This window comes from Pelodiscus sinensis, chromosome 10, assembly GCF_052426305.1.
Source record: "Pelodiscus sinensis isolate ZL-2025 chromosome 10, ASM5242630v1, whole genome shotgun sequence".
Lineage (NCBI taxonomy): Eukaryota > Metazoa > Chordata > Testudines > Trionychidae > Pelodiscus > Pelodiscus sinensis.
This window is the reverse complement of record NC_143061.1, coordinates 19,348,733-19,420,821: the sequence shown is the minus strand read 5'-3', so window position 1 is coordinate 19,420,821 and position 72,089 is coordinate 19,348,733. Positions and strand designations below refer to the sequence as shown.

At 40.9% G+C, this 72,089-nt stretch overlaps 2 long non-coding RNA genes across 2 annotated transcripts; both read right to left on the bottom strand.

Annotated features, from left to right (window-relative positions):
* Window positions 1-15,073: 15,073 nt before the first annotated feature.
* Window positions 15,074-18,410, bottom strand: LOC149523851 (uncharacterized). Its single transcript, XR_016350393.1, has 2 exons — window positions 18,273-18,410; window positions 15,074-15,382 (listed from the first exon to the last, which is right to left on the bottom strand). It is a non-coding gene; the product is annotated as an uncharacterized LOC149523851 (long non-coding RNA).
* A 14,769-nt stretch (window positions 18,411-33,179) lies between these two features.
* Window positions 33,180-68,807, bottom strand: LOC112546546 (uncharacterized). The gene is made up of 3 exons (XR_012906403.2): window positions 68,606-68,807; window positions 43,751-43,824; window positions 33,180-33,322 (listed from the first exon to the last, which is right to left on the bottom strand). It is a non-coding gene; the product is annotated as an uncharacterized LOC112546546 (long non-coding RNA).
* Window positions 68,808-72,089: the final 3,282 nt, after the last annotated feature.

Here is a 72,089-nt window from a genome sequence, read left to right as displayed (position 1 = left end):
ACACAGCAAAGCACCAATCAGTGGGGCGCCTGGGTGGCTGGGAGCGTTCGTGCCCTGGCAGTGCCCCGTGCCCCACTCCCGGTAGCAACCCCCCTGGCGGCGTGTAGTACGGCCGGGACAGCCCGTCCCCTCCGGTGCGGGGCGCTTTTGCCTCCTCCTGCCCCCCCTTTGTCCCTGGGGCGGCCCATCCCCTCCTCGAAGCCCCCCTCCCCCTCGGCTCGGTGGCCGACGAGTGCCATACCTGCATAAGCACCGCTCCGACGGTGGATCTCCCCACGCCGAACTGGTTCCCAACGGATCGGTAGCTGTCCAGCGTGGAGAGCTTCCATAGGGCGATGGCCACCCGCTTCTGGAGGGGGCTGGCGGGCGTCATGCGAGTGTCCCCTCTGTGCAGGGCAGGGGCGAGCCACTCGCAGAGCTCCAGGAAGGTGTCCCTCCTCATCCTGAAGTTCTGGGTCCACTGTCGGTCCTCCCAGTGCTCCAGGATGATGCGGTCCCACCAGTCGGTGCTGGTGTCCAGACGCCAGATGCGGCGGGGCACGCCGGTGCCGGGGCGCTGCCGCGGCTCCTCCACGGCCCCCAGGGCGGCCAGGCGGAGAGGCAGGGGGCTGACGTTCACCAGGTGGTGCCAGGCAGCCTCGAGCCATTGCTGGCAGGCTTGCAGCAGCAAGTCCAGAACGTGCACCAGAAGGTGCAGGGCGAGCTGTGGCTCCATGTTGCCACCTGCGGCGGCCCCCCCGAAGGGAAGCACCGACACAGATGGGCACAGAGACCAACGCTTTGCTGTCCCTCAGCGAGGTTGGCAAGCAAGCAGGAAAAGCTGAGAACCGGCTATCCGGGGGGGGTCCCTTTAAGCTCGAGCCTCAGAGATAGCCTCAGACAGCAGCCACACAAAGCAACTACTGACCTGATGCCCTGCCAGAACCAGTTTCAGCTGCCCTTAAATGCCCCCCTGCGTCCAATCAGTGTGGACGCGCTAGTTCGAATTAGCAAAATGCTAATTCGAACTAGTTTTTAGTTCTAGACGCGTTAGTTCGAATTAGCTTAGTTCGAATTAACTAATTCGAACTAAGTTAGTTCGAACTAGCGCTGTAGTGTAGACGTACCCTGAGGTAGAAGTGAGACTCAGATCAAATTTTGCAAATGGGTCCTCTTTAGTTTTACAATGGGCCAATTCTGAACTCTGGATCTGAACCGAGTTCTTTCTAAATTCATATCTAAATTTTGTATTTTAGTTCTATCTGTGGCAATCAGATAGATTGCACTAACTCATACTATTAAGTTATGCTACAGTGACTGCAGTATGATCCTTGTTGGTTAAAACTCTGAAGAGAGGAATTTGGCCATTTCTGTGTCCTTGTTTTATGCTGTTTTGTCAATGCAAGTTATTTCTGTGCACTCACCTGTTAAGAGAAGTCTCACAGAGCGAGCTGTGTTAGTCTGTAACTTTAAAAAGAATGAGTAAAACTGTGACACCTTAGACACGAATAAAATATATATATAGTATCATGATCTTTCCTGGGTAAAATTCACTTCTTCAGATGAGCTCAAGTAGACAGAAAAAGGGGACTTTTTTCTTCACTCAAGCTCATCTGAAGAAGTAGGTTTTGCCCACAAAAGCTCATGATACTATATATATTTTTGAAAGTCTCTAAGGTATCACAGGACTACTCGTTGCTGTTAAAGAAGTTATTTAATTCAAAAAATTAATAGGCAGAATGGATTTCCTGTTGAGGTAATAGTTAAGGAGCATAAATGTACTAAGCAAAAAATTGGCTCAACATATGGAATTCAGAAAGAGGTCAGTTTTTTGTTAGATGTAGCAGTCTCCCTTTTGGGAACTCAGAAGGCAACTTTTTTTGTGAATCAGACTTACTCATTCCCCAAAATTGGCTACAGAGGGGTAGAAGTGTTCCCCACAGTTAGAAGTGAAGCAGTAATGGGAAGCAATGAGTGTTGGTCTGGCACAATCAAAAGAGGAGTTACTTTTGATATATAAATATTTTACACAGCTGTTAAAATGGAAGATGGTAAAGCTGTCAGTAAACTGTTCCATATACAACAAAGGACCCATGGTTTGATTCACTGCTTTGTGACTGTATAAGGTTTTGCATTTTTCCCTTGGCCTGCAGAACTTGTGAAGCTTTTTGTAAAGAGGGCTTGTATGTTTGAAAATTAGATTTTAGGTGCTAATGCATATAATTTCCAGGGTCCTGGAAGCCACTTTGCTGATAGCCTGGCTACTGATGATCAGAAGATATTTCAGATATTTTTGTTCCTGTTAAGCAGAAAACACTAGTACAATTTCAGCTTATTGGTCTAATGTAAACAAAATAGCAGATGTAAATGTCAATATACACAATGAAAAAAGTGAATGTACCTACTGATACAAGGCCTCACTATGGGAACCTGACATGTTCTGCTACAGTGATCAGGATGTTCCAGTCAGATAATTCTAGGGGAGTGAAGAAAAATAATGATAGCATGCATATGTGTGCAGTTAATAGTTGAACTAGAGCAAACTCCACATAAAGCTTATTGCTAAACAACTGAGTTTGCATATGGCAAACCCAAACACATTGTTCAGAGGACTGTAAATTATAGCCCCAAATGGTAGTCAACTAAGCTAAAAAATTAGAAAACAACAAGCATCTCATTACTCTCTACTAGATTAAAAGGAGATTGTTCCACGGAGGATCTATTTTTTTCTTAATCCTCTCCTCAGGACAGCTCACAAGTGGTCTTGTATTGTCAATGTCAAAGATCTTGCACTGGTACCATGCCGTCCTCACTCCAGAAATCAGGTAGTCAAAGACATTGTCTTAGTTATTACTTATTGCTTCGATTCCATAGGAATCATCTACTTGTCATGTTTTCACTTTCCTTATTTTAATTACTAGGGTTATTTGCATATAAATGGAGCCCGTGTTCCTTAGACATTACCCTGACTCACTTGTATGTGACATTGTGATAATTTCTGCAGTCACCATTGGGAATGTCACAAAATAAAATAAATTGACTTGAGAAGAGGAATAAGCAGGAGAACCAGATGAACTCTTCAGCACAATTATCTTGTTTCCATGTAATTGTCCCTTTTAGCAGTCAGTTCAGCGAGGCTAAATAAAAAGCTTGAATATGAACAAAAACTGCTCGAACAACGAGGAGTCTTGTGGCATCTCAGAGACTAACAGATTTATTAGGGCATAAGCTATTGTGGGTACAACCCACTTCATCAGATGAGTTGGAGTGGAATTTACAGAGGAATGGAGATTTTATATATATATATAAACACAACAAAAGAAAGAGGGTAGTTGTGTAAATGAGGCTCATTAGGTTAGGGTGGAAGTGGCTCCTTCACAGCAGCTGATGCGGAAATGTGGATATCAAGAGAGGGGAAATTGCCTTTGTAATGCATTAATCAGTAAAGATCCTTATTCAATCCTAAATTCATTATATTGAATTTACAAATGAATTATAGTTCAGCTATCTCCCTTTGTAATGAGGTTTGTAGAATTTGCTCTTCTGCAAGAGGCTTGCAGTATAGACGTAGCCTAAGAAAGTTATCATACATAAAACTGCAGAGGAACACTTTAACCTCCCTGGACATTTAGTAATGGATTTAAAAGTAACCATCCTTCTATAAAAAAATGAGGAAGAACGGCTCTTGCGCAAAAGGGTTTTTTTACACAAAAAGGCACTTTCTACAGAGTACTTTTTTGTGCAAAAACCTCTTGCGCAAAAGAGAAAAGAAGAGGAAATGCAAATGAGAGTGATGCATATGTAAATGAGTGCTCAATTTGCATTTGCTCTTCCACAAGAGGCTTGTAGTATAGACATAGCCTCAATGTCTGATTTGTGTCCATTTACCTTTTGGAGTAGAGACTTTCCAGTTTGGCCAATATATATGGCAGAGGGGCATTGCTAGCACGTGATGGCATAAAACATGTTAGTGTAGATGAAGGTGGATGAGCCCCTGATAGTGTGGCTTATGTGGTTAGGTCCCGTGATGGTGTCACTTGTATAGACATGTGGACAGACTTGGCAACAGGGCTTGAAAGCAAAGACAAGGCGTTGAACTGTAATGATGTGGAGATGAGGAAGCCAATAGACGGATTAACAAAGAGGGAGGAAGGACTGAAAATAGAGTTCTCCAGTATTTTTCCAGCTCAGATAATGATGATAAATGCATGGAAGGGAGTGTAGCCAGGACCTTCCTTACCCATATGCACAATATGTACCTGCATAGGGCATCCAAAAATTTGAGGCACCACTGGGTCTTAATGTCCTCCCTTCCGCCTCTTCCCATCCCTGTTCTGTAGTTCCACTTCCTTCCAAGAGGATCTAGTTAATTTAAAACATGAAAAAGCCTGCCAGACCTATTAGAACACTGAACCTGTGAAAGAGTCATTCAAGTGGTAATAAAGCCATTTAACAGGCATTTGTCAACCCCAGGTATATACTTTCAGTTTCTGAATTTAGTGTGTTGCTTTAAAAATATTAGTGTTTCTAAAAGTCATTACCCCTTGACTACCATCTGGCATGGGGCACTAGTTTAATAGTACTGCAGAGGGCCCCATAAATCCTCAGAAGGGCCCTGGGATAGCAAAATCTCGTTGTCCCAAACCACCCCTTTCAGACTCATTGAGGTACAGCAGCAGCTTTGCCTCGGGTTCCTCTGGTTTTATTCTAGCTCTGACCAGCCACGAACACCTTACAGGCTTCTTCAGTTACTTAGCCCTCTGGCTAAGTCTCATTTAGCCTCACCCACTTCCAGGGTATCCATATCCAAAGTAAAATAAACCAGATCTTTGTCCCAGTCTCAAAGGCTACATCAAGACTGCATCCCTCTGCCGACAGAGGGATGCAAATCAAGCACTTCAGAAGTGCAAATGAGCCTGGGATTTAAATATCCCAGACTTCATTTGCATACTCACGTTCCGATGCTGTGCCAATCAGGCTCAGTGTCAAAAGTGAAAGTAAAGTGTAGCCACGGTTCTGCTGTCAGCTGGGGCTTTTCTGGCAGATCCTATACTCCTCAAAAAATATTTAAATCCTGGACTCATTTGCACTTCTGAAGTGCTTGATTTGCATCCATCTGTCGGCAGAGGGATGCAGTCTAGACACAGCCAAATAGTGCCGAGCCCCTTCTTCCTAAGGGGCCTGTCTTCTCTCCTGTAATTCAAGAGCTTCTCTCTCTACCGGCTGGACTCAGCTTTCACCTTTCCATCTCTCCCCTCAGTCCCTCCTGAGCTCCTTTGGGATGCTCCCTGCTTTTGCCTGAGCTGCTACAACTCCCCTTCCTAACTGGAGTCTTCCAAAGGCCCTTGCCTACATTGTACTCTCCATGAGGTCCTCACAGTCTTCTCCTCTGCTCTCCAACCAGTTCCCCATAGCCAGGCTTCTCCCTACCTGTCCAACCCCTAGCACCCGTGTAGAGTGGCAGGGCTAACAGAACAGAGCCAACTGACTGTCCCAAGTCCTCTGCTCTTAAAGGGGCAGGCTACCAAGTTGTAGGGTCCTTGTTTCCACCTATAGCAATAAAACTTGTATGCATAGAAGGGAAACAAACCAAAACAATTCAGGAACAGTTTACAAATGGGATATATGAAGTAGTCATTTGATAGAGCCATGCAAAAAACTATCCTTTGTGAACTCTTTTTTGTATAAGTCAGGGTATGTCTACACTACAGCACTAATTAGAACTAACTTAATTCGAATGAGTTAATTCAAACTAAGCTAATTCGAATTAGTGCATCTAGACCTAAAAACTAATTCGAATTGGCGTTTTGCTAATTCGAACTAGCATGTCCACACTGAGTGGACCCTGAACCCAAGTTAAGGCTGGCCGCAACCAGGACTTAGAGTGTGGAGCTTCTGCCTCAGGCTAGCTGACGGCTGTTCTTAAAGAGACCCGACCCCCACCCAAGGCAGACAGTTCTCAGGGTTCCCCGCTTGCTTGTCTACCTCAATGAGGGACAGCAAAGCAGTCATGCCCTGAGTGCCCACACTCGGCACATCACAGCACTCGGCCATCAGCCCTGCTGCACTTTCTGCAGGCTGCCATCCGGGGGGGGGGTTATCGGGGGGCTGTCAGGATCCAGGAGGCCCTGCAGGAAAGCTTCCACCCCGAGGAGCCTGCAGAGCCACCCCAGTCCTCCCCATTGGGGGCTCGTGCCCCATTCCTCCCTCACCTCCTTCCACTTACCCCTCCCTAGCCCCCCTTCCTGATGTAAAAAATAAAGGACACGTGTGTTCAAAAATAGAAACTCTCTTTATTTAACAAAACTGCAGGTGGGAGGGGATGAACCTCTGGGGAGACTGGGAAAAGGAGGTGGGAGAGGGGAGGGGGAAATCTGGGAGGAGGGAGCTGGAAGGGGGAAGCCAGGGAAAGAAGGAGATGGGGAAGTATAAAACTATGGTACACCATATCTTCAGTACTGTGTACAGATGTGGTCTCCTCACCTCAAAAAAGATATTTTGGCCTTGGAAAAGGTTCAGAAAAGGGCAACTAAAATGATTAGGGGTTTGAAACAGGTCCCATATGAAGAGAGGCTAAAGAGACTGGGACTTTTCAGCTTAGGAAAGAGGAGACTGAGGGGGGATATGATAGAGGTATATAAAATCATGAGTGGTGTGGAGAGGGTGAATAAAGAAAAGTTCTTCATTAGTTCCCATAATATAAGGACTAGAGGACACCAAATGAAATTAATGGGTTGCAGGCTTCAAACTAATAAAAGAAAGTTCTTCTTCACAAAGCAAATAGTCAACCTGTGGAACTCCTTGCCACAGAGGCTGTGAAGGCTAGAACTATAACAGAGTTTAAAGAGAAGCTAGATAAAGTCATGGGGGTTGGGTCCATGGAGTGCTATTAGCCAGGGGGTAGGAACGGTGTCCCTGGCCTCTGTTTGTTGAAGGCTGGAGATGGATGGCACGAGACAAATGGCTTGGTCATTGTCTTCAGTCCAGCCCCTCCGAGGTACCTGGTGTTGGCCGCTGTCAGCAGACAGGCTACTGGGCTAGATGGACCTTTGGTCTGACCCAGTACGGCCATTCCTATGTTCTTATGTTCTAAGCTCAGGGTCGGGGGTCTCAGTGGACCAACTTGATTTTCATGCAAACCTGCTCCTGGATTCGCATGTGGTCTTTGGTGGCCAGGCTGGCAGCTATCCTGCCCTAGACAGCTGCTTTCCTGTGCCTAGTGTGGAGATTGTGGACATTGGAGGCCTCCCCCCAAACCTGGATGAGGTCCATAATCTCTGCACTAGACCAGGCGGGCGCCTGCCTCTTGCGGCCCCGGGCAGGCTCCTGGGAGCTGCCAACCTGGTCCTGTGAAGAGGGGGAGGGCTGGATGGCAGCAGGTGGCTGGCTCATGCCATGCCAGGTGCAGGGTCTGCTGGCTGGGTGCTGGCAGGCTTGCACCTGGCATGGGCACCGTAGCCAGACCGTGCTCCTTTAAGGGCTCCGGGGCTGGGAGGGAGGCAGAAGAGTTTCCCTGGTTGTGCCCAGAGTGGCCACCAGGGCAAGCTGGGAAGGGCTAGCCTCCCACTAGTTCGAATTAAGTGGCTACACAGTGCTTAATTCGAACTACTTAATTCGAACTAGGAGTTAGTCCTCGTAGAATTAGGTTTAAGTTCGAACTAGCGGTTTGCATGTGTAGTGCCTATGAAAGTTAATTTGAACTAACGGCTGTTAGTTTGAATTAACTTTGTAGTGTAGACATACCCTCAGATAGTAAATGTGTGATAATATTGTTGGAGGATAATTTGATCCCAAGCATCAAGGATTATCTTTACATTATTTTATGTTCCTCAGGGACAAGACTCCCAGAAATCTACAAAATTTCACTAGAAATGCAAAGGAAACTTTGGGGTAATATCTTAAAAAGACAGTTGATCCTGTCTCTGGCTACTGCTTAGTCACCCAAGCCAGAGCTGTGTGTTGTTCTGAATGTTTTGCTTTCGAAATGTGCACAGAGTCGTATGGTCTCAAATGAAACTTCCCATCAACAGACTTTTTACCCCTTCTTTCTATTTACACAAGTTGAGCACTGTACCCGGCAGTCTTGATTCTTATCTTCCGGATCCCAGTGTAAGATAATCTATTGAAACAGTTGGGCTATGTCTACACTGGCAGCTTCTTGTGCAAGAACAATTGTTCTTGCACAAAACCTTGCCTGCTGTCTACACTGCATGCGCATTCTTCAGCAAGTAAATTTACAGTATAGCATTGTAAAACAGGGCTTCTTCCAGAAGAGTTATTCCTCTCTCCACGAGGAATAAGCCCTCTTGCACAAGAGCTCTTCCACAAGAGGGCAGTGTAGACAGGCAACATTAATTTCTTGTGCAAGAATCTGCTGTGGTTAAAATGGCCATCAGAGCTTTCTTGTGCAAGAGAGCATCCACACTGCCATGGATGCTCTCGCACAAAAGCACATCTCTTGCACAAAAGCACATGCCAATGTAGACATGCTCTTCTGGAAGACTTTTTGCGCAAGAACCCTTCCGCAAAACAGTTCTTGTGCAAGAAGCTGCCAGTGTAGACGTAGCCTTGGGGTCTTATTGGGACAATCAAAATTACTTACAAATGATTATGGTTACTAGTAAATAAGTTTTGTTTCAGTCATGTTACCTCATTATGTTCACTTTCTACAGATATTTTCTTAAGTAAACTTCTGACACAGATACAGAAAGTGAATTTGGATCTTATACCCATTTAATTGGAGCAGAAGCAGTCTATTGTTCAGTCAAGAATAGAAACAGAGTCAGGTGACTTAGATGGCCATTCATTTTGTTTCAGGGGCATAAGTGATGCTAAGTCCTCATGTAGATTCTCTATAGAATAGAACTCATCTCTGCAAGCAGGTACCATGCTATAGGAATGGATCTGCACCTTAGAAATGAATAGAATTTTTATTACTGACTTCAGTAGGAGTGCAAGCATGCTCTGTATACATTTTCTGATTGGTTGAATGGTGATACAGGTTGTACCTCTGAAAACAGGCACTCTGGTCTGGCAACATCTGTGGTCCTGGACTAGAGAGCCAAGGAGCCTAAAGGCAGGACATCCAGCTGGGTTGGGGAATCAGGGTCAGCAGCAATGTGGGACCAGGGCTGGAGTCACCTGGCAGCCCCTGGGAGTGCAGGGCTCAGGCAGGAGCCCGGCAGCAATGTGGGGCCAGAGTCACCTGGCAACCCTCAGGAGTGTGTGTCCAAGGCACCATGGGAGCCCCTGGGAATGTGGAGCTGGAATCAGAGCCCTGTGGCAGCCTCTGACCTGTGGCTGCCCCTAGATGCACAGGGCCAGAGATCTGTGGCAGGAGCAAGAGCCTGGGCCTCCCAGGGAGCCGGCTTGGGGGCCGGTAGCAGGAGACCTCGCCTGGTCCAGCAATTATCTTATCCAGGACAGGTCAGGCCTCAACGGTGCTGGACCAGGGAGGTCCAACATGTACTACTAGTAGCACCTCCCAATGAGCCTACCAGCCATGTATCGTTTAAAACAACACCACCATTCTAGTTTAAAAAGTAGCAGTTGAATTGCCTAAACCACTGTCTTTTTACTACCTTTATAGCTTACAAAGTTTTAATCAATTAAAGCCCTTTTCCCCCAAGACAATTTGCATTCAGAGTGACAATTTGTATGCCAAATTTCAGCGTGATGCAAATTAAGTGGACTGAATTATGAACTCCTGAATAACTGGGTATACAGTGGAAATGGCAATGAATACTTAGCTATAGCATCATAAAAGTGATACTATAAATACCAGAAACTGGAAATGAAAGAAAGAAATGTGTCTGATAGGCTCTATAACTATGGTTTGCTATAATTTCACCATATTTTATTAAGGGTTGTCTATTTTTAACATAGGTATAATGATGCACTAGTTGTTTTCACAATTGCTAGCTAGCCTGAGGAGAGCACAAATCATTATGGTAGGGAGCATCGCTTAACGGCCTTAATTACCTGATTCCTAGACAAGACCAGGCATACACTTCTGCCTCGTTCAAGTGGCATTATGGTATTGTACTGAAAAACAGGTTGACAAGATTTGTGGCAATGTAGCTCTACCATAGCAATGTAATATGACTGGGAGCTTTCCAGAACAGCCTGCAAATTAGAGAATCGCTTAATATCATTTCTTCCTAAATCCAAGGTTTAGTTCTTGCCTTAGTTATTGAACATCTTCACTTTGTCCAGAGGTCATTCATTCTTTCCCTGGAACATACAAGCTATTTTTGTCTTCCCCATGTTTAAAAATATCCTGTAAAAAAGAAGAGAGAAAAGAGTTAGCAGGTATGAATTCTTGGCACAGATAAATATACTCTTTCACATAGATCTATAACCTATATGCTGCATTCTTTTTCTTCAGATAAGTGAATACATAGAATCCTCTGTTAGCTGTCCTTGGTTCCTTAGTAATAATGGTTCTTTAGTAATAGTCTCATTTTTCACTTGAATCATTAGTCAAATTCAGGGCCCTAAGGGTTGTTTGAGTAGAAATTGTTGATGGACTCAATCATCTTTGAAACAATTCAGTTTATTCACAGAATGTACAACACCCTGGTTCCCTGACCATTGCAGGAATCTAACAGGAGACTGTTTCTTTGCTCATCGCTCCAAGACCATATTTTGTTAACACTGAGCCCAAAAGGTCTCAGATAGCTTTTTCTGAGAGCTAAGCTATCAGTTTTTCAGTGGCTTCCCTCAGTCTTCTGTATCATCTTCATAGGAACATAACAGGCTTCACAAAATAGCCCCATTGACTCCTTTTGCACACACAAACCAGACATAAGACCCCTCTTTCAGTGCATTCACCCATGCTCTTTATTGTCAGTGTCAATTCCCACCACCTTCTATTTACAGAGTTTCAGACCTGTCACCTCGGGGACCTCTTTTACAACTAGCTGGGGAGCATAGCCTCTATTCCCTGGCTCCTCCCATGCTTATCCTTCCCTCTCACTGGCTAATGAGGCCAGCAGCTGTTCCCCGTTTGCCCCTTAGGTTTAGGCTTATTCAGCCACCTCCAATTAACCTTTCCTGGTGGTACTGGCCCTACAGAGCTCTGGTTCAGGTTTCCTAACCAGCAGCCTGTCACAGAAATATAAACCTTCCCAGGACATTTTCCAGTGAAACCCCTTTGATGATTTGTGTCTGTGTTTTGGTCAGTGACACATGCTTGTGTTTGAAGTGGGAGTTGCTATTGTTTCAATTACGTTTTTCCATAAAGGAAATTAATCATTTCTTACATTTATCCAAGTGAAGCTCATCTCTTCTGCTCCCTGGGATCAATGGAGTTAAACACAACCCATAACAATGTTTAGCACATATGTTTCAATTAGTTATTTTCCATTATTTGAATCTGTTTGAAAAAAATCAGTCAACCTGTGTGAATTAACATTCATAAACTGTGCAACACAGTAATGACTACGTCTAGACTGGCATGATTTTGCGGAAATACTTTTAATGGAAACGTTTTTTCCGTTAAAATTATTTCCACAAAAGTGCGTCTAGATTGGCACGGATGCTTTTGCGCAAAAAGTGCCCGGGGGGGGGGGGTTGGGTTTTTGTCTTTTAGATCACTGCAGGGGACACAAAGGGTGGAAGTCAGGGTAATTTATCTGAATCTTTAATTCTCCGGCCTCCACTCATGAACAGAAATAAATTAGTTTTCTAAAGAGCATGAAGAGTAAATGTTAAAATAATTCTTCATAGTGTAGGTTTATGATCAGGTATTGAGGCTATTGATTGTGAATATGTAACTATCCATCACTGCCATCATTAAGTGAAATTGCATTCAGCGGTGCAAAGCAACAGCATTTGGATTCCAATGTGCATAGAACTAATGTAAAAACTAGAAGCTGCAGCCACATATCAAGAGTCCTCTTGCAAGTCTTACTGCTTATTAAGTATGAATCAGAGTCAAAGACTTATCTTAAGCCTGCAAGGAGAGCTTTGTGTAAATGGCACTCAGTACAAGCTGAGCTATGCAGTTGGGATCAATGCCATCATAATCAGAAGGACCTCATAAATGATGGTGTTTAAAGCTGCTCCACATAACTTCTAACTGACAATTCATATTTTTAAACTTTTCTTTCCAGTTTGGAAAGCACATCTCAGCGGGGGTAAGCTGTTGCCTTGATTTACGCTGTAACCTTTTGGGAAACCAATCACACACAAAGGCCTCATCCCTTCTTCAAGCCCATGGGGAGACTAAGTGCCCAAAATGATGGAAGGAAACAAGTGGGGAAAGAGGAGGTACAGCAACAATAAAATGGCTGCATATTTTCTTCCCAACACTGATGAAGACAACACCTCCCTATCTGTGAGGCTCCCCACCTCTGAGGGACTATTCTGACTGCTTGGAGATTCTTTTCAAAATGTAGCCTGACGTTTAAGGGAAACTCAAATTCATCACAAGAGGAAGATTGTTCTTCAGGAATTGTGCAACAACATGACCCCTAGGCAAACATCTGAATGTCTTAAATTATCTACATTCATATCTATATAATTCACAATATTTTCAGAGATCCTAATGTAAAGCTGACAGACCCTCGCTGTCAGCAAGAGGGATTGAGCTTACAACCTTAGAGTGTAAAGTCATGTGCTTCTACAGCATGAACTAAAAGTAAACTGCTTCTCAGCTAAGGCTGAAAAGTAGACTTCACTCTCCCTTGTCAGTGATCTCACTGCTTCTGGTTACACCAAGAACCCGAAGTCAGTGTAAATGCATGATATGGGTTATTGTAATCATAGAATCATAGAATACTAGGACTGGAAGGGACCTCGAGAGGTCATCAAGTCCACTCCTCTGCCCCCATGGCAGGACCCAGTACTGTCTAGACCATCCCTTATAGACATTTATCTAACCTGCTCTTAAGTATCTCCAGAGATGGAGATTCCACAACCTCCCTAGGCAATTTATTCCAGTGTTTAACCACCCTAACAGTAATGTCCAACCTAAACCTCCCATGCTGCAGTTTAAGCCCATTGCTTCTTGTTCTCTCCTCAGAGGCCAGTAAGAACAAGTTTTCTCCCTCCTCCCTGTGACAACCTTTTAGGTACCTGAAAAATCTATAGCACCTTCTCCCAATCATATATTAGTTGTGTCTGTCACATGTTTATAACATGTATTAATTCATTAACTTTTAGAACAACATTCAGCAACATTTAGTGGCCCATCAGGTTCATGAGCCATGGGTTCATGTTGAGTGTCCACAGGCAGGCCCCATCCCCAGCTCCTAGTGGCCACGGTTCACAGGCAATGTGGGCTGCGGGAAATAGTGCAGGCCTAAGGGACATGCTGTCCACTGTTTCCCGTGGCTCCCATTGGCTGGCAACAGGGAACTGTAGCCACTGAGAGGTGTGGGGGACTGTACCTGTGGATGTTCAACAGAAACAAACTGTCTCACAGACCGCCAGATGGGCTGTGTGCCAAAGATTGCCAATTCCTAATTTATAAACTATTTGTAAATGCACCCTAAACATGAAGTATGACATTTTTCTGTGACCTTCATTTCAAGCCAAAACTTGCCACTTTCCCTTTTCACAGGAGCTTTTTGTGAAATGCTGACAAAACTTCTCAGCTTTCTAAAACCCACTGTCCACTTTCCCTGTGTAATAGCTTTAACAGCTCTTTAAAAAAAAAGAAAAAAAAAAGAAAAACAATTTCTGAGAAGTGAAATGAATGCAGTACCAAATGGTGTGATCCTATGAACTATGTTCAAAGAAGCATAAAATTATCTGCATTTGAAGGTTGATTAGATTTGACTGTAATGCTGGTACTGTATGTTAAAATATATTTTCTCCTCTGCAGTGACATTATATATAGTGGAAAAAAGATGCAAGAGAAATGATGTGAACATTTGTAATTGCACAACATTTTAGTTAATTATTCTTCCAATTTACCAATGACCTAAATAAGTTAAATAAATGAAATAGTTTTGCACTATCTGCTTACCCGGTTCCATTATTGGCATCATGCCTGTTTATTATAAGGACCTCAAAAACCATTAGGTGCTTTTGCTTAAAAGGGTGTTATGAAACTGGTGGTGATTACATTTCAGCCATGCAGTAAAAGCCATAATAGAGCTCATGACTGGCTACTCAGAGATGCTGAGCCCAATGCCACTCAATTCGTTCCAGCCTCTCCTGTTGCCCAAGAAACCTGAGTTAAGTTTCCTGTCCTGAAAGAGGAACAGCCTGGGGATAATCCCAATACATACAGCATCTAGAGAGAGTTTGACAACAAGATTATTTGCAGTAGCAGGAGACTGGACTTCAAGGTCCATGAGATCCCTTCCATTTATAGGCTTGTAGACCTTAAGGTCAGAAGAGACCATCATGATCATCTAGGACCTCCTTCAACAACCCACACCTTTAACAGACCCTTAACCTCTGGCTGAGTTACTGAAGTCTTCAAAATCACATAAGACTTCAAGTTATAGGGAATTCACCATTTATACTACAGGTTGGACCTCTCTGCTCAGAGGGAATTTACCAGACATGGGGAGGTCCACTACTACCAGCCCCCCAGCTGACAACTCCTGGCAGCCCAGGCTGCTGCGTCAACTGCTGCAACCCCAGCTGCAGCGCCAGCTGCACTATCTGGCTCCAGCTCTGGCTCTGGCTCTGGCCCCTGCCCTACCGGGCTCCCAGCCACCAGCCCTCTTGCCACTGGGGCTCCCAGACAGTGTTAAACAAGGATGTAATCTTGTCTATGTAAGTGTATCCCATGGAGAGCCCAGGCTCTCCACCATTGCTGTATCTCTATCACTGAGTATTAGTCATAGAAATGTAGCCGTGTTAGTCTGGGGTAGCTGAAGCAAAATGCAGGACAATGTAGCACTTTAAAGACTAACAAGATGGTTTATTAGATGATGAGCTTTCGTGGGCCAGACCCACTTCCTCAGATCAAATAGTGGAAGAAAATTGTGACTATTTTCTTCCACTATTTGATCTGAGGAAGTGGGTCTGGCCCACGAAAGCTCATCATCTAATAAACCATCTTGTTAGTCTTTAAAGTGCTACATTGTCCTGCATTTTGCTTGAGTATTATTCAACACAGTTCAACACAAAATGGCTGAAACAACTACTATTTTATTAACATAACATTGAACTTAAAAAACTAACACAAAATCTGGCTGTCACAAATAAAACAATGGTGTGAAGCCAGGGCCCAAAATACAAGTGGCCAAAGTTGGGGCAACAAAAAAAATAGGGATGATACCACCATCTCAGTGTGCGGAGGCAAAGGTAAATAGATGTCTTCAGGATAGAGAAAAGGGAACTCAAGGAACAGGACAGACTTGTAGAGGCTCAGGCAGGTGACAGGTCTTCTGTCTTCTTTTCTTTAATCTTCTTTTCTTGACTCGCTGTCCTGTGTGTGCTGTGGAAGACAGGAAGACAAATGATGGAAGTGTGTGTGCGTGTGTGTGTGACAAGTAGATGTAAGAGATCCAATTGCTTGGCCTCAATGCAGTCTCCTTCAGTTAAAATGAATAAATCTTGTGCCAGCAACTGCTACAGGTGTGGGGCAATTAAGATAATAACAGAATGATGCAATAGTGCCAGTATTACTTCCAATTGCCAACCTTCTTGCCACTGGGGCTCCAGTCAGTACTCACCGGTACAGGAACATCTGTGGTCCTGCTAGATCATGGCTGTTGCCAAACCAGAGAGTCCTGATTTTGTCCAACCTATAGTTTAAATCTGCATATGACCTGTGCTGCATACTGCAGAAGAAGGTGTCGGGGGAAGGACTAGGCTTTATGCCAATCTGACTTGGAGGAGAAGTGGGGTAATTCCAAATATTGTGATCAGCTAGACCCAGAGCGTGTGGGCTAGACCCATCAGGCAGATACCTGGAAAAGAATATTCTGTAGTAACTCAGAACCCTCTTTATCTACTGTCCTATATCTGGCCATTGGAGATTTTTGTTACTGGCCGTCACTGCTGGACCATATGTCATTGTGAGGAGTCTCATCGTACCATCTCCTTCATAAACTTATCTATCTCAGTCTTGAAGCTGGTTCATTTTTTGCTCTTTTTGGAAAGCTGTTCCAGAACGCCACACCTCTGATGGTTAGAAACCCTCACCCAATTTCACGTCTAAACTGGAGGGCCACTTCATATCAATTTCTTCTAATGTTCACATAGGCGCTTAACCTAAATAATTCCTCTCCCTCCCTGGTATTAGTTCCTCTGATGTATTCATAGAGAGAATCCTATCTCCTCTCAGCCTCCTTTTGGTTAGTTATGTTCTTATGATTTACAGAAGCAATAACTGATTGCAACAGTTCTATTAAACATCCTTATTACTGGATAATTTGGGCTTCTTTTCTCAAGGCAAAAATAAGTGCAAAGAGCAATTTATTTAGTTAGACCATTACTTATGTAAGGGAAACTCACAGCTGGCTGCTAGTGGCCCTGATTAAAACACTCCAGCATTTCTTGAAAAGCACTTAAGTTGCCTGACTTTCTATTTCACATGTCCAGTTGAGTCCACATTTCTAACAGTGATTAAAAGGAAAAAAGTCACTCGTGGCATAAGGTAAAGCCCAGAGGAAAAGCTCTCCCAGCCAAAATAAGAGCAAATTCAGTTTAATTTTCAGCGCACACCTGTTCTGGTGGATATCATTCATCTCATTGCCACAGCTCCTATGGCCCACACAGACATTTAGTGTTGAAAATTATGTACATTATAGATGAGTTATAAACAAGAGGAAGGAACCCCATAGCATTTGGATGTTCCAGTAAGAATAAGTGTGTGTGTGTGTATGTCCCTCCTTTGACACTCCCGCACCCATGCATGTGGGCTTTGGCAGATTGAGAGTTTCAAAGTCATTTTTTTAAATGTCAAATAAAATCTCGTGTTCAAAACCTCACACTTAACCAGCAAGTTACAGCTGCAAGGAAATGTGATCTTTCTCATTTTTCCTCCTAATATGTGCCGTGTCCTGCTGTGAAGGTGTGGGACAGGATTATTGGGCTTATAGTCTTTCTATATATATGGTAATGTAAACAGGGGAAACTCTGTACTTTCCATTTTCATTTATTTCCTCTATTCATACTGGGCTATTACTGGGTTGCTTGCTTCCTTCTGAAAGTCCTCTGAGAGTTCCTGCCAGGAGACCAGTTATTGGCAAGGTAAGAGAGCCTGGAGGCCGTGCATCTGTTCAAGGACTGACAGGTAGCACGGTGAGTTAAGAAGCCAATGAATCTGTAGCATTTGGCTTAGCCCAGACAAATAAAATCACTGCTTTGCTTTACATCTCCCAATACTGGGCCATTGTGTGCTACTTGTTACTTTCAGTGAGTAGTTCTTCATTCCTTGAAATTAGGAAGGTAGTTCAATAGTGCAGCACAGTCTTTAACCCCAGAATCATTTAAAAATCAATTCTGCCTCTCTTTTATCTTTTCTAAGTAAAAATGTGTGGTGGGGAAAACTTGCCTTGTAGGGATATGTTGTTTCTGGAACTCTATCTTTCTGATATTTCTATTGTCTCTACCAATCAAAATTCACCCAGTCCTGCAGCCCTTATTCACCTGAGCCCAGATTGTAGGAGCAAACTCATTATTTGCCCATATGAAAATGTATTTGCTACTCAGCTGGTGTAAATCAATATAGCTCAAAGGTTGAAGTCAATACTGCTATATCAGCTCGGGAACTGGCCCAATTAAAAAAAAGAAAGCAAATCCCTAAAAAAAAGGCATAAATTAATGGCTGAAAATGTTATGGGATTGTACAGTGTAAGCATAGCATTTGAGTATGTTAAGAAAAAAATACATATTGTATACCATAGAATTCAGGCCAAATGAATTTTACACTAAGGGCCTAGTGGCTTGAAAACAGAGTGCAACATAGCAGCAGAGGTAGCAAAAAAGCAAAGAGTTCGTGCTGGGGAATAAAAAAAACACTGAACAAAATGCAGCAAATTCTGAATATCTGTCCAAAAAGTACATTCACTTGACACGGGCATTTTCCCTAGAACTATGTTAGCCTTTCTAGGTGCAAAAAAGAAGCTCTCAGTCTATTCCCTTCCCACACCATGCGTGTCAACACAAGGCAAAATATAATCCTTAATATGCTAAGATTTCACATAAATCCAATCCTGGCCACTGTGCTGAGATATTCATGTGTTTCTGCGGGAAACACTCCATAGGGTGGAATTAAGAAAGCAAGGTTCTGACCCACAAATTTCACAGATCACTAACATCCCTATCAGTTTTTATCATCTACTGGGAAGCACAGGGTCATCTGTATGCAAATGATTTACCTTTACAGAAGCTCTGACCTGGCCTGCAGCAAATTTAGCCCTCTCCCTGGTTCAGTGGCATCATTCCTCTTTTTTCCTATTGATAATGAAAATCACTTATCTACAGACATATGAATTATCTACAATAGAAGTGTTTCATTTTGCATCCAAAGAACCGGAGTTTCATATGATTACTTGCAACTGTATAAGATTCTATGAAAAGAGACAACGTTGGGTAGAAGAGTCTTCATAAATTTGAGGAAATCGCTCCAACATATTTTTATCACAGATATAAACAGCTTCACATGGGAGGAATATAATGCAACATTTTGGGCATTGTCCAACAGCTGCTAGTATTACAGAGATGGTGTATGTTATATAAATTATATATGTTTAAAGTAAGACTTCTTGAGCTCAAATGATATTCTTTGTTGAGCAAACAAGCTAAACAAAGTATTTTAAAAAGGTGCAGATTACAGAGCCCTTCTCATCTAAAAACCAACCCCAGAAGTTATGAAACCATACATCTTGTAACTAGCTACAGTTTTCCTAGTCAAGGACCATGAAAAACATTATGAAGATAATTATTTAAAAAAACCCAGAATTATAATTTGATTGTTCTATTTACAACTATGATTATTTCTAAACAGCTATTGAACTTTCTGAGAATGTATACAGCACTAGACTTACCTGATGTTTCTTAGGTCCTTCAGGGCAGGGGGCTGGCTGTACAGGGGATGCAGGAGTCAGGGCACGGGTGCGGGGCTCAGGGTAGGGAGCTGGGATGTTTGGGGGGGTTCATTGGGGTCACCCATGGTGGTGAGGACTGCACTTCACCTGCCAGCGTCCCCCAAGCCTGGCCCCTGATGGACATTCTGGTCCAGGCCATGGAAAGCCCTCAGAAAGTGAGAGGGGGCCAGAGCTTCACAGCCCAGCCGTGCTCTGGCAGCTTCTGGAGAGGCAGGGCTGCAAGATCCAGCCTGGCCCCAGCAGACTCTCCGAGGGGGGTGGGGCGCAAGGACCACTCCCAGCAGCAACTCCAGGAGTGGGAACTAGAGCTGCATGGAACAGCCTCAGCCCTGGCAGCTCCTCGGGGTCACAGAGCTTCACATTCCAACCCTAGACCCGGCAGCTCCTTGTTGGGGGCAGGGCTGCCATGGTCAGAGCTAAAGGCCAGGGAAGAGGGGTCTGTTGGCAAGGGGGCCAATTATCCAAGACTGGTGGCCAGAAATATAGGGAGCTCTGGCTTCATCTAGCCACTCTGTTCCTGGTGTGGCCACCCCCCCCTGAAGTTACTCTTCAGAATAACTGTCCCCAGTGTTCATTGCAGAGCATAACTGTTCCTGTTTTCAGCCCCCTCCCTTTCTGTGTTGTGGAAAAGAATTAGATTCCAGGCAACACCAAGCTGTGGCCTTGCTTTAACTATGACAAGAGGAAGTTGCCTACCAAATTTGTGGTCCTAGCTCTTACAGTTTAGGAAGAGTTCTTGAACAAACTCATAGACAGATGGACTCATTGACCCAATCACATCAGCCACCACATCAGAGGCTCCTTTAACTGTACATCCACTAATGTGATCTTTGCCATCAAATGCCAGCAATGCCCCTCTGCCATGTATATTGGCCAAAGTGGACAGTCTCTATGGCAAAGAATTAATAGACACAAATCAGATATCTGAAAAGGCAACACACAGAAACCTTTAAAGCAGAGAATACTTTAACCTGACAGGGCTCTCATTAATGGATCTCAAAGTCACCCTGTTGTATCAGGCTTGGGATCCATCACAAAGGTCTGAATAAAGACATTACCTAACTAGCACACTACCTTCCACATCCTAATGACTTAAAAAACCAAACAACGGGAACTTATGAACAATTTGCTCCTTCTCTATCAGCTTCATGCAAAATGAACACTCTGATTAACTTCCCTCGTCTTTTGCCTTCTTTCTCTTTCCCTACCATCTCCTACAATTTATTTTGGAACTGGACCTTCAATACTCCATTCATCTGAAGAAGTGGGCTATGCCCATGAAAGCTCGTGAGACCATCTACATGTTTTGTTTGTCTTTAAGGCACTGCTAGACTATTCATTGTTTTTTAATTTTTTCCAGTTACCTACTAACTTGGCTACCCTTCTGAAGCTTTTGGACTCATGGACAGTTAGACATACAAATGCTCTAATATAGATATATATCAATCTTTATATTCACTGTTTAGATTTCAGTGATATACACAGTAGGCTTGTCACCACAACATGTACTTAATCTTACTAGAAAAAAAACACATCTATTTTCCATCATCCTCTGGTGTTACAAATAATTCAGTTCATGAAACAGATCCAGTGTTTTTATAGTCACCGATAAATAAGAAAAAAGAGAGTAAGAACTTTGCTCAATCAAAAGGAGAAAACAATGAATATGATGAAGAACCTGTCTCAAGTTGATTGAAGTGCCTAGCATAATGTGTAATACTGGAATGTTTGCTGTTGTGTGCATCGTCTATGGTATCCAGCACAGAACTCCTGAAATCCAGAGATATTGTGAGTAAGCATTTTCTTATTTTGCCACTCAGGAAACCAATTACAACAACTATAAGAAATATAATTGCATGCAATCTTATTAAGTGAATATTAATACTCCAACAGAGCATAATAGAATTGTATTTCCACATTTTGCCACATTTCGTTGTTGGATGATCACTGCACAGCAATATATTATGTGAAATGTCCTGGAGAATTAAAAACCTCTATAAGTCAAAATGTTAATTAAAAGATGCTGTACTTCATAAAAATGATATTGTACTGGAATGGTAGTTTACAACAGAGCAAGTAGATATTGTGAAGAATATTGCTTGGAGGTTTCCTTTCCCAGAACTAAGAATATAGTGATGGGGAAGCAGTGGTACATTCCTCATAGTCTATCCACAATTTCAGATTCTATCCACAAACCCTCAATAACCAATGCAAGCAGAAAAATGTCAAAAATTGTGATGAAAAGTTCTTGAAATTTCAACTTCTCACAAAAAAAGCAGAAACAAAATTAACATGAAACTTGTCGGTCACCTCCAAAAATAATTATAATGTTGTTGCTAAGTTGAGCAAATTTCAGAATTAACATTCCATTTTGATGAAACGGTGTTCATTTCTTTTTCCATATCTAACCTCTGTCATTTTGCCTATATTAGTGTGTGGGGGGGGGGGGGTTCTAAATCCTTGATAGCGGTTATTTCTAGTTCAGATGTTCTAGTGTTTAGATCCATAGTTTAGACCAATTGTCTGTTGTAATTAACATTTTAAAAAATCCAGTATATCATATCCTCCTCACAGCAGCCCCATCAACACAAACGCTTAACACACCAGTGACAGCCAAATGGTCATTGTATGTTTTCCTAACATTGCTAAAAATAATTGGACTGAAATAACATTAGCAATGTTGGGCGCACAAATGTAAACAAAGCTAGATGGCACAGCATAAGTCCCAATTTAGATAATTATCTTTACAATTTAACACTTAAGACATATAAACCAGCAAGACTATCATGAAGTGCTGGGTACCACTGTAAACTGGTTCAGTCTGTCTCTTGTCTCTCACATGGTCAGGTTTTGCTGATGAAAAAAGGGCATTTTCAGGTGATTTATTTTCAAGTTTCCATAGTCCCGTAACCTGCCCTCATGGTCCAGAAACCGAGCTACAACAAACAATTAAATAATTATGACATTTGTTTATTAAAATTGATAAATGAATAGTGATAGTGATTTCCCAATTGAAAACTACGTGTGGAAGAATTAAAGGGTTCTATGAAACTCAGAAGTTAGAGTTCCTCCATTCTCATTGCGGTGATCAGCATTCTTAAGAGATGAATGCTTTGATTCATAATTAAGGATAAACATAGTAGCTCAACAATGGCACTTCCCCTAAAACTGCTAGTTCTCAGACCTTTCAGGCCAGAGTTGACTTCTCCAGCTGTTTCCCTCTCTTATCAGTAACTCTTGATTCTTGAGCTACCCTCTCTTACTGTCAGGCTACGTCTAGACTACAGGCTTCTTTTGAAAGAAAGATTATGGAGGCCTGGTGCGGGGCAACAGCAGTGATCGCCCCACACACACTCACCACTTGAGTCGTGGGAGCCAGAGTGGCCCAGCAGCGTGCTCCATATCCCCTCTCCCAGCCCACTGTACTCAACTTCATGGCGGCAAGAAGCAGAGATGCCCAGCTCCAAGGGTGTGTTAGAATACAGGGTTTTTCCGAAAAAAGTGGCCTTTTTTTTTTAAAAAACTTCCCCTGCATCTAGACAGCTGCCACATTCTTTCGAAAGTAAATTGAAAGAATGCAGCAGTTTTTTCGACCGCGGAAAACATCGTTTTGCAAGGAAGAATGCCTTTTTTCGAAAGTGCTCTTTTAAAAAAAGGCTCTATGTAATGCAAACTGCGCTTTTTCCAAAGAGAGTATCCAGAATGCATGGGTGCTCTCTTTCAAAAAAGTGGCTTGCTTTTTTTAAAGTACTGATTGTGGTCTAGACACTCTTTTTCGAAAGAGGCTTGCAGTCTAAACGTAGCCCAAGGTGCTCTGCTACCCAACGCTGCAGAGAAGCGGGGTGTAGCAGGCCACAAGGACAGTATGGAGGGGTGGAGCAGGCTGAGGGCCCTTTCCAGCTCATGCTACCTGTGTGGTGAGTGTGGGGGTCACCCCTACTGCCCCCATGCCAGGCTTCAGTAACCCCAGGACCACATTCCTTGGGAAAGGAGGCAAAGCAATGGCAGGGTTTGGCGAAGGGGTGGAGCAGGGCCTGCGTCGGGGGGAGAAAGGAAGGGATTGTCCTGGGCCTCATGCCTGGAGCACTGAGGGTTGCCCTCAGGCTCCCCTCAAAGCAGCCCTGGCTCATCCAATCATCAGGGTTGGTTTAGCCTCAAGGCTTTGCAGCCCACACATAAGGCATACTTTGACAGCATTATGCACCACACAAATGAGTGTGGAGAGGAACACAAACCTGGCAATTTGATTTAGGGATTAGAGGGGAGCACTGGAAGCAGGATGTCATTTAGACAGTTTGCTTCACTTTCCCCCTCAGATCTGTGGCATTTCTTTACTAAAATTTGGGATCTAAGAACCAAAAACAGACAGGCTAATGTGGGAGAGACTTGGGCAAAGGCTGCTCCCCTTTGAATGTGGGTAGCCATATAAATCTAGAATTGCCTTTATGCAATTGTATTCTAGGGGTGAAATATACTCCCTGCAAACAAACAAAAAATATGGAGCAAGAAGAAACAAATTTAGTTGGAGAGAAAGAAGTAGGTGCAGGATGAGAGAACTCTTCATCATATTTACTCAAAAGAAAAAACAGTGAAAACAAAAATCACTCCTCAAATAGCATGTAATTCATTGCCTCCTAAAGAGCTTTCAGACAATGTGTATGAAAGTGCTATATATAAAGTTAAATCCTATTCTCTTCCTGCAGTATAAATATTAGCAAGAAAGCGAGAATACATTGAAACATATTGGATAGTGTTGACCTTTTGGTGTTTTGCCAGTTTGTGAATATGGCAAAAGCTTGCTGAGCTTTTCCTCCCTCAGTTCTTTAATTTCTTAGAAAATCCCCCTTCCACTCATGGCAGTTAGAAGGAACCTTTTCACTGAAAATGCATGCCTGATCTTTAATTTAAGGGTTCTCACACTTTCCCATAGAGTGGACCATAAGTTCATATATATTCACATAGACCATATAAAAATAAATTGATTAAATAGAGAGATACAAGGGTTTAGGTTTGTTTGTTTTTTACTATGCTCACTGAATAGATTAAAAAAAAAAATACCTGAGTGCTTTTGCAAGGACTTCCCAAAACATTTCACTGGTGGTCTGTGCCCAAATGTAGAATCATAGATTTTGAAGCCAGAACAAGATGTTATGATAATCTAGTCTGACCTCCTAAATAAGACAAGCCAAAGATTTCTGCATCAGGTCCATAACTTCTATCTGATACACACAGAGATGTACCTTTGAGAAACCGCAGACTATAAAAAAAGAGAAAATTCTGAGAGAGCCATAAGGAAGGTTGAGAATAGATCAACTCCTTTGCTCTGTTCATGGTAGTTGTGAACACATATTCTATTTCAACTCATAAAACCCAAATAATTTATATTCCCTAGGAGTCTAGTTGCTTGATATAAGACACAATTGTGATTTAATACAATGAAATCTTGCCCCCCGAAAGAAAGATCCATGCCTTCCCATAAGAGCAGTCACGTCACTAAAACTGTCCTAGCTACATCCATAAAGTTTATTTTAGGCCTTACCTCATCAGAGTAAAAAGGAGTTTTTCTATTGGCTTCTGGGGGCTTTGGAACCAGCCACACAATTTATAGGAGGAACTGTTTGCTGGTTTATTATTTCAGGGTAAAATATCACTACATTATCTTGTAATAATCACACTATTAATGTGTGGTAAAATCTCAGCTGCCCGTGATATTTTTGCACGTTGTTTTCTTATAAGCCACTTCATGTGTACTCAGTCTCCGTTTGTGAATATACAACTTTCTAATAAAAATAACTGATTCATTAACATTTTTAGTAGCTGCAGCATACTTTGCTCATACAGTGAACTTCAGACTTTTGTTCCTCTATGGCAATTGCTGATTGCTAACACTAGCCATAATGGCTTTTGACCAGTCTTCAGAAAGTTGGATGAAACTTGTTATTATTTTCAGCCTACACCTGCAGTACTAAGTAGTGCACTCATGCCACCTATTGGCAAATTGCTCATGAGTCACTAGGATTCCTGTTGGGCAAAGCAAAATGTTTTAGCTATGAAGAATTGCATTGTCTGTGTTCAAAATGGAGAATAATAATGGGGGCGGGGGAAAGCGGACAATAAACTCCTTACATTTGCGTGAGTTTAATTGGTTATCATTATGGGAATTTTACCTGGTACTGTGGTCAAGAAAATAAATAGCTAAAGTAAATAACATGTTTGGAATATCAGAGCTGAGAACTGAAAGGAGTAACAGTTATTTCTGCTATGCTCAATCCAGTATTGCTAACAAGTACTTGGGCAGAGTTACCTTTACAATCATTATCACATTGTCAAAAGACTTTCATATGTGGTGGAAGGGTATAGAGGGCAGCTAGTGGTACTCTGGCCAAATGAAGAAAAATGAGTAGTGCTTGGAAGTTTTTGCCAGCTAGCTAAATGATGTCTCTTGGTGTGTCACCCTTCACAAGGAATTCTTAGTCAGTACGAGGAGGAGTAAAACACTCACACACAGCACTTTGAATAACAGTGAGTCAAACTCTCATCTCAATTATATTACATGAGCATAAAGCTTGAAGGGGTTCTCCATTAACATATGCCAGATGCAATTCAGATCAGAATCTTAACTAGTGATTTTGAGGATAGCAGAGACTAACTACCACCTGAAGACTTGCTCTAGAGCTGGTTGTCTTTGAAAAAATCAACATATAAAAAGTTTTTGTTGAAAATATTAATTTTGATCAATAATTAAAAATATCATTTTTGTTGAAATATTTTTGGTTTATTGAGTAGTTTGGGGGATGCAGTTTTTAGTTTTAGTTTTACAGTTTTTTAAAACATTCACTGAAATTCTAAAGCATATAAAGATGCTGCTGTTTTTTAGACCAGTTCTATTTTGAACACCACTGCTTTCTTTATTCCTCAGTTTTTAGATGTGCTCTCGACAGTGTGTTTGGCTATTGCTGCCATTTGAATTGCTGTTCAAAAAGTATAAATGCTTGTAAGTAAAATAAATCATTGCCTGCTTTCCTCATGTTTTTCCAAACAAATGTCTATTCCTACTTGGAGTCCATTCTTCCACAGTCACCCAGAAATCAGAAGACAGGTGAGTGACTTTGAGCCACTGCCAATGAAACTTAGAGTTTTACTGTTGGTTTCTTGGTGGTGGCGTACTAATAAATAACACTTGGAGCATCTACAGTGCCTTTCATCTGAAGAGAACAAAGTGTTTTACAACAGTTATTTGTTACCCTATGAGGCAGATATTATTATTCTGATTTTACGGATGGGCAAAGCAAGTCAATGAGCAGTGCTTGTTGTTTGCCTTGTTGCTGAGTCAGCCCGTCCTCTCACGCTGAGGGACTAAGAATCCTGGCTCCTCATTGAACCAGCAAACTATGGATAATAAAACACTCCATCTGGAGTGCCCAGTAGCCTGTTGCCAGAGGAAGTGGGAACAAAGGCGGCAATTGCCCAGAGACTTGGGCAATTTAAAAGAGCCTGGGACCCGCAGCTGCTACCACTGTTAGGCAGGTATCCTGCTCGCCCTTACTCCATGCCACTCCCTGAAGTGGCTGACATCATCCCTGAGGCTCCGATGGGGAGGTGTCTTCATGTGCTGCCCCGACCCCAAGCACAGATTCCACAGCTCGCATTGACCAGGAGTGTAGCCAATTGGAGCTGCATGGGTGGTACCTATGGGCAGATTCCTTGACACTCCCCCTCCCACCTTGGAGCCATTTCCAGAGGGCTGTACCAGTCACTTTTGGGAACTGACAAAGGTAAGTGTCAAACTCTAGCGCCCCTCCTGCACCCCAACCCCCTGCTCCAAGCCTGCAGCCTATACCCTTCACCCCCTCCTGCACCCAAACTCCCACCCACACCCTGCACTCCACCCAGACCCCAACTCCCACCTCAACCTGGTGAAATGAGTGAGTATGGGGGGAAATAAGCAATTGAGAGAGGGGAGCTAGAGTCAGTGGGGGCAGAGCCTTGAAGAAGGAATAGAACAGGGGCATGGTCTCAGGGAAGGCATGGGGCATGGAGCGAGGCAAGGGTCTTTGGATTTGCACAATTGACAGTTGGCAGTGCAACTGAGGAGGCATGTGGGAGCGTTCCCCAGAGAACAATCTGTATTATATAGTCACATTGAGGAATGTTTCCACTAAAATGACCTTAAACAAAGCTATAAAGGTGTTCATTATAGATTGCAAAACATATTTTAATTTTCATTACAAAATGTTGACAATTCAGAAGATGAGAGCATCTTGTAATTTCTAGTTGTTAGCAGAAGGATGTGATGATCTGTTCATAAGTTTGTCTTTTTTGGCAGGTTTTTTGGTCAGTTGCTCAGAGACCAGGCACATGTCAAACATTGCTTTGTGATTGCTGTTTAAGTGTTTGTTTAATTGAAAACTGGAACAAAAACCCAATGGACATACTTCACTGAGGCTATGTCTAGACTACATCCCTCTTTCAAAAGAGGGATGTAAATTAAACATATCAAAATTGCAAATCAAGCCTGGATTTGAATTTCCCGTGCTTCATTTGCATAATGGTGGCCACATGTTCTTTTGAAAAATACTATTTCGAAAGTGAAACAGTGGTCTAAACGCAGTTCTTTCGAAAAGAAAAGCCTTTTTTGAAAGATCCAGTAAACCTCATTCTTCTCTTTGCAGATGGAAACATTTCAACACCCTCTATTTGTCTGGTCACTCTCTAACTGTACCATAGAAGCAAAGGTTACTAGGAAAGGAAAACTGAACCTTTGGATTAAATCACAGTGGAAACGTACAGACATAGCAAATGTAATGAGCACTCTCACACAAGAATCCTTTGTTATAGTTCCCACTCAACACTAACTTTCAGCATATGGGAAATGTCACACACACAATTTCATCTGAGAGTCTGAAGGGAAGAAGACACTGTTATTCAGAACCCACAGCTGTTTGCTGCTTGCCAGTAATTTAATCCAGCACTTAACCAAATCTGGAGCAGGGAGATGTATGACAGAGTTTTGAGCTGGGGCACTTATGGTCTTCAAAGCTATGAGCTCACTCCTATTAGGTCCTTAATTGTACATTGCATTGTGAGCTTAATATTCTTTATTAGGCTAAAGGAGAACAGAGAGGCAGAAATTGGACCACTGACTAAGCCACCCAGATGTCATCATTCAAACTTTTGCCAGCATGACAGCCCAGTGGTGCTCTGAAACAATGTGTTCAGGGTGAAATTAGCATGAGTAAGATCTCATTTAGAGCAGGAATTCCTTTGATAGCAGGTTAGTTAAAGATCTGGCAAGTCAAAGAGACACACACAAAGAGAATTTGCACTGAAACCCAGTCCACAGGGTTTTTATTTGCTGAAATCATGGAAAGAAGAGATCAGATTATAACAAAATAAAAGTGCTTCACTTCTAAATCTTTTTTTCCTTCTGGTAGATGCATTTATAACACACACACACAGCCAAATAATTACTGCATTATCTAAATGTCAGTAATTATTTTCAAAAAGAAAATGATCTCTCCACATCTCCCCAACAGGGAAGTCTTATGTAACTTAACTAAAACCATTTGGATCCTTTCCTTGGCTACCAGCTATTATCCTTTGAGGCCATAGTCACCATCTTTCTGAGTTAGGAAATACATAGAGAGGATTTTCTTCAGTACGTTGCTCCAACTATTGGTCAGAGGCATTGGTGTGAGGCATTTCCTGCTCCTACATCTGAAGAAATTGCTTTTCCAGACACCCTTCAAGGGAGCAGGAACCATGGATGAGACTCTAACTTGTGAATTTGTTTTTATAAAGCACACAGCATCACAGGATAACATCAGAGAACATTATTGGTGCCTGGCTGGCTGGTACATGCAAATTATACTTTGTCTTTGTTTAGCTAGGAAACTAGATGCATTTAAGTAAGAAGTAGTAGATCTTTTCAGATACTTCACATTCTCTTTGGTCTTAGTAAATGTGCTTACTTAATACCCAAAAGTGCACTAATATTAATGTTTTGCACTTATATAGTGTAATTAATCTGAAACTCTCAAAGAGCTTCACATGTAATCATTAAGAGAAGGAAGCATTTTACAAATGAATGAAGTGACTTGTTAAAACTACAATCAGAATGAGTGACTGAAGAATAGTAGAATTAATTATATCTTTGCTCCAGTCAGTCAACATATATCATGCCTTTCTAGGCATACCCTAAGGAAATCTATATATCTAAACACATACAGCATTTTTCTTTGCTACAATATGTATCAAATTCAGTCTCCTCTCCCCAGACTGCTACCATGGTCTTTAGAGCAAAGCTTCTTCTCAACCATAAGTTGATATCAAGAGCAACCAGAGATGTGGATTCATGAGATTAATGAGATTAATATTAAAGCAACAGAGAATAAGAGCTATCCTCTCATATTAAAGCGTAGGGGATGATGTAGAAAGACACACTTACACAGTGAGATTTGTGACCATGGCCTGAAGTTCTGAATCAAGACTTTAAGGTGTTCACCAAGTACAAGAACTTATGTGTAACTTAATGAATGGTACTCGCTAATAGCTGGTGTGGAGAGTATAGGGCTTTGCACTCCTTTTCACAGAGTGCACCTCAGCCTTAACATACACAGGATATAAGCAATAGATTTCAAAATAGTTTTTTGGAGAATCTTAAAGTATTCAATTAAAATCACGGAGGGCCATATACAATTGTCTGTGATAATTACAGCAAGTATGCACAGTTCAGTCCATTGTGCTAACAAAATTCACAGAGACACTGATTTAGGTCCTTTTACTGGGGATAAAACAAATTATATTATAGTTGCTATATATTGTACCTCCCTTAATCAGGACTCTGTGGTCCAGCTACATCCATGGTCTGGCAGAACCAGGGATGTTCTTGGACCACAGATCCCAGGTATAGGGAGGTCAGGCTGTGGGGCAGGAGTCTGGCAGGGGTGCCAATGACTTAGCTAGGAGCCCCATGTGGGGAGCGGAGGAAAGGGGTGTGGAGTGAGCAGCACAGTGGAGAGTTCTGCCCTCTGTGGCTGGGAGGTAGCAGGGGTTGTCAGTGATTGTGGAACTCCAGCCCTGGCTGCAGCTGGGGAGCACCAGCCCTGGCTGCAGAGCTCAGGTCTGGCAGTGCAAAGGTTGGGTCCTGCAGCAGCTGTGGGGCTCCGGCCATGGCGCTTGGATCCGGCAATGGCTGTTGAGCTCTGGCTATGGCTCTCAGATCCAGCAGTGGCTGCTAGGGAGTTTCAGCCATGGCTGGGCAGGCAGCAGAAGTGCCCGGCTGGAGCCCTAACAGGGGGCAGGAGTTCAGCATGGGCCGTGTTGGAAGGGACCTCCTCTGCTCCAGAAAATCCCCTCGTTTGGGACTGGTCATATCCTGAGGCTGCCAGACAAGAGAGGTCCAACCTGTATAAAGATTGCATATGGTACTTTACCATCTCGATATGACTAGAACTTTGAGTTTCATTGTATTTTTCCCTCTGTTTGAAGGAAAGGCACAGATACACTAACTTATTTCCATTCCAGGGTAATGTGGAGAAGTACAGCTAACTAAAGATCTGCTCACTCAAGAAATCATTGCTCAGCAAGTTCATAAATCAAAGTTAATTAAGCTGAAGCATCATTTTTGATGGGAGTGAAATTTGCACATATATATTTTATAACGAATAATCGTAGGTCATTGCTTTATCAGAAAAGACATGTACCATTATTTTAATTAATTCTATTAATCTTTCTGGGAAATACTAAACTAAGGTTATACATGCCAATTAAAATTATACAGAGGATTTTAAACAGCAATAATTGCATCCTCTTAAAAAGCAATAATAATCAAAGCTTTTATATTTTTAATCAAATGCACAATACACGGTGTTGTGTTCTGCTCTGCTTAAATTGCTGTTTGGAGAAAATAAAAGTTTACCCTTCCTTGCAGTCACCAATGCTAATAATGTGCTGAATTACATCCATTTCTGTTCCCTGAGGTAGGACCCTGACTAAAATAAAACCCCACTTATGTATAAGTCATATTGATTTATACATGACTTAATGCTGTGTTTCCTAAATGGAAAGAGTCTAGGTGGGTCACAGGGTTAGTGCAGGAGGTAGGACCTGTGACAGAGGGTGGTGGTTGTGGAGCATGCCCAGCACACATCCCACAATAACACCTCTGTGGAACATACATTTAACTTGGAACTTAATAAGGACCTGATGCAGTTCTTACAGAATTCAGTGCCCAAATTCCCATTGATTTCAGTGAGAAGAGAATCAAACCTTGACTAAATGAAAATAGCTGGTATTTAGATGTACCAATCATCCTCTGTTGTTTTAAGTTAAAAATAATGGCAGTTCCATCATGAAAATATAAAATCCCATCCTTCATATGGCTTTATTTTTCATACAATGTGTAAACATAGGTAACAGTAGGTCTGTCCCATAGCTGCCCCACCTGGCCAAGGCTCCTTGGCAATGGAGCTCCCCAGCTGTGTGCCCCCATTTCTGCCCCCACCTGACCAGGGCTCCCCAGAGACAGGGTTCACATTCCTGGGCACCCAGGCTCTCAGATCCAACCAGACCATGGATGATGCTGATCAGAGAATCCCGGATTTCAGAGGTTCAACCTATATTCCAGTTTTGGCACTGGACCATCTAGCCTTTGAGTACATTAACCACAAGGGGTATTTCTCTGTGGTTCTGCAGGCACTTCTGGATCACCGTGGGCATTTCATGGATATTAATGCAGGGTGGTCCAGAAAGTTGCTGATGCGTGCATCTTTTGGAACATGAGCCTGTCCAGGAAGCTGCAAGCAGGGACTTTCTTCCTCAACCATAACACCACCATGTGGGAAGTGGAAATGTCCATTGTGATCCTGACCCTGCTAACCCCTTAATCACATGGCTCAGGAAGCCATACACTGGGATCCTTGACAGGAAGAAGGAGCAGTTCAATAGCAGTCTGAGCAGCTGCAGAACGACTGTGGACTGTGCTTTTGACCTTTTGAAGGCCTGATAGTGATGTTTGTGTGGGAAATAGGACCTGGCCAATGAGAATATCCCTATGGTTATAGCCACGTGTTATACTCTTCATAATATTTGTGAAGGGAAGGGTGAAAGCTTCACTCCAGGTTGAATTGCTGAAGCACAGTGCATGGAGGCCAAGTTTGAACTGCCCGAGACCAGGGCTATTAGAGGAGCACAGCATGGGACCCAAAGCAGCAATTTGATGCTGAAAGTCAGTAATACACAATGGAGCACAATGGCTGTTTTGCAAAGTCGCTGCTGGAGTGAGGTTTTTTTTTTTTTTTTTTTTTTCAAAAACACCCACTTTTTTTAAATCAAAGGTTAGTAACCTGAGCAGGCAGAGCAGAGTGTCTTGAGGAAAGGAGAAATGAGAATAAATACAGATATTTTAAAAGGTAGAAAACGAATATATGGGAAAAACAAATTAAAAAAGAGAAAAGAGAAAAACGAAAGGGGAAATATAAACCAAGAGAGATAAATTTACTGTATTTCTTTTTAAATTTACAGAAAGTTTGCAATAATCAACATGCTATAAAATATTTACATTAAGTAAACTATCTACAAAGGGCCATGTTCTCATTTCATTTTTATAATGTAAGAAAGATGCAACTTCACTGAAGTAAATAAAGTTAAAACTGAAAGAGTACATATTAAATTCCAATGCCTATGTCTCATGGGCTTACTTACCACAAATAAACGGTGGTATTATGGGCTCAATTCTAGTTTCTCATTTGTTTTATATCAGTGACATTAATTGTATGGAAAAAGAAACAGCATTTTATGTTCATATGGGGGTGGACAGAAGTAAAACAAAAAGGATAATTAGGTAAAAGCAGCACCTTTTTAAAGGCTCTCTTTCTTAGAAATCTTTTTAATAAATAAAATAAACAAAAATAATACTAAATGTTTCAGTATGTACATACACAAATGTCTTAATGATATAATCTCGGTCCTGGAATAATTCCATTTATTTCATTGGATATACATAGGGATAAATTTGATGTGGCATTTTGTAAAGCAATAGTAGAAAAAAGCTGCAAATAATATCAAAATTACCCAAATACCCCTTTAAATCAATGCACTGCAGTGTGCTTATGAAGAGGGCTTTTATCACACTCTGCATGGATAGATTTTTATGAAGTGCATCTGGCAACATGCTTAGCAACACTACAGAGGAGTCCCAGTTTCAAAACTACCTTTACATAACATCTTTGTATGAAGGAAAAATCTCAGCTGAGGGAATGTAGCTATGTGTCTTACCTGTTTTGAAAGCCTGCTATAAACCCAGCTTATTCCACATGTACCTAAGCAGAATTTACATGAAAGAGAAAAAGAAATCTTCTGAGATAAATATAGATATACACTGCAGTCAAAGTTAAATATATTCTTGTAAGAGGTTGTCAGCCAACTCATACCTTTGACCCACGGAAACCCTGGGGCATCTGACCTCAGCTAACTAAAAGACAGCAAATAGAGAGATTGATTCCCCTCCATGTGGTAACAGAGTTCTCTGGTTGGAGAGGTCGGGCATCTATCAAAAGCTGGACAGGACAATAAAGTTAAGAAATCAGATGGCATCTGTAGCAAGTTATAGGATACATTATTTGAAGAATTAGGATTGGAAGCAAGGGAATGGAATGGATCTAACTGGTGAAGAGAAGTAAGATTTACACTGGGAAGTGGGTAAGAGAAGCAGGAGAAGCGAGATAATGGCTAAGAATCCAAACCAAACCTCCAAATCTTCTGAAGCTTTCCATCTTTACTGTAAGTACACACCAGATGGAGCACATAAGGCAGGATAATCTCTCAGAACATCCTCTCTAATCATGCTCAGACCCACATTATGTCTCCATCTGTCATGAGAACATTCCAATTTTTAGCAGTACATTTCTTCTGACCACAGAAAATATAAGAAGCCATTTCAAGTCTTTTTGTTTAGAAAAGGACGTCTTCTGTGCATAAGTCTTGAGTGCACTTACAAGTACCATTGACTTGCAGTAGGAACTGCATTTAGTCAGCACTTCTAATAATGTGTCCCTTTATTTGCTAATGAATTACGGCCCATTCCTGCAATTACACATTTAGGTTTACTCGTGAACTAAATGTATATGGAAGATGGTGCCTTTAGTTAGCAGCATTCTGGGAAGAATATCATAATTTCATATTGTTTAGCAATTTGCACTTCAGGACAGTATTCACACCTGTAAGATTTCTTACACAAAGTACGCCGGGAAAGAGGGCATTATTTTTCTTTTTAAATTCAATCAGCTTGAAAGCATGAAGAGATGCATCTATGAACAATACATTTCCAAGATAACTTCTTGATTTTAGAGAGTTGTGAGATTAAAAATAATGCTTCCTAAATTCATCTTGGGATGGGGATCATAGAATCATAGGACTGGAAGGGACCTCGAGAGGTCATCGAGTCCAGCCCCTCGCCCTCAAGGCAGGACCAAGCTCCATCTACACCATCCCTGACAGATGTCTATCTAACCTGTTCTTAAATATCTCTAGAGAGGGAGATTCCACCACCTCCCTTGGCAATTTATTCCAATATTTGACCACCCTGACAGTTAGGAATTTTTTCCTAATGTCCAATCTAAACCTCCCTTGCTGCACTTTAAGCCCATTACTCCTTGTCCTGTCCTCAGAAACCAAGAGGAACAAATTTTCTCCTTCCTCCTTGTGATACCCTTTTAGATATTTGAAAACCGCTATCATGTCCCCCCTTAATCTTCTTTTTTCCAAACTAAACAAGCCCAGTTCATGAAGCCTGGCTTCATAGGTCATGTTCTCTAGACCTTTAATCATTCTTGTCGCTCTTCTCTGTACCCTTTCCAATTTCTCCACATCTTTCTTGAAATGTGGCGCCCAGAACTGGACACAGTACTCCAGCTGAGGCCTAACTAGTGCAGAGTAGAGCGGCAGAATGACTTCACGAGTTTTGCTTACAACACACCTGTTGATACAACCTAAAATCATATTTGCTTTTTTTGCAACAGCATCACACTGTTGACTCATATTCAACTTGTGGTCCACTATGACCCCTAGATCCCTTTCCGCCATGCTCCTTCCTTGACAGTCGCTTCCCATCTTGTATGTATGGAACTGATTGTTCCTTCCTAAGTGGAGCATTTGCATTTCTCTTTATTAAACTTCATCCTGTTTACCTCTGACCATTTCTCTAACTTGCTAAGGTCATTTTGAATTATGTCCCTATCCTCCAAAGAAGTTGCAACCCCACCCAGTTTGGTATCATCTGCAAACTTAATAAGCGTACTCTCTATCCCAATATCTACATCATTGATGAAGATATTGAACAGTACGGGTCCCAAAACAGACCCTTGCGGAACTCCACTTCTTATCCCTTTCCAGCAGGATTTAGCACCGTTAACAACAACTCTCTGACTACGGTTATCCAGCCAATTATGCACCCACCTTATCGTGGCCCTATCTACGTTATATTTGCCTAGTTTATCAATAAGAATATCATGCAAGACCGTATCAAATGCCTTACTAAAGTCTAGGTATATGACATCTACCGCTTCTCCCTTATCCACAAGGCTCGTTATCCTATCAAAGAAAGCTATCAGATTAGTTTGGCATGACTTGTTCTTCACAAACCCATGCTGGCTATTCCCTATCACTTTATTACCTTCCAAGTGTTTGCATATGATTTCCTTAATTACCTGCTCCATTATCTTCCCTGGGACAGACGTTAAACTGACCAGTCTGTAGTTTCCTGGGTTGTTCTTATTCCCCTTTTTATAGATGGGCACAATATTTGCCCTTTCCCAGTCTTCTGGAATCTCCCCTGTCTGCCATGATTTTTCAAAGATCATAGCTAAAGGCTCAGATACCTCCTCTATCAGCTCCTTGAGTATCCTGGGATGCATTTAATCAGGCCCTGGTGACTTGCTGACATCTAACTTTCCTAAGTGATTTTTAACTTATTCTTTGTGTATCCTATCTTCTAAACTTACCCTCTCTCTGCTTGTATTCACTACGGTAGGCACACCTCCAGACTTCTCGGTGAAGACCGAAACAAAGAAGTCATTGAGCATCTCCGCCATTTCCAAGTTCCCTGTTACTGCTTCTCCCTCCTCACTAAGCAGTGGGCCTACCCTGTCCTTGGTCTTCCTCTTCCTTTTAATGTATTTATAAAAGGTCTTCTTGTTTCCCTTTATGCCTGTAGCTAGTTTGATCTCATTTTGTGCCTTTGCCTTTCTAATCTTGCCCCTGCATTCCCGTGTTGCTTGCCTATATTCATCCTTTGTTAGTTTCCATTTTTATATGACTCCTTTTTTATTTTGAGATCATGCAAGATCTTTCCTACACAGTGGAATTGTTTGCTTTTGGGCCCTTAACAACGTCCCTTTGAAATACTTCCAACTCTCCTCAGTTGTTTTTCCCTTCAGTCTTGCTTCCCATGGGACCTTACCTACAAGTTCTCTGAGCTTATCAAAATCTGCCTTCCTGAAATCCATTACCTCAATTGTGCTGGTCTCCTTCTACCTTTCCTTAAGATCATGAACTCTATTATTTCATGATCACTGTTCCCCATACTGTCTTCCACTTTCAAGTTCTCAACCAGTTCCTCCCTACTTGTTAAAATCAAATCCAGAACAGCTTCTCCTCTGGTAGCTTTTTCAACCTTCTGAAACAGAAAGTTGTCTCCAATGCAGTCCAGAAACTTATTGAATAGCCTGTGCCCCGCTGTCTTAGTTTCCCAACATATGTCTGGATAGTTGAAGTCCCCCATCACCACCAAATCTTGGGCTTTGGATAGTTTTGTTAATTGTTTAAAAAAGGCCTCATCCACCTCTTACACCTGGCTAGGTGGCCTGTTGTAGACTCCTAGCATGACATCACCCTCATTTTTACCCCTTTTAGCTTAACCCAGAGACTCTCTACACAGCTATCTCCTACGTTCATCTCCACTTCAGTCGAAGCGTGTACATTTTTAATATACAAGGCAACCCGTCCTCCCTTTTTTCCCAGTCTGTCCTTCCTGAGCAAGCTGTACCCTTCCATACCAACATTCCAATCATGCGTCGGCCCCCCTTGGGGGTGGTACCAGCTCGTCCCCGGCCCAGGGCATCCCAGGGGCCAGCTGTGATGGCCGCCCCCTCCACCGCCGGCGGGTCCTTTTAAACCGCACTTGCAGAGCCCCTTGCAGAGCCCCTCTGGGGGCGGGGCGAGTTCGCCAGCCTCCCTCCACCTGTCACTCCCCGCATCCGCTCCCTGCAGACGCACGCCGGGGGCGGAGCCAGCTGCCATGGAACGACGCAGCCATGGGGGCAAGCTCAGGCATTGCCGTCTGCTGCCCGCCAGGTCGCGTTGCCCCAGCGCTGCCGCTGGGGTTGCTATCTCCGGTGGCCCCGCCCCGGGTTTCCGCGTGCGGGTTGCCTGCAACCCATCACAGGTACAAACAAACTAAGGCCATGTCTACACTAGATCCGGCAGCTCAGCTTAAGGTGTGCAACTCCAGCTATGTAGAATACATAGTCTAGTTTAAGCAGAGCTTGGTGGCATCCCTACAGAGGGAAGTCAACAGAAGCAAATACTCCTGTCAGTCTCCCTTACTTCTCCCAAAAGGAGTACCAGAAACAGGAAGGGGCACCACCCTCTGAGTTTGTTTATTGAGTCTTAATTTGACTCTCTAAATCAAACTCCGGAAAATCAATCACAGTAGCAGCAATTTTCCTTTTGGTGTAGACAAGGCCTAAGATCTGGCTGAAACTCATCATGCACATATCTGAGACTCGCATGGCTTAAAATGAGCTTTGGATCAGGCCTCTTTTTCAGGACACTTTGGATAGTTTCATCTATGCAATGTGTGTTCTTTTGCTGCACTATGGTAGGTTTATACCCATTTAAAATTGGAGCTGATTCTGTCTAACCTTGGGTTTCACAAATGTAAACTGACCATTCCTTCACTACAGAAAGGCCCAAATGTTCACATCTATTCATCTGACCCGTTGGGGACACTTTATATACATACGTAGGAAGAGGTACCATCTGGTCCATGATTCACCCTTCATTCTGCTAGTCTTGTTTTAATCTTACAGCTGATATACGCTAATGTGAAACTTAAAGCTATAAAAGGGCAAGGAAAGAATTCCAGTTGACCTGTACATACAAGCCATAAAGAATTCCAATAACAAATCTATGTTCCAGAGCCCAGAAGGGACAGTTCTAAAAAGATGAGCTTTAATTTAATTTGAAAAGGGACAAGGATATCCATAAATTTTACAACTTTTAGGGAAAATTTCATCATTAAGAGTCTACCTCAAGATATTTGAACTGTATGTTGTGGAATATGCAGAATTACCGATATTTACAGCACTGCTTTATTCCATGTATTAAAAATCAAACTTTATCTTATTAATATTTCTATTGTGGTTGTGCCTAAAGGCACCTTTTAGGGAACAAGGCCAACTGTACTAAGCACAAAACAAAAAATGATCCCCTTTCAAAGAGGTTGTAAAATAAGTAGGATCAACAATAATATTTCAAGCTGAGATTGTGATAAAAGGTTAAGGGAATTAGACACCTATCTCCCATTGAATTAAAATTCCAGAGTCATTATTTAAATAACTCATATTTTAAAAATGTAATGACACTTAGTTGTTCTGATTCCATGGAAGGATGGTACAAGCAAATGGATTTGCATATTATTGGTATATCAGAGATATATGTCAAGTTCAAAAGCTTTTAGACACTGAATCAAAAACTGTGCCATTACACAGATAACAGGCTGTAGTATTTGTTTACTGCCATCCACAAAGATCCTCATGAAAGTAAAATCTCTCATTAGCTTAGCCTGCTGAGTCAAAATTTGACTAAAGGAGAGTTATTTACTCCTTCCCATAACATAAGAACTAGGGGTCACCAAATTAAATTAACAGGCAGCAGGTTTGAAACAAACAAAAGGAAGTACATCTTCACAGAATGCACAGTCAACCTATGAAACTCCTTGCCAGAAGATGTTGTGAAGGCCAGGACTACCACAAGGCTCAAAAAGGAGCTGGGTAGGCAGGGACGGTGTCTCTAGCCTGTGTTTGTCAGAAGCTCGGAATGGATGACAGGGGATGGATTTATTTACTTATTCTCTTCACATAATATCAGAAGAAAGATTGCCTGGAGTGGGGGAAACCAAGCTGCAACCAAAGAATATACAGTGATCACAAATAAACTCTGTAGCAATAAATACATCACAAGAAATATTACAAGATACTTTTCTGGAAAATGAAAATGCTTCACTGTTAAAGCTCTCTGATTTTACTAGACTTGAGCAGGAAGATCACAAAGGGAAAAGATGATCTCAAAAATTCCCTTATAAAAATGACCTTTTCTATAGGTTTTTATAAACTTATAATTTTATTATAGAACCCTTTACAGTGATTTTCAAAAAACCCAGAATATAGATTTTCAAAGTAATTTGTGTAGAATACTACTTATTCTCTTCCCTTCATCCCTCCCCCCCAATTAAATTTGAGAGGTGATTTCTTAAAGTTGGGAAAGACTTGGAAGAGACATTTTTAAAAGTCAATTATCCTCAGGTCAGCTGACTAAACAAAGCATTTCTGATATTTGGGACTAGAAGAAAAAGTTGTTGTGCAATAGATTAATGTCTTCTCTATTGCATGGCAGTACTTTGCAATAATGCACAGAACATTGATTCAAGTGAAAAGGAAGATTATTTTTATCTTTATCGGTAATTGTTTATTTTAGTGCAGTTTAGTGTTTCCTTACCATCTGCCTTTTATTAGATAATTGAATTTTATGTGGCTATTTTACTTCAATTAAATGGTACATTTCTCATGCCACTATTACTTCCATTTCATTGAATCTACACCTCTCGTCTATAGCTTGAGCAGCCATTCATTCACCCCAGCTGAAAGAACAATTGCAGGATTTTCTCCTTTCTAGTTGCCTACTTTAATTTCACTAACATGTTTTGGTTTTGGCAGCCCAAAGAGCTTGGTTCAGTGGTAACTGTATGGGATCTAATTTGTTCATTACTCCCTTCTCTTCAAATGATGCTTTCTGCCTTTAATATCTATTTTCACTTCCTGATTTTAATTCCTCATCCTTGATTTATATTAATGATGCTTATAAATTTTGTGCAAGAGGTGGAGATTTGGTTGAAATATATCCAAGCAGTACCTGCTGTTTCTTTCTCCCTTTTATTAATCTGGAAAATATGTTCAGAAAGAACACATCCCTGCACATTAGAAGGATTACATATTATGGTTACAATGGCCTTAAAAGTATCTAGGGAAATAAATCGCATAGATTACAGAGAAAGAATAGGTAAGATGGATGGATAATACTAATCATGGTGTAGATATTTTTCCAATTTAAAAATAGTTTATACTAATATTTCAATGTGTAAAGAGATCAATGATTCTCTCTGATCTTCTACTAAGCTTTTATGATTTACGACTATGACATTATCTTTCAATTACCTTGTTTTATTAAGCTTTTGTATATAATCCAGTGAAGAGTCACAAATGTTTTGAATCAATTCAACAGCTATAATTTTAGTTGAATCTAGAATAAATAGCACAATTTAAAAAAATAAAAACTACGGGGCAGATCTTTTTTGTGTAATTAACTTATTACTGATGATTTACATCATGTGAAGACCAGATCCTACACAGCCAATGATGGCTCTGACTTGAGAAAACATGTAAGCATGTATGTAAGTTGATCTGTATTCAGGAGAGCATTTAAGCAAATGGTCCTGCTGACGGGGGAGGCGGGGGGGCAGGGAAGCAAAGGGGGCAACTGTCCCAGGGCACAGAAATTCTAAAGGGCTCAGGTCTCTGGGTGCCGTTGTTGCTGCAGTAGCAGCTGTGGTGGCCATGAGCTACTGCAGCACTGGCAGCACCCAAATCCCCAGGCCCTTTAAATCACTGCTGAAGGCTGTGCAGTGCACTTTGAGCAGCTTTGAGGGCAGGGGAGGGTGACATGGCATGTTCTGGGCAGCACTAAGAACTGGCTGCCGCTGGTCCCACCCCTTCTTCCCAAGGCTCCACCCTTTCTGGGAGCATGGAGCTGACTTTCCTATTTTACCAAGGGGCCTGGGGTGGCTGTTGGCTCCCCTGTAAGCACGTGTGCATGTGCTTTCCTGGATTAGGGTATATAACTATAAGCTATATGGCTGATACCGTTGACTAAATTAATACTGGAAGGCTGGATCTGCTCCTTTTGCAGTATTTAGAGCAGAGGAAATTGGTGATCTTTTGAATTGGTAACAGTACTGAAAAACTGAAAAAAAATTGTTGGCTCCAAAATCAAACTTTTTCATTCTCTCTCTCTCAAATGAAGAAGCGAAAAATGTTCTGGTTTGAAACAACATTTTGCTCAAACAAAAAAAGAATAAAGCAAGCAAAATTTCTGAACAAAAACAGTGATTCAAACTGAAAAGTTGAAACATATTGTTTTGAGAATATCAAAATAAATGGACTTCACATTCTTCCCCCCCCTTTTTTATTGACCAAAATTTGCCGAATTTCATGAATAGTTTCAGTCAAACCAAAATTTCATTTTTTGCCTACCTACTGTCTGAAAAATGCTCACATTTCTAAACTCAGTGGAGATGTTCTATTGATTTAGATGAAGCAAGATGCAACCTATATTTGCATGTTAGTTTAAGTGATCATGAATGGTAGTATTTCATATGCTTAATTGAATTAAATAATATACATGATTATATGAATGAATAATAATATTTAGCTTTTATGTAGCACTTTCCACTAAAGGAACTCAAAGAACTTTACAAAAGAAGGTAAGATTCAAACCATTCTTCAGTTAATTTAGTGACTATTAAGTACATTTAACTAATATATATCCCCAGCCATTTGTGACTATAGAAGAGCAAATCTTTAGCACATGCTAAGCTAGTATTCTCTAAAATCTTGAGTTGGATGATAAGACAGTTCACATTTCTTTTGAAGAAAATACAAAATTTTTTTAGTCTGAGAGCATAACATCTGATGTCATATAAAGATAATAATATTCTTTTTACGTCTGTGGCATTTCTTTATTTTTTCTCTGCTAATGTTACTTAGAAGCAAAACTGGCTTAAAAGCAAACTAAGGCATGTCTCAAAAATTACTTTGATAATGCTAATATGCCCTTTAAAATTGAGGCCAGCTGGGAAATTGAAAGGGTGACAAGTGGAACCAGCTTGTTAAAGGTTGGCATGTTACCAGTCATTGGCATGGCCTAAATGACAGTAACAGTATCTGGAAAGTGGTTGATAAGGAAATCCTGTTATAATGCTGTGCTAGTTTCTTTCTTAAATTACCTCGTATATGATTTTATTTGTACAGTTTCTTGATTTTCTGACAAATTGATTTTTTTACTGAAATGCTCGTGTGCTTAAACAAATGCATGAGAAGTGGTTTTCAGCAGTTCTTTGGAGACAGGAAAATCCAATGTATTCTGAGTTAACTTGGTCACCTGGGGAGTTCTTTCAAGGACCCCCCTTCAGTTCAGAAGGCTAAAATTCATGATAATTTATGGTGGAATTTTCAAAGGTGTTAAAGGAATTAAGGGCCTAAAACCAAGATCCTTTATAATATTTCGGCACCTAACCCACCCACTCGCCACACTGGATCTGAAGCAAGCTGTTTTGAGATATTTGAAACAAATCCATCCTTAAGTCTTACCAGAACAACACTGGAAGAAGGATTCTGGAGAAGGGCTTTTTCTTCAAAAGACAAAGGAAAGAGAAGAGTTGCAGTAATTACAGGAAATGTTCGGTGCAGAATTACAATCATATTCTTGCCTTAGCTGATTTTGGAGGGAGAAAGGGAAGCACACAGTAAGCTAAAGACCAGCAAGACTGAGAAATAAAAAGGTTATTGGAAGAACAGACTGAGCCACCGTGTGGGAATTAAGCACCCACTGGGGGAAAAAAACGGGTGGGTTCATGAAGGGACAAATTAATCTGTTGTGGCCCCAATGCTTGGACAGTGGCCTTGCCCCCATTCCACCTGTGCTCCACCCTGAGGCCCCGCCCCTGCTCAGCCTTCTGTCCTTCCAGCCCCATCTCATGCTCTCACAGGAGGAGGAGATGGAGAGAAACACCACATGGCAAAAACAGCACCTGTTGACTGAGTTTAATTTTGCTACCATGTACAGTCTCACTGATTGCAAAACTGAAGATGGGTTTTGCATTTTCATTTAAAAAGACCCCCTAATTTCTACTGTAAACCAACATTTTGCAAATACCTACTCACTTTAAAGCCCTCATACCCAACTAGAGAACTTATATCCTTCTACATAAAGCATACTGGGGTCCCAATAAGGGGAACACTACGAAGGAGCATAGTAGAGAATAAAGCCCCAATCCAGCAAATCCAGTCAAAAAGATTGCTCAAGTGTTTGGATCGTGGCTTAAATCCGGTGTTCTTTTCCCTTTAAGTTAATTCCCTTTTCTGTGTTTTTGAGTGGAAGAGTGTCACCTTACTTTTTTTCCTCAACTACATATTTTTTCTCTGACTTTAATTAAGCTGTCCTGTAGTTCACATGTTTCATTAGCTTGGCATGGTTGTCACAACTCTGTCACAAGAGGGTCATAATATCCATCCTGCTATTGACATTTGTATTCATGCTGAATACATTCAGTCCCTGACATCTAAGATTTTCACAGGCTTTTTCTACTGTAAAATCATCTTATTATGCTGTCAATAAAATGCTAAAGAAGAGATTACCTGAAAATAAATCCACAGCATTTGTTCCTTCTCGCCAGTCAACTTGCCAGCTAGTGGCAGCATGAAAGAACCAGCTATGAAAAAGAACAAATAGAAATTAAATTGGTAAATCACAGTGAAACTCCCCATAGTATATCAGCAAGAGCAAATCTCAAATTTTCAATGTATCTTAATGGTGCAGTAAGAACCTGCAAGCAAGATGAGCTACCTTTGTATCAATAGTCACACACACAAATACTTCTATGGCCAATGTTAAATGGCATTTAAGTGATCCATAATCATGGATAAATTTATCCTCACAGCCATATAAAAATTGTGAAATATTTCCGTTTTACAGAAGCCCGTCACATTCAGTGATTTTGCCCAAGAAAACTGAGAAACTTTGTGGCAGTGTCAATAAGTAAATTCAATTACTCCTGGCACATAGCTCAAGTAGTTAACCACAAGACCCTGCTTCAGGGCAGGGTTCGCTTCAGATATTAAAATGTATTTATTTTTCCCCTAAGAACTAGATTTTCCTGCTTCCTGCCCAATAGAACGTAATAGATTTAATGTATATAATCAAATATAACTTTAGCTCTTTGGGTATATCTACACTGCAACACTATTTTGAAATAACTAGCGCTATCCCAAAATAACTTAGTCCACGTATATACAGCAGGCAGTTATTTAAAAATAGTGTCAAAATATTGTCAAGCTGGAGGACTTCTTACTCCACGTCTTGTAACCCTCATTGTAGGAGGAATAAGGGAAGCCAGAAGAGGAGTGCACTATTTCAAAATAAGTGCTGTGTAAACGCTCCCTATTTCAAAATAAGCTATTTGAAACTAAGATATGCAATTGACATAGCTCAATTTGCATAGCTTGTTTCGAGTTAAGCCCTGCAGTGTAGATGCACCCTTTTTGTGTTAAACAAGAATAGTAAATTTTCATACCTCACGTCAAATTTTATCTTTTATTGTTCTGAGCACTGGAATGGATTCTATAATTATCAAAACTGTGTTTCTGGCTTACAGACCATCCAGCAAAATTTGAACAGGAATGATACTGGGAATGGCATAGTTTTAGCTACACAATTGTATGAGGTTTGCTGTAAAAACTATGTGCTTGTAGAATGCCATACTTCCACATGCTTAAAGCTCTAAATACCTCTTGTTGAATGAATCCAATTAAAGTTCTTTTTTAAAGAGGCTATTAGCTCACAAGGTAATTCACTGTCACAGAAACTTGTAACACCTAAAAGAAAGCCAAAGAATTATGTTTATGTGCCAGCTGACTATTAAGACTGTGCTTATTGATGTTTAGCAGCTATACAATGGGAATGATATGACTCTATAACATTGAAATTACAATAATATTTCAGGCACTCGCTTAAAAAAATGGCCAAATAATCTCCCTACGAGTTTTATGAATTGCTTCAGGCACATCTTTGCCCCTCTAGATGTTATCCTGTCTTTGTTGAAATATTAGGAGCATTGCAACTGTTGTAATTCCATCTACAGGTCTCTTCTCCAAGGGTAACTGTTGGTCTTTTTGTCTATGTCAGCCTGTGAAAACAGATCAGCTGGAGATGGTATCTCCACTTTCCTGGAGTATAATTTAACACTACATCATAATTCCTTAACCTTAACATCCTTCTTTGAATTTTCATGGGACACACATTCAAAATATTTGCATATATATAGCACAAACACGATTATCATTCTCACTGCAAAATCTTGTGCTATTTCCCATGAGATCATGTGATGAACTAAAATGCCATGAATCATTGCTGACACTAGAAAGAGTAGCCTGCAGCCTGGATAAAGTATGTTAATAGTGTTATGCAATTATAAAAGCAACATTAATGCGATTCATCCCACCATGATATAATCACTGATGGAATTTTTTGTATGCACGTGAACAAAATTGTCACCAACTACTTTTCTTTCTGGATATTTCTCATCCCTGCACTTACCATTATATAATGTCAGAAAACATCCTAATGGTCCAGGCTAGTCCTTTTGGGTCTTTCAGGAGATGGCATCTCAGACAAACTGTTTTGAGTTTAGCAATTTTATTACACAATGTTTGTACTAACTTAAACCAGCCAAATCAACAAGCAACCTAGTAGAGCCTTCCTTCTTCACATTAGTGCTTTGTGCTTAGCATTCTTTTTCAAAGCAGTATACAAACATTAATTAACAAAAGGCCCTGAGGTTCCAGGTTTCCTTTCACTGAATGTCCCAGTATCCCTCTGGTCTGAAGGGCCCAGTAATAGGAAAGTTATTATCATGTTTCTAGATTCAAATGATTAGGCGTTAGGACCCTGGAGGAAAGGAGCAGGGGAAAGAGAACTGGTAAGAGCGATACTGCAGGAATTGAGAGCTACGTGTCTAAGGAAAACGGTTATAAGTGCATTTTTAAGAGCCATATTGAATAGTTTACAGCACTATATAACCAGCAATTTTCCTGCAGCCTAAACACAAATGGCATGCTATTAAATTGGCCTTTAAATTACAAAATTCTAAACTACATCTCTTCCATCTGCACTTACTCCTCTTGAAGCACAAAGGCTATACTCCCTCTCTTCTGATGAATTGCACTGTTGTATTCACATCTGTGGCCCCAGGTATTCAAAGAGGCCTAATGATTCTATGTGCCCGACATTTTGCATCTCCAACTTAAAAGTCCTCAAAGGGACCTGATTTTCATTAATTGCTAAACACCACCCTGTTCAAAGTAGGTCCTTCTTAAATATGAGGACCAAGAACACAAGCTTCCAAAAACCACCTGTCCCTTTGCCTGACTTTTTTCCACACCTTTGCATGTGCCAGTGACTACTTTAAAAATTACCACTTTTATCAAAAGCAGCATAAATCTAGTTAGAGCTTAGCTCAAACTTCTCTTGAATTTCATCTGGCTACTCGTTCCTAGAAAAGACCAATCCATTTCTTCTCCCCTGCTTTCTTATGGTGCTTCTCTAAGGTAACATCTCACGATAGGAGTCTCTGACATAGCTTCCATATTCCACTGGAATCCTCCATTCCCAGAGAAGAACTGATCTGATCCATCTCTCAACTTTGTGCAATTAAGATCCCAGACAGTATTGTTTCACTACTCTTCCAAAGTGAACCTCTTGAAATTTGAGGTTCATCATTCCCCCTATTATTTGCAATGGACATCCAGATGACATTTTATTTTGTCAAAAGCAAGACAGCATAATTTTTCCTTGGGATTATTTTCTGCTGTTTTCTCTAATTCTCCTTTTTAAAATTTTATAATTTGAACAAGAAAAATATTAAAATGAGCACAGTTTGTCAGTAATAAACAACATTGTCAAGGGCTTAATTGCACAAGGTTGGTAGATGTCGAGAGCACAAAATACATGGCATAATAAAACAAAATTATATTTAGTCTGCATTAATGTAAAGTAAATTAGATATAATCAGAACTATTGAATGCAGTTAGACTCATATTTAGCAAACCCATATTTCCTTTAGTTTTTAACTAATAAACATTAATCGGTGACAACCTGAACCTCAAAATTCAGACTCCAGAGCCAAATTTTACCAAGGATGGTGTGTATTCTGTTGGTCCTCTTGACTCCTTCTTGACACCCTGAAAAGAGCTTTCTTTTGGGCTTAGGATCCTTGCAAAGAAGGGAGGCCAGGATCTTGGAGCTTGTGCAGAGGAACAGGGCCATCCTATGCAATCATGGGATCTGGGTGCTGGATTCTCTGATTCCACCACATGGTATAAACCCATCCTTTCCCCTCCACACTACATAGATTCCTCTGAATTTTCCTGTTATCAGAATCTATCCACATGTTCATCCTCCATGACTTTCTCCTACAGATTCTTCCTCTGGGAAGGAAAGGGTTGCCTCCCTCTCCCTCTCCCTCTCCCTCTCCCTCTCCCAGTAGAGCTAAAAGTGGTGCACGTTACTGTAAGGATATCAGATCTCATGCTTCAGTGTTTAAGCTGATCAGACTTGATATTTGTTGTATCAGGAGGGAGGTTTCCATCCTGCATCCAAAGTGCTTCATATACAATTGACGCTGGATGACACAGTGACTCCATAGAAATCAGTGGCAAAATTCCCCTTGCCTCTAGAGGGCACCTATTTCAGTATAGGGAGAGATGTGTTGTCTTTGTTTGAAAGAAAATATTGACCAAGGAGGCAAGATACAGAGAGTATCTGACACTGTAGACCCTATATTCCTAACTATACTGGAAAAGTTCATGTTCTAACCCATGTCCCGGCTTACTTGCTGGTCATTTAGTGCACCTTTGGCTTTGACTTTTTTTCTGGTTTCACTTTAGTAACTTTTAAAGAATAAAATTGTTTCCATTCACTTTTCATTTTGCTGCTTCAATTAGAGACATAAACCTACTTAGTTTTATTTCACTTACTTGTATTTTGTAATGCATCTCACCAATAACTTTTCTTAAAATGACTATTTGCCACTAAAAAGTCAAGCTTTTGGGTTATCATATGCGAGGGAGATTCCTTGAACTCCAGAGACATCAGGTAATATCCATTTCCATTCCATGTCCAGGACCTCTGACTGACCCATGAAGGAACAGACACCTTTAAATTTCTGGAGAGTCCTCAGAAAGATTTGCCTACTGGAAGCTTTAGAAGATGAAGAAAAAAATCCCCAAAGAGAATGGAGGCCCTCTCCTTCCTGCACAAGATGGCTGCAACTGAGGGCATGGTATCTATGATGGGCCTGCTAGAGAAAGTTCCTACACAGTAACTATCAAGGCCACAACACAAGTATCTCCTGTATTTCAGTTAACTCTTCTCTACAAACACTGACAGGATGGATAAATATTTAGTGGAACGCCAGGTGCAAGAGCGCTCTGGCAAAGTGCAGAGAAAACTCACTGACCTGTTTCTCTTAAATCTAATTTGGCAGACTTCTTTTGAGGGAAGGTCTCCTCCCCACAGTAATCTAGAGTTGGAGAGTTCCTGAAGGAGCAGAGAAAGAAATTCCACTAGCGTTTGTTTCCCAGTTCCTTGCAGGATTTCTCAGCTGCTGAGTGATTCTAAATTTGATTTAGAGAGAGCAAATAGGTTCCTGGCACCTAAGCCAATTTCAAATGCCAAACTTCATGCACCAATTGTCAAATTTCTCAGTTTTACTGGAGAAGAATAAATAATGAAGCTAGCTCATGGGAAGAATGTTTTGAGAGATGCCAGAAAATTAGATAACAATTTTTCAAGATTTTGCAAAAGATGTAGTTGAGCAGAGATCAGAATTTAGAAGAGCAAGGGAATTTGCCAAGCAGTGAGGGCTCAAATACTATAAAGCTCCCAGCTCAGTTGCATATCAAGGTTGATGCGGAAGTGCATCTGTTCCTAAAACCACAAAAAGTGGAACATTTTTAAATAGCCTACAATGATTGAGTACCTGTTCTATTTTATGACACGTTTACTTCCCACTTGTCACGTCTGCCTTACCCGCATTTATGAACTTACCAAGTTAATGTGACTAACTAACATACTTTGGTTATCTCTTCTGCTCCAAGTTTTTTGTGTGTTTTTTTAAACTTTTGTGGCATGTATATTAAAACTCAACAAATGAATGAGTGGGAAGCATGAGAAACTTACCCATCCCACCTCACCTCAAACTGATCTCATGTGATTGTGGACAGGAGGCATTTAAATTGTGTATTAGCAATAGTAGGTATCCCTGGTCCTGTATTTTTGCTGGGGAATTAATGAAACATTTGACAGTATCCGTTAATGAAAAGATCAAATGTTCCTACCTATTTGCTATTAAACTATTAACAAATCCTACCTATTAGCTCAGAACACCAAAGAAAACAGTGGGGAGTGACATAGTCCCCTGTTTGTTAGAAATTTGAGGGTTCAACATTTTTGGTGCTAGTAGAGAACAGATTATTTCTGGGTGTCCTCAGTGCCCAGAAGCTTGACACATCATATGCTGGGAGTGTGAAACATTGCTCTCCACCCTGAAAGACATCCTGGATAGCGTCACAGAAGCTGAGCAATGTAGTTGTACACCGTGTGGACCAATGGAGCAGAAAAGAAGACCAGTGTGAGTTGCTGAGATACAAGGACAGTGATTTCTGCTGTCCCTATAACTCCCTAATTCCTCCTCCTCATCCTGTCCCTGCTTGTCCACTCCTACCATTGTCCCTGCTCCTCCACCCCATGCCCTCTTACCCTTTCCTAATCTCTTTCACAAAACCCCTCTCTCTGTGAACCCCTCATCTTCTGCAGCCTCTACTAGTAGTTTGTCTGAGCTCAAATCCCAAGTACACAAACAAAGTGAAAATAGAAGCATTTTTCAATTTTATTGTTTGTTGTCTTCTTTGATGCTGTACTTTACAATTTGTGGGAACTGTTCAATTGCTCCTGTAAGCTTTGTGTTTTATTTAATATGAGGAAGGGAAACAAGGTTTGGTTGTAAACTAAAAGTCAGAGGGAGCAAGTGGTCCTAGAAGAAAAGACAACATATAATGTTTTATTCAGTGTACCAAGAGTTTGCTTTGGCACACTGAAAAAAGATTACCCTTTAGGAAATTGTATGCAATCATATCTTTGACATCCCAAATTAAGACATACTATGTTTATGAAGTGTACAATCCCTTTCCATGTTCTGCAATGCAGATATTCCTTTTTGGTATGGGAAAAATAGCCTGTTAAAACAACAATTTCAATAATGGATTGTAAAGGAACTCTCATCCTAGATAATATGGACTATTCTTCCTTTCCCAACCCTTCTGAGATATACAGTTGGTTTAGTTTTGTTTATAGCAATAAGTGTTTGATAAGTGGTTTCTTTTCCTACATTTGGCAATATGCTTTTTATATTTTTGCTCTAACTTGTCATTCTGTGTTCTTCCCTATTTCCTTTTTGAGTCCTCTTCTCTTTAGTCCCTAGACATCTGACAAATGGCAAGCATCTGGCATCTGGCAGTATAACCCAAAATCTGTGAAATAAATGTCTCAGACTCTAATAGATTCCCCACATTGGGTTCTACATGGGAAGCAGGATGGGATGTAATAAAGCAAATGGTACTTTGTACTACATATTCAAAAATAATTCCTAACATAGCCAAAGAGATCCTGGATCTTAATTTAATTTCCTGGAATGTAAAGAGTCTCAACATTCCAATTAAAAGAAAAAGGTATTATTAATACAAATGAAAGCCAAGGCTGATATAGTACTTTTGCAGGGGGCACACTTGACGAAAATTAAGGCTGCTAAGTTAGAACATGACTGGATAGGAGACAGTGTATTGCTGTCTCTGATCCAAATCCAAAGGAGTAGCCAATCTCTTCTAGAAAGCATTGGCAATACCACTTTGAATCAATTTCTATTGTTCAGGGCAGATTTTTAATCCTTAAAGTCACTATAAATTGATCAAAACTAATAATTGCTAATATGTATGAGCCTGACCTTGATGATCCTGAAACCTCTCATAGGCTCTTTACGAAGTTATATTGAGAACTCTATATCCCTACTGTGATTTTAAATAAGCTGCTTGATCCTTCTGTGGATCCTCCTCAGACTCATAAGCCAACCAAAATTAGAATGGTTCTGGAGATGCACGCTGAAGGATTTGGAACTATGCATTAACTGTCATTTTATACATCCAATGGGTAGGGAATCATCTATAGGGTAGCTCCTGATTCCCTGGAGAATTCTTCTTGATGTCCAGGGACTTGTTTAATTCTGTAATTGACTGCTCCATTAAATACAACTGCCTATTATTCTTCAAATAGCAAGAGGCCTGAATGAAAAACTGCCATGTAGATGGAGATTTAATTCTTCACTTACTATAGCCCCATTGCAAAATTTTTATTGAACAAGAAATTAGCTTGTGCCTGGAGACAAATGAACCCTTGGCATCTTCCAACAGGCTACTGAGAGAGCCACTCAATGCCTATTTGAGGGATAGAATTATAAGTTTCAGCTCTGCCAAGAAGAGGGAACATGGAAAAAATGATAGCCCTAGGAATAAAAGTAAAAGAGCTCAATTTGTCTTCTGTTACAGATCCATCTGCAGATTTGCTGCAATCTCTGATTAATTGTAGATATGAACTCAATAAGCTGCACTCAGTGGAGGATGAATTTGCCCTCTTTCAACTCAGGCAAGACTTCTGGGAATTGGATGATAAAGCTGAAAACAGCCTAAAGACAAGAGTTGTCTGCATCCAAAATCATAGCTATCCATAATAAACATAGTAAATTATGCACACCAGTAAAGATATCAAATGTCTATAAAGATATAATGACTATAAATACCTTCACAAATGGAACACCTACTTCACAGATGTTTTGGATCAAATTTTCAAAGTAATACATTGCCATAAATTACTGCAGTCCAGCATAGAAACTCCTCAAATGGAAGTAGTATATGTGGTTATGTAAGTACTGTGCTGGGTTAACTCAACTATAAAGATTGTGTGTTTTGGTGGCTGCAAGCATTACCAAGTGACTAAATTTCACACAAATGGAGGAGTAGGTCTACGTCTAGAAAAGAGCAGCACTATTCAAATATATCTGAGGAAGCAGTTAAAGTATGAATAACTTATTGCTATAGACAACGATTCTATTAATTTGAAGAGATTTGGACCTGTGTCTTGATAAAGTTGGATAAAGAATACCGAGAGATCAAATAATGCAAGATTTCTATTCCACCTGACCTCTTTTCTCCCTCTTTTTGCCCTCTGTCTCCTCCTCCCAATTCAATTGTGTGTGTTTTCTCATTAGTATTCCCAACCTACCATGTGATGTCTGTTCAATATTATTTGAATATGCATTGTCTGTTTTGCAACAGTGACAAGATGTAAAGTTGCATAATCACACAATTTTATTGGATATGCTGTGAGATGTGTAGTATTGGACAAACTATATGTCATTTATCTTTTTAAATTGTTTCTTTATGCCAATTAATAAAACCAAACGTCAAGATTTTGCTGAAGTTACCATACCTATATTTGGGAAAAAAAACCCCACCCAAACCACATAAGCCGTGCAAATTTACCTTACCTTAATCTACTATATATTTTAGAGAGCTTGCCTGTAGGTTTGATAAAGATCTCCTCCTAAATAGTAAGAGCTAGGAACACCAAAATCAGTATGTAGCTTCTTCTTATCATAACTTAAAGCAACATAAAGGGTCTGGTTGTGCCAAGAAAACAGGATGTGCCTGGAATGGGATTGCTTCTCATAAAACCAAACAGAAATGAGACTGAATCACCAAAGCAAGTACAGTCCTCAAAACTGACTTAATTGAATGAACATGGAAGGAGACTGCACCAAGATGAGCCAGAAAAATAGGATGAATGTGGAATAGGATTGCTTCTTAATAACCCTTACAGAAAAGAGATGAAATGGAGAAATTTGGAGTAGTGCTCTGTTTTGGCACAGCTAAATCAATGCTTACGGTTTGAAAACCAGAAGACAGTATTACTGGAAACCAAATTGACTATAGCCCTTTTTTTGTTAAAACGTAGTAATTGATAACAGTTTATAGGGATAAAGAAAAAAATACACCTCACAGAATTCCCACTTTTAAAAAATTACAACAAAAAAAAGACAAATTTTAACAATCCCTTTTTAAAGAAATCCAAAATAAAAATTAACAATAAAAATAAGACAGTTTTTTTGAAAAAAATACAGTCATTTAAATAAAGCATGTACGTTTTCCTTTTATTTAAAAAAAAAACCACCTTTATTAATTAAGGATGTGAGCAATGCCAGGGAAATTGCTAGTTCAAATGAACATCTTAATTATCTAGATTATTGTCTTGCTATAGGAAAGCACAAATTCTGGTCTGCAAGCAGTTAGCCTTGCTTTAGCTGTCCATCAGAATAAAAACAAATCAATTAATTGTGTTTGTTTTTCTGCTTTCATTTGTCAAACTCTTAAATAAAAAGTGCCAAGGTGAACACACTTATGTTTTCAGTGAAAAAGGACCTTTTTGCCCTCTCAACCCTGTTGGATATAGTTCTCCTGATATTAATGTCATTGGAAATATCATGGAAACATGACTGCTTGTGATATTTCCAATGGAAATACCAACCAAAAAACTATTCAAACATTATTTGTTTTGTAAATATCATAAGGATATTTACGGATAAGAGCAAAGTAAAAGGGAGAAATGGAAAGCTGAGAGGACTGATAAGAATGAGAATGGAAACTGAGAAAACTCTTAACTGTATTGTAGCAAACAGTTTTGGATACAAGCATACAAATCCATAGAAGAAAAAATGTTCTGGAGAAGGTTCTCATATTGGATGTGAAAAGATTAATAAGATTTTAATATGCAAAAAGATCAAGAGAAATGGAAACCAGTGGAGAAGAGTGAAAGAGCTGAAGAAGACACAACAGTTTTGCAACTAAGTGTTGGTTAGAGAAGGGAGCTAAATGTATCAGAGAGAATACAAGTGATGGAATACATAAATAGTTCTTATATGTATGCATATTGACATCAACACTTTAGCACATTGAGGTAAATATTTAATGGAGAATTACTGAAATACATTTTGTTTAACCAAATTATAATAAATTATATATTGTTAATGCCCACTGTTGGGAATTAATAATAGCATGGATATGGGTCATGGATTCAATTCCTTCCCTAATTCTAACAAGTAATTTACATTGATGTGGGAACAGATCTTCTTGCAAGTCATCCTTAGTGAGCAGAGGCTAAATGTACCTCGGAATAACTAGGCAGACCAAAGATTCTCTTGATTCAATGGAAGTTGTGTCGACTTACTTGCTCATTTTGGACCCAAAACTGATTGCCAGCAAACTCACTGAGCAATGATCTTGGAATAAATATATAAATGATGTGAATTTTAAGAAGCTTTGTACTGTATAACTATGAGAATTCATTCATATCCAGGCTTTCAAAGTCCCATAAGTTTCTAGAAACAGGATAGCAGATAAGTGTAACTGAGCTGAATCAAACTCTTCAGTGTATTGGTTAGCAAGTAGCTGATTAGAACATTTAAGTTTTTCATTTAATGTTCCAGTTTATCTTTAGGAATTGGAAATGAAAGGAGTGGCCGATTAATTACTAATGATCAGTTAAGAGATCCGTAAGATGTGTAACATAGGCAATGGGAAGTCACATGTCCAAAAATTTCTCTTTTATATTTTTATGGTTACACTGTTCCCTTTGTCTGCCTCCCTGGTTAGCCTCATGAGGCAACAAAAGTTATATCTGAGACCCAAGTGGTATGCACAGGTTCTTTTCTCTTCCTGGACAATTCTAAATGCACAGTAAATAGTGTTCACTTAAACATAAGTGAAAGGAAATCAAACTCTTATCCTAATTTTCACATTCCTTTAAAAAAGCAGATAAAGCCTTCATTCTCTTTCAAATGCATTAGGGCACTTAATATCTTCAGAGAAATTTCATTTATTCTGCAGGAATGAAACCAAACTTACTTGGATAAAAATCTTAAAAGTTCTTTTTTTTTTCAGCATACTTGTCTGAGCTGGTGTGAGATAATATACTGTCTAGAAAACAGCTCAAAGATAAACCATAATCTTAAGGATTCATATGACATCTGTTGATTATTGTGTTATGAGATGCCATATCATTCCATTCCCATACACATATTTTACTAATGCAATAAATGTTTCCAAACTGTAATGATCAGACTGCTTAACATTAATTAATTTTTCCCTTATATATTTTGAGAACTGAGTTTCATAATTTGTTGATTGATCTGTCTTGCTTTGCTGATTCAGCCAAATTTTCAAATAAAATGGTTATTTGCTTTGATAATTGAATTGTGAAGTCTCATAATTGAGATATATAATTAACTAGGTTTGGGCATATTTTAATGACTATATAGAATTGTCTATAATACTGCAGTGCTCAATTAGCATTTTGTGTTACATGCTCAACTCAGCCTCTTGTACAATAGATGAGTTAACTACATCCTTACTAGCATGTACTACTAGTAAATTCTCAGCTCAGCATAACAAGACTGGGTATGCACTGAAATCCTCCTGAAGTGTGGCTCTAGCACTAAATTGCTCCAGCTCAAGTCCTCAACTAGCATAAGGTTCTGCATATGGTTCTGCAGGATATTACTGGACTGAAGTTCAGCTAAGCTCCTTTTGCAAGGCTCACACAAAGCTTATTCTTTGCTGCTTTCTGTATATGCAGATAATTCTTGTCAAATCCTTGTTTACTGTCTCCCTAACCTGACTTTTGTTGTGCGATAGGATTTCTAGAACTGAGCTGCTCACCTGACAGGATCAATGTGGCATACTGTGGACTCAGTCAAGCTGTATTGTTGTGGATACACATCTTCAACTTTCACACCTCCAGACAGACCTAATCCTGAAAACTTCCCCTCCACTCTGACCTTTCAGGATCAGTTATAAGGAGTGCTATTAGGCGTTAGAATTAATTGAAAAGTTTTTCTTTTATGAGTATATCCAAGAAATCAGCTATCAAAGGATTCAATTCTTACAAAAATAATAAACATGCCGGTCAACAAAGCAATGAACACAGAACTTGATTGGTAAAGGTCTTCTGGGATGTGTGGCTAATATAGGAAAATACATAGCATGAACAGCAGCGTATGAAGATAACTACTGAGCTATGCAAAATGAACAACAAATAGCTTGTTTTTTAGTTGTATATTTTATTAAGTATAATTACTTGGGGCTTTAAATCAAGAGTGGCATCAAAAAAACAAGCATCTCTCAAATTTAATTACTTGACCCTGCGGCTTGCATGATAAACAGGAATGGTGAGGTTGACGGTTAATGTATTAAACTAGTGTGGCTTCTACAAAGCCCTTTCTGATCATGGGTGTTTATTAGGAGGCAGTGGCTTTTATAGGAAAATATCCAGAATATAAAAACAATAGTAAAGTTTACAGTTGAATCAGCAAAGCAATACTAAATGGAAAAGAAAATTAACATGACTCACTTAAGTTGCATAGCTTATTTCAAGTTGATAGATGGAGGTTATCAAAATGCAGATGCAGTTGTGGAAATCACAGTGGAATTCTGAAGTTGAAGCTACCCTGAAATACTATGGCCACAGGTTTCTGGAACAGCTGAAGAGTGCTCAATGCAAGCAACCAAGAAAGCTTAAAAACAGTGTTGTTCCATATGTGGGGCATACTATGAAAGGTGTGGAAAAGCCGTGACTAGAATAATCAGTTTGCTGATTTGTATAAAAAAACAGTCATAGATCATTACAGTTTTAATAAGTATATATGCTCTTATTCCTTTTGATTGATATACATAAACATGCTTATTCTACACACTATACACTGAGCCCCTGGAATCTCAAGTATTACCAATCATAGCAGTTTGCTGGAAATAACTACTAAGAATTCCAGAAGACAGTATTGCTGGGCTCTAATTTCCTAGTTAGGTTATAATATAAGGGCAAGCTAGGTTTTGCTAACCATCAAGAAATTATATCAAAGGTCTCCTTACTGCCACGGTCTTGTGAAATATTGAGTTTGAGGTTTGCTTTGAGTCTTGAATTGGACTCAGAGAGAACACAAATGATGCAGCCTCACCCTCTGAAAAACTGGGGGGAAAACTGATCCTAACCCTTAGAACACCTGTCTCAGTCCTTCAGTAAACTTATAGAAACACCATATGATACAATTCATATGACTACCATTAGGTGACAACTCAGTTTAAAACTAATCACCAAGAACTGTCTTAAAATTTCCCTGACATGTAGGTAGTGCAGAGAATGAAAGACCATCTTTTGCCACCCTCTCTCACATTTATTTCAGTGGGGCTATGCACAGTGTAAGGACCTTCTCAATGTGAGGAGTGGCAGAACCTATCCCAGTGTGCCTTGCTTTGATGAAAGTATCCTATAATTTGGGGAGGGAGGAGCACATTCCATATTTCTAATAAAGCAACCCTGTTTGTGGAATCTGGCTTGATTCTGACTAATTCCGAGTCAAAGACTCTGTCCTGCTCCACTAAAATCCACTTGTATTGCTATCAAACAACAATACTTCCTAAGTGAAGTAGGAAGTGATAATCAAAGACTGGCTTCTCACTAGATGAATGGTTCAGAGCCAAGTCATAAACTCCAAATGACTCAACAGCTCAACTATCTCACATATTTATGTCTGGCTTTAAACATTTCATTAAAAAAATATTAACTTTGGCTCTGTGAGCCATTCCAATATTTTTAAAAGTTCACCTTCCTCAGAAGTTTTTGACAGACTGACTCAAAGGAATAGTGTCTCTAGCAGTTGGAGGTTAGGACTGGGAGTTAGGTAACATGGATTCTGTCCCTGATTCCGGCACTGGCTTCAGTGACACCAGAATCAGGGCCTAAATGCAGTGTCTCTGAAAAGCTTTTCTTTCAATTGTGGGGGAAATCAGTTTGCTGCGCCCCAGTTTATTCCTCTGTAACACGGTAGCAATAAAACTCACCTGCGCACAGAGTGCTTTGAAACATTAACATGAAAAGTACAATGCTGGAACTTTTTAAAGTTAACCTGAAGATTTAACCACACAGCCCCTAATAAATAAAAATCAATGGCCTTTGTGGGGATAAATCCCTGAGCTAGTTTTGGAAATCTTAACCTATATACAACGAGTGCAAAGTGTTCTGTTCTTAAAGTTAACTTATTTCAAATGTATGCATAATTTCAGTCAAAACAGAAGTACACTAATTAGTGCTGTGTATGTGTAACTAAACATGATCTCGTAACACAGAGCAGTTCAGCTTTACAAAGAAATCTTTCCACATAATTTACAAAGTTCATTTCCACATATTATCCTATTACTTACACAAACTGCTTGGAAAGGAAGGGTAAAATCCACAGTTTTCCCCCACATAAAATATGATTTTCCAGATAAATAATTTACCAGATAGCTCTATTCTGCCTATAGGGTAAGCAAGAAGAGAAGAAGGAAAAAACAAAGAGAGATTTCCAGTGATAACATGTAAAATATGCATAAGCAACATTGAACAAAAACAGAATTACCTTAGCAGGTTCCTGAAGTCATGCACCATCAAGTTACATGTAGCTTTGCTCTAGAATTAATTCAGTATTTAATAATTTAGTACTAAGAGATGAGGGGACATGCACTGCAGCATATTACAAAACGGTTTGGAAACTTCAGAGATTTGAAAATGCAGTAACTGACTATGTCAATTCCCTAAATTCAGCAACATACCAAACTAGGTCTAATACCAGTATTAACCCTGGATTCTTACCTACTCATCTAGTTCCTTACCATGGGGTTTTTCTTGCTATAATATGTGGCAATTCAATTAACTGAACTCAGGGAAATAACTGAAAACGGTATTACTCTAAAATTAGACATTTTCCTGAGTAAAAAATGCAGGATCAGGCCTTATAGCAGTAATCAAAGTGTGAATCACTACTTGCAGTTTTGCTGTCTTCTTTCAAAACTAGTTTCGTTCCTTTTGTTGACGCATTTGGAGGAGAGATGGAACCTTTGTGGTTATGGGTATGTGTGTTTTTTTAAAGCTCTTGACATTTTGTGGCTCTACCAGAAATGAGTAAATAAATGACCGTGAAAACTGTCCTGATTGTTATTACAGTATATCTGTTTGTTTCCCTACTGGCTTCAGCAACACTGCAGATGAAACAAATCCAAAACACACACATATGCAGTTAGGGAATCTCTTTTAAAAGTGCAATAAAACAAAGAGAGGAAGGAGAGAGAGAGGAATGCAATATCAAGACAGCCAATCTTGCTTTCCTTGTAGAGTCAGAATTCCCACTGAAACAGTTTGCACACTAGTATCCCCTAGCCTTTCAATAATAATACAGTTAACTTGGGGTGTATGGCGTTGCATGATAGTACCTCTAATGGGGTAGTACCTCTAAAGGAGGGCTTGTCGCACTTCTTTGGGAGTGGCCCATTCTTTATTGATTTCTATTGGCACCCAGCTCTCACCTGTGTCTCCACTTAGTTGCTTTCTATGCGCAACAGCCACACCCCGGGCAACGGCTTGACAGGCTGGCTAAACCAGATGAGGGTAGCCGATGGGTCTGAAACCATCAGTGAGTTAAGGACTTGCTCATCCCAGCATGCGAAGACTGCTTCGATGGATCAGGCAGAGGAAATCCTTATGATTCAACAGCTGAGAAGGTGTTGCAGCAGCGCACTATGGAGTGCGTGGGCATGTCAGAGCATTTAAGGTGACATGGCCATCCAATGCAGCCAAGGTAGTCTCCAGAAGTAACGATTTTTCGTGGCACTGGATTCTGATTTCTGAGGCCAAGAGAGTGGGATCGTCTCTGTGCAAAGGCTTTCCCACTATAATATTTTTCACGCACAGGTTATGTTGTGCAAAAAAAAAGAAGTTGGTAATGGGAACATGGAACGTCCGTACACTCATGGACAGTGAGGATACAGTAAGACCTCATTGGAGAACAGCCCTAGTTGCTAAAGAGCTTTCATGCTATGGTACTGATATTCCTGCCTTGAGTGAAACCAGGCTTGTTGAAGAAGGATCTCACTGACCTAGCTAGTGATTATACCTTTTTCTGGAAAGGGAAAGCACAGAATAAGGATAGGATCCATGGAGTCTGCCTGGCCGTTAAGACTAGTCTGATGAAACAACTTTCGGACCGCCTGTCACTATTAACGAGAGGCTCATAAAGCTACGCTTATCCCTTAGTCACAAGTGGTATGCAATAGTCATCAGTGCATATGCTCCCATCACGAACAGCACAGAGGAGTTAATTGAGCAGTTTTACATCGACCTGAGTTCCATTCTGTGCTCATTGCTGGCCAACGACAAGTCGATATTGTTGGGAGACTTCAACGCTCGAGTTGGCTTCAACCACAGTCGATGGGCGGGAGTGTTAGGCAAACATGGCATTGGCAAGGTGAACAGCAACGGCTTATTGCTCCTGAGAAAATGTGCAGAACATGACCTCCTCATCATGAACACAGTGTTCAGGATGGCAAACAAATACAAGACTAGCTGGATGCACCCTACATCGAAACAATGGTACATGATAAATTATGTCATTGTTCATCAGTATGATATTCAGGATGTCCTCATCACCAAAGCCATACGAGGAGCAGAGTGCTGGACTGACTATAGGCTTGTCCGTACCATTTTCAAAATACACATCGCTCAGCATCACCCAAAGCGCTCAAACCTCATCTGAACAGCCTTTATCATTGCCAGACTCCAGCAGCCTTCTCATCTGCGTAAGTTCCAGTCAAGCCTTGATGAAAAGTTAACTGCCAACAGACAGTCCGATTCAGAAGTGGAGCCAGTTTAGAGAAATGATGATGGAGACAGCGAAGTCAGTGCTCGGTCCCAAGAAACACAATCATCAAAACTGGTTTGATGAGAATAACAGTGCTATTGAGGACCTGCTTGCCAAGAAGAACAAGGCATTTATGGAGTAGCAGAATGACCCAGGCTCCATCTCTGAGAAAGACAGGTTTAAGTTCCTCCAGGTCCAGGCTCAGCGAGAAATCCTCAAAATGCACGATTAGCGGTGGAAGAAGAAAGCTGAAGAGGTGCAACACTATGCTTACTTAAACAGCCCAAGGGAGTTCTTCAGCTCCATCAAGTCAGTCTTTGGTCCTTCCAAGTCTGGCTTTGCCCCCTTGTTGTCTGCAGATGGAGCCACGTTGATCAGGGATAAGGCTGGCATTAATAACCGATGGAAAGAGTATTTCAATCAGCTCCTGAATCGACCATCATCAGTCGATCAGTCAGCACTGGAACAGATCCCTCAGAAGCCAACCCTTGAAGACCAGGGAGATCCTCCATTTATTGACGAAGTTAGAAAGGCCATCAGGCAGATGAGTTGTGGCAAGGAATCTGGCAAGGATGGAATTCCTGCAGAACTGTACAAGGTATTTAATGAGGAGTCACTTAAGTTTTTCATAATGTCTTGACCAGTATTTGGGAAGAGGAAGAAATGCCATCTGACCTCTGTGATGCCATGATAGTTGCTCTGTACAAGAATAAGGGTGCAAGAGGCAACTGCGGGAACTATAGAGGTATCTTGCTTGCTGCTTTCCGTTGCCGGGAAAATCTTCACCTGCATCATCCTGAACAGGCTAATTTTGACAGTATCAGAAGTGAGTCTCTCCGAGTCACAATGTGGCTTCCACCCTAATCACAGTACTGTCAATATGATCTTTGTAATGAGACAGGTGCAAGAGAAGAGCCTTGAGCAGAATATGAACCTCTACTCTGTCTTCATTGATCTGACGAAGGCATTCGACGCGGTTAACAGAGATGCATTGTGGATCATCCTCGGGAAGCTCGGTTGCCCACCAAAGTTCATCTCACTCATCAAGCTGTTTCATGATGACATGACAGGAGAGGTACTCTCAGATGGTATGCTATCTGAGAAATTTAACATCTCTAATGGCGTGAAGCAGAGCTGCATACTCACCCCGGGGTTTTTTAATCTCACTCAAGTCTTCATGCATGCTGTTAGAGACCTGGATCTTGGTATTTACATCACTGTTTGATTTGAGACACCTTACTGCAAAGACCAAGACACTGGAGAGGCTTATCACCAAAGCGCTGTTTGCTGATGACCGCACCCTTATGGCACACCAAGAGATCCACCTGCAGACCATCATTGACACGTTCTCTGAAGCATCCAAACTGTTCGGTGTCGCAATTAGCCTTGGAAAGACAGAAGTCTTCTTCTAGCCTGCACCAAACAGTGCTCCCCCATAGCCATGCATCACTATTGATGGCACACAACTGAAGGTAGTAGACAACTTTAAGTACCTGGGCAGCACAATATCAAGTAATGGATCCCTCGACAAAGAGATTACAGCGAGGATCCAGAAAGCCAGTCAGGGAGATTGCGTACTAAAGTTCTCCAGCACAAAGATATTCGCCTTTCAATTAAACTCAAGGTATATAGTGCCATGGTCCTCACCTCTCTCCTGTATGGCTGTGAAACATGGACTCGGTACTGTAGACACATCAAGCGGATGGAGCAGTTTCACATGCGCTCCCTACAATCAATCATGAGAGTATGCTGGCAGGACCGAATTACTAACCAAGAAGTGCTTGATAGAGCTAGTTCCACAAGCATCGAAGCCAAGATCCTTCAGACCCAGCTTCGATGGTCTGGCCATGTTCTCCGCATGGACAAAAGCAGGATCCTGAAGCAGCTGTTCTATGGGGAGCTGGTACGTGGTAGTCGCAAACAGGGACACCCGAGGAAGAGATATAAGGACAACCTGACAACCAACTTTCAGTAGACAGGCCTTCAACCTCGACAATTTGAACTAGCTGCTGCAGATAGGACTACTTGGCATTCCCTTCCAAGGAAAGCAGTGACAAAGTTTGAGGACCACTGCTGCCAATGCCTCGCAGCTGCACATGAAAGACGATATAGAGCTGAGTTCTATCCTGTCCTGACAACCGGTGTTCCATGCCCTGTCTGTAACTGCATGTGTGCTTTGACCTTTGGGCTCCAGAGCCACATGTGTTTCCACAAATGAAATGCAAAACATGTCTTCCTCGGCTCCCGAGAGACAACCAACAACAACAACAACAACAATAATTAACTTCAATAATAATTCCTATAATTATTGCTAAATTCTGTCCTGGGCAAAAGATAGAATGTTGTAGTTAATGGTCACAAAAATGTATTTTGAAAAAGAATCTTCCTGCCCCACTGTTATATTGCTAATTTTAAAACCAAGAGCATTCCATATTAAATTGATACATCCATTCCTTCATCTGTGTATAACCTAACTTGAGAATTGTTAGGCAAACATTTGAGCAAGTGTGTGGCTTGGTGTATGGTGGAAATGGTATACCTAGCTTTTAGTAAGGCATTTGATATGGTGTAGCCAGACAGGAACCCCCCTTGTAACATCCATTTTTGCTTGCCTGGAGCATGCAGGGCACACAGAGCAGAAGGCCCAGGCTGTGTGACCGTGAATGGCTGTAAACAGAGATATGCCAATTGCTGACCAAGAGGCTGCCAAGGAGTGCCTTGACTCAAACCCATATTGATACGAACACACAGCCGTCCGCGGGGGGAGGAATCTCTCACCCAGTAAAAAAATGTCTAGTACTCACAATTTAGTTATCTCTCTTGCAAGTGTAAATTAACTTGAAACTTGCTTGTAAGAACTGGCGCCACAAAACAGACCAGTACAATTTAGCCTCTTAGATAAGAAAGAAGATACGGGCCCCTAGGTGTATAAAGATGGGTCCAGCAGCACATTTACTCTGAGTGTCAATCTACCATCTATCTGCTGGTCGGGTTAGGTGTTTGATCTCCCAAGGTTCCACGGGGACGCCCACCTCGTATTCGTCTTTCCTAGGAATTGAGAGACCGGCCCTGGCCTGACATGCTGGAGTCGAGAGGCACAGAAAGGGGTAAAAATTGTACCAGGATGTGGTCCTTTGTTTAAGTATATATATATATATATATATATATATATATATATATATATATATATATATATATATATATATATATATATATACACACACACATACACACATAGGCTACGTCTACACTGGCCCCTTTTCCGAAAGGGGCATGTTAATTTCACAGGTCGTAATAGGGAAATCTGTGGGGGATTTAAATATCCCCCGCGGCATTTAAATAAAAATGTCCGCCGCTTTTTTCCGGCTTTTACAAAAGCCGGAAAAGAGCGTCTACACTGGCGCCGATCCTCCGGAAAAAAAGCCCTTTTCCGGAGGATCTTATTCCTACTTCAAAAGTAGGAATAAGATCCTCCGGAAAAGGGCTTTTTTTTCCGGAGGATCGGGGCCAGTGTAGACGCTCTTTTCCGGCTTTTCTAAAAGCCGGAAAAAAGCGGCGGACATTTTTATTTAAATGCCGCGGGGGATATTTAAATCCCCCGCGGATTTCCCTATTACGACCTGTGAAATTAACATGCCTCTTTCGGAAAAGGGGCCAGTGTAGACGAGCCCATAGTGTTAGAGCTCTTTAAAGATTAAGCTGTCACTTGGTACCATTATTTCTATTTTCTATCTTTACCTTTTTTTTCCTGTAACCATTTTTAAGACCTATATATTTGCTAGCATTTAAGAAATAGAGCAATAGCCATTGTAACCATATGATTTATAAGCTTCCTTAATAAACCTGTAACTGTTTAAGCTTTAACCTGACTCCTTCAGTTGCTGTAACAAAACCAAGCACAATTTAAAAGAACTTCAGCCGGTCATAAAGGGACAGACATAGGAAGAGCTTGGGCGTTTGGATCTGTGTCACTCCCAGGTGACAGGTCCATTGGGGCACCTTTCAGCCTTCCCTAGGCTTCCCGCTGCGAAGGAACCCTGTGTTCTAGCTGCTAAAATCTAAGGTGTAATAAGCTCTTCCTATAAAAAGGGGCATCTGTTGGCCTGCTGGCTACCCTCTGTGAAGGGACCCCGGTCCTAGTAGTAAAGACACGGATGTTAAACCTTTTCTCGGAAACACACACACACACACACACACACACACACACTGCCCTGACCGTCGGCTGACATATGGTCTCACATGATCTTATCAATAAACTGGGCAAATACAAGTTAGATGGGGCTTCTATAAGCTAGGTGCATAACTGGCTGGATAACTGTCTTCAGAGAGTAGTTATTAATGGTTCACAATCTTGCTGGAAGGGCATAACAAGTGGGGTTTTTCAGGGGTCTGTTTTGGGACTGATTCTGTTCAATATCTTCATCAGTGCGTTAGATATTGGCACAAAGAATATGCTTATTAAGTTTGCAGATGATACCAAGCTGGGAGGGTAGGGTCATAATTCAAAATGAACTGAACAAACTGGAGAAATGGTATGAGGCAAATAGGATGAAGTTTAATAAGGACAAAGGCAAAGTACTCCACTTAGGAAGGAACAATCAGTTTCACACACACAGAATGGGAAGTGACTGTCTAGGAAGGAGTACTGCAGAAAAGGATCTAGGGGTCATAATGGAACCCAGGCTAAATATGAGTCAACAGTCTGACGCTGTTGCAAAAAAAGCAAACATGATTCTGGGATTCATTAACAGGAGTGTTGTGAGCAAAACACAAGAAGTCATTCTTCCACTCTACTCTGCGCTGAGTTGGCCTCAATTTGAGTATTGTGTCCAGTTCTGGGCACCACATTTCAAGAAAGATGTGGAGAAATTGGAGAAAATCCATAGGAGAGCAACAAGAATGATTAAAGGTCTAGAGAAGACCTATGAAGGAAGACTGAAAGAATTAGGCTTCTTTAGTTTGGAAAGGAAAAGACTGAGAGGAGACATGATAGTGGTTTTCAGGTATCTAAAAGGGTGTCACAAGCAGGAGGGAGAAAAATTGTTCTCCTTGGCCTCTGAGGATAGGACAAGAAGCAATGGGCTTAAACTGCAGCAAGGGAGGTTTAGGTTGGACATTAGGAAAAACTTCCTAACTGTCAGGGTGGTGAAACACTGGAATAAATTGTGTAGGGAGGTTGTGGAATCTCTATCTCTGGAGATATTTAAGAGCAGGTTAGATAGACATCTATCAGGGATGGTCTAGATGGTACTGGGACCTACCAGTCCCTACCAGTCCAGGTCCCTACCAGTTCTAGTGTTCTATGATTCTATGTTCTTACCTTTTCTCACGTGAGCAAATTTATTAATGAAAATGGGTATTAAGCAAAAGCATATGCTTAAGTGTTCATATGATTGGGGCCTGAGACTGGAGTTACCTGAAGATATGGACCCGGTCTTCTTTTATTCCTGTTAAGCTCAATATACATCTAAATTGCTACATAAATCATAATGCAAATCTAAAGTTGCATTATAAGTAACTGTAAAGAGATCATTTAACTGAATAAGTTTCCTTTCTTAAATTAGTGAATGTTTCTTAGGGTATACAACACCAAACCACATTGCCTTAAGGAACTGTAAACATTTTAGAGTGATTTGCATTTTCTAGAAAGAAAGCAAAGAGGTCAGTGAAACAGACTGCAGACAGCCAATTTGGCAACAAACTCCTGCTGTTTCTTAAGATGAAAAACACCACTTAGAGCATATTCAAAGTTTACAAAAGATCCCCAATTTACCTAATCAGTTTCCATTAGGTACATTAAAGGCTAAGTACAAAAAGGATTTTAATAGGTTTAGAGCCCTATTGGTTTTATAAGTTAGTAACACTATTATCCCCACAGAGTGGGCTCTCTGAAGTTTCTGTAACACTCCAGCTAGGGTAAAGAGCATCAGCAAAGAGCAAGCTTAACAGCATGAATGACATTGTCAGGTCAAACTCAGCCCAAATTTAATCCCTGATCCTGTGCATGGATTCACATAAATTTACATTTCCCCACAGAGCTTCATTACATTTAACAGACTCTACAGGGGTACAAGAGTCCTTGTATCCATCCAGGTCATGAGCAGTCAGATCTGGTGATTGGATCAAGAAATCAACCTACTAGTTACAGCTGAGTCCAAGATGGGAAGAGACCAGCAGCAAGCCAAGGATCAGTACTGGAGGAACATAAGCAAAATCCCAGAGGCAGAGGCAAGAATGTAAGTCAGAAGCAGGAAGGGAACAGAGACTGAAACAAGGGCAAGCGTAGCTGCGGGTACGGTACACACTGAGCAGTCACTGATCTACTGTGGCAGCCAGGCCTACTTGCCAGGCTGAATAGCAAATCAAGGGGCCGTGGCTACTCCATCAGTTCCAAGACAATGCAGCTGAGCTCATAGATTGCCAGTCAGTAAAGTTACTTAGGGAACAGGCCAGCAGCTGGTCCTCACTGATTTGGACCCTGACAGTCCCTACCAATTTGGGTTTTAGGTCCTAAATTTTATAAAAGCCTATATGAAACATTTCTGCGAACAGTATTTTTAAAAGAAAAAAAAAACTTTTTGGAAATTATTATGAGAGGAGTAGGAGATCTGGATCCACACTGGAGCATTCCCAAAGTTAGGGAGTTTGTGGCTTCAGGCTTTATCTGGGAACAAACTCCGTGGGTTGTTTTATTTTGTTTTATTAATAAATACATTTTCACTTGCTGTTCTTGCAATCCAAAGATTGCAATACTCTACTAGGTCTTGATCTTTTCCAGCTAAGTTAATGGCAAAACTCCCACTGAGCAAGACTGGAGCACAATAAGATCTCTAAGATCGCGGTTAAATGAGCATTTGTTTTGCCAGCATATGCACTGATGTGCACAGTTCTATGTCATGGGGAGATATCCTTCCCACATCATGGGTACCACCACTTATTAAGCTGGATTTATTATGGCAGTGGGAAAGTTCTCTCCCATCGGCATAACACAGCTATATGAGCAACCTTTCAGCAACACAGCTGTGCCACTCTAAGTGCAGACATGGCCAAATACAAAAGGCAGTGTCAGCGAACTCACCAACATGAGTACAAACATAAAGAAAACTAATTAGTCCTCTGTATTTTCACATAGCTGACACCTGAGTAAAAATCATCAACAAGCTAGAAATTCTCAGTCTTCATTTCATTATATTTCCATGCACTAACACTTCACACACACTTTAGTATGTGCCTATATATAAATGTGGACCTCAACTTACTATGGTGATAAGCATGATATAAACGGAAGAAAAAAAATAAAATACAGGTGGGACCTCCCTGATCCAGCATCCTTGGAACCTGAGCAGTCCCACTGGACCACGGGAAGCCAAAGCTCCCCTCAAAGCTGTTGGCCCTGCTCCCGGGTGCTAGGCCACCAGGCTCTGCTCCCAGCTTTGGCCAGGGCTGTGCTCCCTACCATGCCAGCACTGCTGGGGCTACACTCCCTACCACCAGACGACCAACTCTGGGCACCTTATGCTGATCCAGCAGTATCCGTGGTTCTGATGGACCACAGATGATACTGGACCAGCATGTCCCAGATTTTAGAATCTCAACCTCTACTTACCCTTATGCAAAGCATATATTGCACATGAGCACTAAGAGAGACTGAATCGGTACTATATCTTCCCTTTACTTCTAGCCCCATAATATGGCAAACTGTCCTCTTCACGTTTGCTCTGGGTATTGTCCTGGGACTCTGAAACATTTCAAATCAAAAGGCCTTGCTTAATAGTCGATCCTTCACCCCTCAAAGTGTCACAGCCACCTGGTTGTTCTGTGCTGCCATGACTCCAAACAGTTGTCATGAGCAGCTGCCCTGTCACAAACCCATATGCTGTGATGCAATAACAATTGTCTCACACTACTGCTTCCAGTAGCCGCTGTTGTGCAGGGCTCTATCACTGGTCTTAAAGTAGGCCAATTCACATTTGCTCTGCTGATGTAAAGTGGACATAAATCTACCATAAAGGCCTCTTTGAGGAATTTCTCAAGGTGTGGGACTTACTAGAAGGCCCAGAGTCAGCATAAATGGCTGCATGCCCCTACGGCTAGAATTCTGGAGGCAGACAAGGGGCATGTCCAAAAGGAAAGGATGTGTAGCAGGGCCATCCCTATAGATGCTGGTAGGTGAGGACTTGCGAGTGTGAGCTGCTCTACTGTGTCCCAGGCCAAACCAGCTACTAGCAGCCCCAGCATAAGTCAGGCAAAAAGACGGCCTAAGCTACCTTTATGTCTCCCTCAGTCCCTACTCTGAGTGCAGCTCAGAGGCAAGAATGATATTTCTCATGGTTCCCATGAGACTTCTCCAGATGTTCAAGAACTCAGTTCAGCTCCAGTTTTGCCACTCAGGTTCCTTTATTTGCATACAATAAGCTATGAGTTGACCAGATTCAAGTAATGGGTGGGGAAAGTGTGCGCCACTACCCACAGTTATACAGTGTAACTCTTCCTTTGTACACATTTACACAGCATTGAATTTATTATGCATTCATCATGTTTTGGGGCTTGGCTTAGTAACTCTGTAGGAATCAGTCCTGGTACTGCATGGTCTATCCACGCACTGGTCATATACAACTTACTCTAAACCTCATCATTACATGCCCAGCTATTCTTATCTGTTGCTAGCTTGTCCACTATAAATAGTTCCCTGAGTGATCCCCTTTATCTTAGCCAATATGGACATTCTGTTTCTAGACTGCTAATTTATTTACCTCCCTAATCCTGTCTCTCAAAAAATAAGGCCTCATTCATGTCTAATTATTCACGTCAGGCCTAAAATATTAGGCCAAAGTATCTCTTTCAAGTGGCAATTTCACTCCCTCTGGGATACCTGGCATTGGCCACTTTTTGAAGAGGAGATACTGGACTAGATGGACCTTTGGTCTAACGCACTACGACTGTTCTAAGTTATGTTTTTATGGCATTTATTTTAACTAAATCAATTTCATTGAAATATTTAAGCAGGATATCCCATGTTCTAAGATCCAGTAGCGATGGTTCATAATTGCAGTCTGGATGAGATATGATGAAGAGTAGTGTATTTAAGAGCTACCATGTTTTCAGGTGAAGAAAAACCAAATTCGTTAGGCCAGGCAAGTCCAATAATGGGGCAGAAGACATGGTGGCAGTCTGCGATAACCAGAGAAGTAGATTCTGTCTGCAAAGAAATTCTTTTCTTGAAACCTGGAGGGATTCAGATTCTTAAAGTTCCTATTGAAAGTTGAATTCTGGCATAGCTGTTACCCACCGCCAAGTCTTTTTCTTTTGATACCATTCCCAGCCAATCTTCATGCTAAATATTAGTGAACATAGCAAGATATAAAAAATGGGGCCTAGGTAAAAGGAAGGAATAGTTCAGTACAACATTTCTTTGCTTCTGGGAGCTGTGCCAAGCCACAGACGGTGCTGTCTGTTTTCAAGATATAAATTCACAGGATGGGTTATTTTCACAATTTGGCATTTGTACATTTAATTCCTGGGAATCCTGAGAGCACCTGCAAAAATACATAAATAAATAAATAGATATATAAATAAATAAAAACAACTAGAGCTAATTGCTTTTCTCCTTTCCCAGTGTTGTATTTTTAAATAATAGAGCTACACGGAGTTAGCCATGAAAATTTACCAACCCAGGCACAAAATCAACTTACCTATCCTCTTGACCATAATTATTGACTTTAGTAATAATGGACTTCAGGTGAGGATTTCAAAGGCACCTAACTGCTGTAGGAATACAAAACCTTTTCAAAGTCAGCAGGATTTGTCCTCTAAGTCATCTCAGAGCTTTTGAAAATCACATTCCAAGTCTTTACACATTTTGTGAAGGGCTCAAAACATTTCTCAGTATAAATAACTAAATACATACATATATACATATATACACAAATGTTCAATTATTTATTTAAAAACAAATAAATAAAACAACCACATCCTGTCAGGCACTCAGATTTATATCTCAGAGTAAAAATAATGACGTTCATTCTCCTTCAGCTTGTATAGATATTTATGCCTGGGCAAAGTGATTGTAAAATAACATAACCAGTGCAAGTGAATGGGGAATTTTGCTCTGGCAGCTTTTTACACCCACATTGACAGGTTTCATTGACTATACGAGGGCCTAGACCAGGAATGGAGAACCTTTTTTGGATCAGGGCCTGACCCACTGAAAAATCAGTCAGGGAAGTAAAAAAAACCACCCTTCACTCACATGGCCCCCGACTCAGGAGAAAGACAATCCCCACATTCCCCTTGCACACTAGAACCTACAGGGGGCCCAGGCTAGTAGATTTTGTGTGCTTCAGCCCCATGGGGGAATATTGGAGGGAAGGTTCAAGCACCAGCATGGCTTCCCCAATTCCGGTGGGGAGCCCTGAGTCTTGGGGCTGGATCCGGTAAGCTGGAAGCTGGATATAGCCCCTGGGCCTTAGGTTCCCCACCCCTGGCCTAGATGGTGAAAAATCAGACTCCATGTGCTCAATTCTTATTTACACTAAGAACATAAGAATGCTTCATACCAATGGTCCATCTTGCTCAGTGTCATGTCTTCTGACAGTGGACAGTGCCAGATGCTCCAAAAGGAATGAACAGAAAAGAGCAATCATTAAGTGATCCATCCCTTAAGGACCATTAACACCATTCTGGTAGTGGTGAGGGACCTAAAGTGAGTATCAAGGCAACTGGTATAATGGTGCTTTCATGTAAGTGAAAAATCAAGCATAGTACGCCAACAGATGTGTACACCATATGCTAAGGAATTTGGCCAGTTAGAGGTAAGAGTGCTATGCAATCCTTAAACCCACTTCCTGAAGCACTTTATGTTTCCTTGGAGCATCTCATCCTAGCACTGAATGTCCCCAGACTAGTTAATTTGCATTAGCTGGTGTGATATGACATATCTAAGGCCCTGCTTATGCATAAACTTGCTTTGGCTAAATGAAACTGGTTTAAATTAAACCATTTCAAAAGCCTGTGAAGGCATTCTTACTCAGTTTAAGAATGGCTAATTTTAGGTTAGTTTACACATATTCTTAATTTTAACTAAACAAAAA